At 42.3% G+C, this 72,089-nt stretch overlaps 1 protein-coding gene across 2 annotated transcripts; it reads left to right on the top strand.

Moving 5' to 3' along the window:
• The first annotated feature begins 37,449 nt into the window (after window positions 1–37,449).
• On the top strand, window positions 37,450–44,031 carry FST (follistatin). Of its 2 annotated transcripts, none has more exons than XM_056541796.1 (6): window positions 37,450–37,647; window positions 39,632–39,823; window positions 40,410–40,628; window positions 40,811–41,035; window positions 41,472–41,702; window positions 42,097–44,031. In XM_056541796.1, coding segments are annotated over exons 1-6 (948 nt in total). In that variant the 5' UTR covers window positions 37,450–37,568; the 3' UTR covers window positions 42,099–44,031. The 2 variants fall into 2 exon arrangements, with proteins under 2 accessions (XP_056397771.1, XP_056397763.1); XM_056541788.1 differs by having other exon boundaries at window positions 37,451–37,647; window positions 42,386–44,031.
• The last annotated feature ends 28,058 nt before the right edge of the window (window positions 44,032–72,089 follow it).

The following is a 72,089-nucleotide window of genomic DNA, read 5'->3' as shown; positions in this document are numbered from 1 at the left end:
ACACATACTTCAGACTCGCTAATCTCCGGGTTTTTTTTCAATCAGTGGATTTAATGCAATAAGTCCATTTTCCCTTTCGGAAACTCAGGTAATGTGAGGTGGTTTTCTACTCAGCTGCCTTTTTTTTCTTGACTGTACAGTTCACAACGGCTCCAACATAAATTATCTTCATTGCTAAGATCACAGCCAAAATGTTCATAGATTGATCCCTGCTGATTTACTGCTATACGCTATGCACGCAAAAATGAAACGCTGCCCTACTCCTCAAGTTAGGACATTGTTCAGACTATGAGTGATGTTCTGTTGAAGATAATCCAGGTTGTAATGCATAAATCGCTGTGGAGCAACTATATCGTTTTGCAGCTTTTACACTTTGTCACACCTACAGAAACTCTATACTCATAAATTATAATAGGACACTAATGTTTTTAAACTTTTTCTGCTTCAATCACTAAAGCATTAAGCATAGCATAAAGCAGTATATAAATCACAAATAGAAAGAAGTCCACTGCACTCATCACTGCACTTAAAATCCTCTTTTATTGCATCGGCAGTGGTGAGTGCAGTGGACTTCTTTCTATTTGGGATTTATATACTGCTTTATGCTATGCTTAATGTCTTAGTGATTGGTGCAGAAAAAGTATAAAAACATTAAAGGAAGTGTGATTGAAGTGTCCCATTATAAGTTATGAGGATAGCGTGTCCGTAGGCGTGACAAACCGTAAAAGCCGCAAAACGATATTGTCGCTCCACAGAGCTCCCTGTGCGTTCTCTCCCCATCGTGATTCTGTTACTATGAAATAAACCCCTTTACTGCTGACATCTAAATGGTGAGTGCTGTGCTACTTTTCTAATCTATAGATAATATTGACTGCAATTTCACGTGCATAGAAGCACCCCATTTGTTGCATAGCTGAAGATAAATCCCACTGCACTTCATTCATTAGGGGGCCAAAATTCCTCCGTGGATGTGACTGGTGGGGGTCCTGTGAATAGGGGGTACATTGGGAGTATCCTACTAAGGCACCAAGGGAGCTTCTTTACAGCTCTCTACAAACAGTGCCATAAAGGTGACCAAACATTTTCAATTACTGTCAGCAAAACCTCCCTTTAGCCAACAGATTTCTCTTCCAACCTCCACATACACATGAATACTTAAGCTCGGTAAAACGTTTACGCATTGTGTATAGGGAGAGGAGAGGTAAGTCGCTAGACGGTTCAGATGATGAACTATCCTTCCCAGAACAATGGGGTCAGGCAGAAAAAATCTGACATGCCCGATCCTTCTCTCCACCAACATCATGTGACAGTGAGGAGCCAATAGGCCCCCATGCAGGCTAAACAGTCAGCTGAAGTTGCTAAAGGCAGCAGGTTCGATATGGACATGTGCGTGAGACCTAAAGCTTCTGCTGGTACAGTTTGTATTGCTAGAGTTTGGTGATACAAATTGACTAAAACTGGAAATACCTATTGGTATATGGTAGCTTTGGTGTTTTTTATATAAAGTGTCTGAGATAGTATGAAATCTACCCCCTGCCTCATCAGTAATTCAGACTGCCAATCCATTTCTGGTGCTTTATACTGCAACTTTCTTCATTCAGATTTGCTTTGGTGTAAAGACCTCAGCCACCCGAACTAAGCAGAAAGCCCATGCACGAAGAGAGAATTTCCCTTACATCAATAAGGATCACAAACGAGTTCCGAAGTCATTTTACTTGCTTTGGTTTTGCTCATTTGCAACACATTTATCATACTAACAAGGGGGGTTGATAAATTTGGCGCACATAAGCAAAAAACAATAAAGTACTTCAGATCACCATTTTTTATTATTCCGCCTCTCCACACAAATTATCTGCACAAACAACCTCAGTTATGACTTTTTCTGAGACTTTTTTTTAAAGTGCCCTGCAAAAGCAGTTTTGGAAGCCAGGGCTGACCTGGCTTAGGTTTGTGACTTTCACACTTCATAAATTTGTGACCGCTGAAAGTGAAAACTATAAGTTGCTTAGGTAAGTCTGGTTGGTATTTTCTGCGTACCCACAAAAGTCGCAGAAAAAAAGTGTTTAGGTGCACATGTGACATTTTGTGCACCAGGCATAAGCATAAAAATCCCTAAATGCAATGATACCTATAGGAACCTATAGGTCTACAGGTTATCATATAATTGTAGTACTTGTGATAATAAAGCAATTGCCAAGATGTAAAGCAATACCTCCTTATGGCCTCTAGGTGTCACAGTTACTACTGTTGTTTATAAAAGTTAAAAGTTAAAAAAAAAAAAAGTTAAAAGATAACCACTCTCTAAATGTGCAACCTTATAATCTAACGCATGTCCATAAAATATTTCAGCATAATTCACCAGCTCTGCTAAAAGGTTTTATTTGTCTGTTCTGATGAAACTCCGTCCTTCATCTATAGGACCGGGGTTGGTTGTAAACTCATTCAGTACAAAAATTAGCAAATGCATGTATCTGGCTTTGTGCCTCTAATACTTTTATTGTCTCATTCACACAGAGATCACTCAGAACCATTACATTGTTACTGTCGGATTAAACACACATCTACCGCTTTTCTAACATGCCAACATGTTGCAGGGAAGCAAAAGTGTAAATGGGTGGAATCTATACACTGCAGGTATTGTATGCATAGTGAATAATATATAGCTTTGGTAATAAGGAAAGGTGTAAACATTGTAAATGTATCATTTTTAACCAATATCTATCAGTGACCCCTGCAGGCCACAAGATTAAACAGCATTCAACCAAACTAAATGCTTAAAAGAAAACGGTCACCCGTTCACCTACACTAAACCCGATACACCTTCTTTCTGTGCTGAATTGCGCGCTGGAGGCGGGCCCGCCAGCTGGATTCGAATATTCATGGTCGCTGGTCACGTGAGCACTCAGTAGGCACAAGCGCTCATGTGACCAGCCACCATGTATATTCAAATCCAGCTGGCAATTCAGCACAGAAAGAAGCGGACTTTCGGAGGGACCGGGCATCGGACTGCAGGTATATAGGCCAGAGAGCCTGCATCGGTCTCCTGTTCACCCGCACTTTAATCCGGTGTATCGGGTTTAGTGTGGGTGAATGGGTGACCGTTTTCCTTTAACCCCTTAACGACGCAGGACGTATATTTACGTCCTGCGCCGGCTCCCGCGATATGAAGCGGGATCGCGCCGCGATCCCGCATCATATCGCGTCGGTCCCGGCGCTAATCATCGGCCGGGACCCGCGGCTAATACCACACATCGCCGATCGCGGCGATGTGCGGTATTAACCCTTTAGAAGCGGCGGTCAAAGCTGACCGCCGCTTCTAAAGTGAAAGTGAAAGTGACCCGGCTGCTCAGTCGGGCTGTTCGGGACCGCCGCGGTGAAATCGCGGCGTCCCGAACAGCTGATCGGACACCGAGAGGGCTCTTACCTGCCTCCTCGGTGTCCGATCGACGAATGACTGCTCCGTGCCTGAGATCCAGGCAGGAGCAGTCAAGCGCCGATAATGCTGATCACAGGCGTGTTAATGCACGCCAGTGATCAGCATTAGAGATCAGTGTGTGCAGTGTTATAGGTCCCTATGGGACCTATAACACTGCAAAAAAAATGTAAAAAAAAAGTGTTAATAAAGGTCATTTAACCCCTTCCCTAATAAAAGTTTGAATCACCCCCCTTTTCCCATAAAAAAAATAAAACAGTGTAAAAAAAATAAAAAATAAACATATGTGGTATCGCCGCGTGCGTAAATGTCCGAACTATAAAAATATATCATTAATTAAGCCGTACGGTCAATGGCGTACGCGCAAAAAAATTCCAAAGTCCAAAAAAGCGTATTTTGGTCACTTTTTATATCATTAAAAAATGAATAAAAAGTGATCAAAAAGTCCGATCAAAACAAAAATCATACCGATAAAAACTTCAGATCACGGCGCAAAAAATGAGTCCTCATACCACCCCATACGTGGAAAAATAAAAAAGTTATAGGGGTCAGAAGATGACATTTTTAAACGTATAAATTTTCCTGCATGTAGTTATGATTTTTTCCAGAAGTGCGACAAAATCAAACCTATATAAGTAGGGTATCATTTTAACCGTATGGACCTACAGAATAATGATAAGGTGTAATTTTTACCGAAATATGCACTGCGTAGAAACGAAAGCCCCCAAAAGTTACAAAATGGCGTTTTTTTTTTCGATTTTGTCGCACAATGATTTTTTTTTCCGTTTCGCTGTGCATTTTTGGGTAAAATGACTAATGTCACTGCAAAGTAGAATTGGCGACGCAAAAAATAAGCCATAATATGGATTTTTAGGTGGAAAATTGAAAGGGTTATGATTTTTAAAAGGTAAGGAGGAAAAAACGAAAGTGCAAAAACGGAAAAACCCTGAGTCCTTAAGGGGTTAAAGAGGTTATCCAACATAAGGTGACTTTAGTACTTACCTGCCAGACAGTAATGGACATGTGAAACCCTGCTGTTTGACAAGATCCAGTGTTTTATCCATCCTGGTTCTTACCAGCTAGGGGTTGGTAAGAATCATTATGTTCAGAACGCTTGGTGCAGGAGGCGGTGGTCATGACGTCATACCGCACCCCCTAGTGACATCACACTACCCCCTCCCTTAATGTTCATGGAGGGGAGTAACGGGCACCATGTCCCCTCCCATAGACATGAATGGAGGGGGCGTGATGTGACCTCACAACTGGGCGTGGCGTGACACATGACGCCGGGTGCTGCACGGAGATCTTTGGAAATTGTACTTTTGAAACATCTGAAGGGCCACAGTTTGGAGACCACTGCCTTAAAGTGTAGTCCAGGATTAGAAAAATGTCTGCTTTTTCTTGCACAAACAGTGCCCCACCTGTGTGGTATTGCAGCTCAGTCCTATTCTTTTTAATGAAGTGGAATTGTAATGCTTGACACAACCCATGGAAAGCTATGGCACTGTTTCTGGAAGAAGGTAGTCATGCTTTTCCAATCTATTAAGTGTTATTGTTACTTAAAAATGTGTGGCACAGACTTAAAGTTTTGATCGGTCAGGATCTCAGTGATGCGACCTCCACAAGTCTCTATAGTTGGCCGAAGCGTGTCTGTGAACTTCACTCCCCCGCTCATCACTCGGTCTGACTGTAGGAGACAATCATATTTTAAAAAGTGGTGTGCATCGAGCCTGACTCATCCACCATATCTATATGAATAATAAATGAACCCTTGATGATTAGTTGTATGGAAGGGGTTATTCACAATAAGGTGATATAAGTACTTACCTGCCAGACAGGAAAGGCCATGCTTAGGAAGGAGCTAAATGTCTGTGTTGCGAGTCCACTATAAGGCTGTGGCTATCTTTTTGTGAAATGGTTATTTGCTGTTGGAGTTCCCTCCCTTGAACTACAAGTCCCATGATCCCTTTTTTGTAAGTATGAGGTCACTATTCTCCCTCCCACACATCAGCCACTCCACCCATTGAGGCACACGTGAGCTGCCTTCCATGATGTGCTCTAAACAATAGACCTGTGTTTTCTAACCAGCGCGCCTCCAGCTGTTGCAAGAATTTAATTCCCTAGGGAATATTCTCCCTCCCACCCAGCAGTCACTCCACCCATTGAAGCAGACAGGCTCCCTTTCATCACCTGACTAGTGATGTAATGTCTTGGGCAGCACAGCAACCTGGAAAACCCGAGACAACACTCATTTTGTATGCTGTTAAAAATAAACATTGGGGCAAAGATCACATAAGAATTGCGAGACCACCATCAAACACAGGTACAGACACTACATTATGAACTATCAACACAGTAGATGCAGGAATAGCGTTCGGCACAGAACTGCATAGATGTGGCTTATGGCAAATTCATTTACACCTGTGTTGGGAATAGCAACTGCAGTGAATCCGAACTGGGGTGCTCAATTTGTTGGAAAACAGTCCATATGAATGCAGCAATGAAAGAAGGTAAATGGCACTCACCAGTATTGTGGTATGACAAACATATTTATTCCATAAAGTGCAGTATAGTTACAGGCAAGGCAAGGGAGGACTCGGACGCCGTCCGAGTCCTCCCTTGCCTTGCCTGTAACTATACTGCACTTTATGGAATAAATATGTTTGTCATACCACAATACTGGTGAGTGCCATTTACCTTCTTTCATTGCTACATTATGAACTATACTAACTTTACAGCCCCTGTAGCACAGTAAAAAAAAAAAATCTTGGAATACCCCTTTAACTATACCAGCATCATTTTAGTGTTTTACATCACTGTCAGAGTTTTACCATGTTGTACTTTTTAGGACGATAGAGATCTTCTATAATACAGATACAAATATAATCATAGGTCTAAAATATTTCTACTTTATCTTACAAACTTTCCCATGTTAGTCTCGCCATACCTAGAAATGTTGCCGTACATAGAACATTCATTCAAACTTAGTAATAGTTTCTCATGTGCTGTGAAGTGTTGCCCCTGAATGAGAATTTCCCAATCAGCGTAATCAATTAATAGTCCGCCGCAGTCAATGTCGCCCCTTTCTGCCCGATTTGCATATAAATGTGAATATTTTCTTGGTATAAGGCGACAGCTTAGGAAGTGAATAATTGGAGGAGGAAAGTAAAACTGGGTGAATCCGTTATTATGTGCCTCATAGAGATCTGACTGAATAAAACAAGGATTGTCCTGAGTTTAATGTTGTCATGCTCTACGTCCTGCAGTTAAAGCATTGTCTCAAGGGGTGGCCGTGAAAATTGCTTTTCCTAGGATTCTATTCTCCTAAATGGGAACAGCTTATTTGCATATTTTCCCTAGCCAGCATCCTGTTAACTCATTAAGGCAATACCTACAGCATTTAACATTCAGTCCCAACAAGAGCAACAGGCGCATCCAGACATGGAAAGCCAACTACATATGGAATCATTGAGTCTATTCTCCTGAATGGGGCTATGTAGTAGTTTACAGGAAGTGTTTAACCCTAAGAAGTGTCATAACTGAGGCGACGCAGAATATACCAACTATTGCAGCCATGACATACTTGGGATAGGTAAAAAAATTGTGTCCTATCCGGATTGTAGATAGGGGGCTATGGGCCCCTTCTGGCTGTGGGCTATAATTCCCAAATGGCCGGTCCGCACCTGGGTGTTTCCATTGAATTTTCAGATTCCATTCACATTTCATGAAGTTCCCTCCAGTTGCTTTTGTTTCCTCCCACACAGCAACTTCTTCCAAAGAGATAACTTCTCCCCGTTGGATTTGTTCATCATTGTAACAATTTTTTAAAACATTTTCCAGTGCATGTAAAATAAAAAAGGAACGTCTTGGCAAACCTTTTTGATTGGAGTATCTTATGTTTTTGTATTTGCAGCTTCCATGCAGAATTCTTCATTAATAAAGACCCCTGTCCCTCCATGATTGGAGATTATGCCTGTGACCTCTGAGCGCAACATAAAATGAGGTCACAAACTTTTCTGTGGATCACTTTCAGTTTCAATTCCCATTAGACTGGGAATATTGGGGGAGATTTATCAAAACCTATGCAGAGGAAAAGAGCCCAGATGTCCATAGCAACCAATCAGATCGCTTCTTTCATTTTACAGAGGCCTTGTTAAAAATGAAAGAAGCGATCTGATTGGTTGCTATGGGTAACTGGGCAACTTTTCCTCTGCACAGGTTTTAATAAATCTCCCCCATTGTGATCTGACTTTGAAATAGGCTTGATCATTGTTGATAGATTGTAAGCTCTTGTGAACAGGGCCCTCGCTCCTATTGTTTAAATAAATAGAGGGAGATTCATCAAAACTTGTGCATAGGAAAAGTTGACCAGTTGTCCATAGCAACCAATCAGATTGCTTCTTTCATTTAAAAAAAAAAGCCTTTGAAAAATAAAAGAAGCGATCTGATTGGTTGCTATGGGTAGCTGGTAAACTTTTCCTCTACACTAGTCTTAATGAATCTCCCCCATAGTATTAATTCTGTAATGTCTATTTGTGTATTTATGTACTCCAGAATTGAAAGTGTCCCACCTCAGATGCTGATTGGTTGAGCCCACAATGTCTCACACCGACCACAATCCCGCAAGGGGAACAAGAAAGGTAAATATGGGTCAGAGCCCGGGGCGGACTGACAACACTCAGGGTCCCCCAGTAGGCCCTGGCCACACCTCTGCCCCACCCCTATTCGGACATCAACCTGATTGGTGATGTCTGGCATTAGCCGAGGGAGAAGGCACTGTGCGTACATGTATGCCTTGTGTCTTTAGGGCTCATTTACACGGACGGATCTGCCGACAATGAACCCTACAGTGCTGACTCCATCTGTGTTTGCTCATAGCGGCAATCCGTTGCTACGAACAGACACGCTTTGATGTGCATGTTCGCCTCGCGCATGCCCAGTATACTCGCACACATCGCAGCTGCTCTCGGCCTAACTCAGGAAGAGCGGCTGTGATGTGTGCGAGTATACTGCGCATGCGCAAGGCAAACATGCACCTCGAAGCGTGTCTGCTCATAATGGTGGATTGCCGCTGTGAGCAGACACAGATGGAGTCAGCACTGTAGGGTCCATTGCCGGCGGATCGGCAGCGTAAAATACACTGCGGATCTGTCCATGTGAATAAGCACTTAGGGTATGTTCACACATACAGGATCTGCTGTTTATTTTCTGCAGCTGATTTTGCTAACGATTGAAGCTAATGGGTTGCAAAGACAGCTGCACAAAATATGCAGCAAAAATATGCAGCATATCCTGTTCATGTGAATGTACCCTTAAGGTGTTATTGATAAATAAAAAAGCAGTGTGTTCACATGTTGTCGCCCCAGTGGGGTCACTTTCCCTCCTCCAGTGTCCACAGGTCCCATTACCAGAACACTTTTTTGAAAAAATCGCGGCAAAAATGGCGCAGTTTTACCACGATTACGAAAAATTGTGGAAAAACCGCACCATTTTTGCCGCGACTTTTCCCAAAAATTGTTCTGGTAATGTGAACTGTTGGTGACTTGTGGACACTGGAGGAGGGAAAGTGACCCCACTGGGCTGCTACTATACACATCACCCAGCCCCAGGATATACTGCTGATCAGAGGGGAGAGAGGCAGCACACAGGACATCACTCACCCTCACATGAAGCGGCCACACTGCTGTGTTCCCGGGGGGCCTGTCAGCTCTCGGCCCCCCGTCCTCTTCCTGTGCTGGGGGCGGAGCCAACAATCAGATCCTCTTCATCCCTGCAGTGCAGGGTTATTTACATAGAGAAAGACATCACCTGAAAGTAGTGCTTGTCTGACTGGGGATCCGGGACAAGTGTCCTGAATCCTCAGCAGCTGCAGCGGGCCCTTAACCCGGCCCGGCCTTCGGACAATGGTCGAATGGACCGGCTGGTCAGTCCACCCCTGGTCAGAACACATATTTTTGAAGATAACATTCTAGCTGGAAACCTGTCACCAGCCCAATATATGAAACTGATGCTGAAACGCTATGATTTACTATGAAATGGCACGAATTTAAAAAAAGAAAGACGCTTGGGCCTGGGTAAGTAGTCATTGGGGCAGGTCCCAAGATTCCAGCCCTGAGTGATGCATCTTTGCTATATGTGTTGTAATGACTCGCTTTTGCAAATAGGTGTGGTTGCAGTATAGAGGCACGGAAACAGTACTTTTCAAATCAAAGTTCAGTGTTTTATTCACAGTCTATAAATGCAGAACCAAGGAAAACATAACAAAAGTCCACCTGTATTCCTTAGGTGTTTGTTCACACCTGCGTCCATGCCATGCGACATCAAGCAAGTCTTTTCCAGGCCTCCAGGCAGACTGTTCACCAACTTCCAACCTTGGAGCAAACATAAGGAATAACTCCACTCTCAGCTCTCTTTGGCAGTGTGATCTGCAACTAGCAAATCCCCCTCAGCTGGTGAAAAAGGTTGACTTTAAGGCCAACAAAAAGTGGCCTGTATTGTGGGGAATGACCCCCACCCTGCACTTGGTCATTCCCAGTAAGAGCCGTCCCGGATTGGCCTTCCAGCCATACTACGGTCATAGTGTCAGTCTGCATCGCAGCACAGACACTGAATAAATACTGTCTCTTACTTCACCAAAGCCGGGAGCCTTGGTGACACATATCGCCCATCAACCACCATGCCTTTCCCCTTATCACAGTGTATATAGAGAGAGTTGTATCACTCAGCACTTTCAGGTCAGCGAGCAGCCACCAGGACCCACCCCAATGACTACTTACCTAGGTTGTTCTAGAGTAAACCATATTGTGCAGGGATCGTAATGTTGGCAACAGTTCCATATTTCCGGCAGTTTGCTGCCACAGGTTCCCTATCCCCATCCTTCATACACACCTACACACTGGGGACAAGGGCCAAAGTGAGTGTATTTTCTGTTCAGTGCTGTAGGATATTATTGATACATTACAGTCAAATACTAAACTGTAACAATAACAAAAAAATCTGAAGTAGATTAAAGGATTATACAGTCTGGAAAAGATTAAAGAGTCCTTAACATGAGACTAGTGGACTTTAACAGAGAAAGAAAAACACCAAGTGCCTTTGCGGGGTTAACCTATGGATTTGACACCACATCCTCTTACAAGCTAAGCTGGTCAGCGGGGTGGCACTCTGTGAGGAAAGTCGACTCTGTATATATACAGTGTCACATACCCTGGGATTCCCTCAGTTTTAGAGGTCTGTATAGTGGGCAGTGATGGATATGAGATAGATGGAGAAAGGATTCTCTGGGATCAAGAGAAACCTAGTAGAAGTCTCAACTATCATGCTGGGAGGGCCTCACATATGATTGTGGCAGGAATCTTCGCTCTTCTGCCATCATTCTTCAGATGCAGATTCCCTACTACACTAGGAGATTTGGGCTGATGAACTCTGATTTCTTAGCAGGACAATGTAATACCATCAGCCAAGGATCCAGTGTTTGCTCGCTTGTTGCCTGATCGCTGGCCCTATTGCAGCCAGTTTAACCAATCATTTTGCCATGTATTAGAGCCCTAACTAACAGGGGCTAAATCCAATCCCTTGACCAGGAAGTTCTGTATTGGCTGGAACCTCTAATTCCCAAACGTTCCATGCTGCCTCTAAAGCCAGATTAGACACCTGCCCACCTGCTCCATTTCTTATATAAAAACCCTGAGGTTTTTATTTTTTTGCTTTAAATTTTAGTTTATACATTACAGATATTTTAAACTATATACCGTATTTTTCGCCGTATAAGACGCACTTTTTCTTCCCCAAAACTGGGGGGGGGGAGTTGGGTCATCTTATACGGCGAATACACACCTATCGTGGCGGTCCCTGTGGCCATCAATGGCCGGTACCCGCGGCTAATACAGGAGATCACCGATCGCGGTGATGCCCTGTATTAACCCTTCAGATATGGCGATCAAAGCTGATCGCCGCGTCTGAAGCGAAAGTGACACTAACCCGGCTGCACCGGGAGGGACCTTACCTGCCTCCTCGGTGTCTGGTCCGTGCCGGGATCCCCTGCATGGCAGGCTCTCTCCTTCGTCGTCATAGTTGCGTAGCGACGTGATGGCGGCGATGGAGAGCGAGGATACCGGGCAGCAGAGACGTTCCGGAGCGACAGGGACACGGCAACAGCGATGGAGGGCGACATCCAGGGCAGCGGTGACAAGCAGTGACGGGTCCGGAGCGGCGGGGACATAGTTACATAGTTACATAGTTAGTATGGTTGAAAAAAGACATACGTCCATCAAGTCCAACCAGGGGATTGAAGGGAAGGATGTAAGGGGATAAGGGAAAGGGATGTAGTTTTATAATTCTGCATAAGCATTAATGTTATTTTGTTCCAGGAATGTATCTAAACCTGCTTTAAAGCTGTTAATTGTTCCTGCTGTGACCAGTTCCTGAGGTAGACCGTTCCATAAATTCACAGTCCTCACGGTAAAGAAGGCGTGCCGCCCCTTTAGACTAAACCTTTTCTTCTCCAGACGGAGGGAGTGCCCCCTCGTCCTTTGGGGGGGTTTAACCTGGAACAGTTTTTCTCCATATTTTTTGTATGGGCCATTTATATACTTATATACGTTTATCATATCCCCCCTTAAACGTCTCTTCTCAAGACTAAACAATTGTAACTCCTTTAATCGCTCCTCATAGCTAAGATGTTCCATGCCCCATATTAGTTTAGTCGCGCGTCTCTGCACCCTTTCCAACTCCGCAGTGTCCCTTTTATGAACAGGCGACCAAAACTGTACAGCATATTCCAGATGAGGCCGTACCAATGCTTTATAAAGGGGGAGTATTATGTCCCTGCCCCTCGAGTCCATGCCTCTTTTTATACATGACAATATCCTGCCGGCTTTGGAAGCAGCAGCCTGACATTGCATGCTATTCTGTAGTCTGTGATCTACAAGTACACCCAGATCCTTCTCTACCAGTGACTCTGACAGTTTAATCCCCCCTAAGACATACGATGCATGCAGGTTATTAGTACCCAGATGCATAACTTTACATTTATCCACATTGAACCTCATTTGCCAAGTGGATGCCCAGACACTTAGTCTATCCAAGTCATCTTGTAACTTATGCACATCCTCTATAGACTGTACCGTGCTACAAAGCTTGGTGTCATCTGCAAAGATAGAAACAGAGCTGTTAATACCATCCTCTATATCATTGATAAATAAATTAAACAGCAGCGGGCCCAGTACTGAACCTTGGGGTACACCAGTAATAACCGGGGACCAATCAGAGTACGAATCATTGACCACCACTCTCTGGGTACGATCCATGAGCCAGTGTTCAATCCAGTTACAAACTAAAGTTTCCAAGCCCAAGGACCTTAACTTACCTGTCAGATGTCTGTGAGGGACAGTATCAAACGCTTTGGCAAAATCCAGAAACACTATATCCACAGCCATTCCTCTGTCAAGGCTTCTACTCACCTCTTCATAGAAGCAAATTAGATTGGTTTGACAACTTCTATCCTTAGTAAACCCATGCTGGCTATCACTTATAATACTATTATCCCCTATGTATTCCTGTATGTAATCCCTTATAAGTCCTTCAAACAATTTACCCACAATGCACGTTAGACTTACTGGTCTATAATTGCCTGGCGAAGACCTAGAGCCCTTCTTGAAGATTGGTACCACATTAGCCTTGCGCCAGTCCCTTGGCACAATACCAGACACCAGAGAATCTCTAAATATCATGAACAAGGGTACAGATATTACTGAACTTACCTCTCTAAGAACTCTTGGGTGTAGTCCATCCGGCCCTGGAGATTTGCTTACATTTACTTTACTTAACTTACCTTGTACCATCTCTACATTAAGCCAGTTCAGTACATTACATGATGTGTTACCAGCACTGACCTGTCCAATGTCAGCTCCTTCTTCCATAGTGTATACAGAACTAAAGAACCCATTCAGTAGCTCCGCCTTCTCTTGATCGCCCGTGACAACCTCCCCATTATCATTATTAAGGGGTCCTACATGCTCTGTCCTTGGTTTTTTTGTATTTATATATCTAAAAAAATATTTAGGATTAGTTTCGCTTTCTTCGGCCACCTGTCTCTCATTTTGAATTTTTGCTGTTTTTATTACATTTTTACAGATTTTATTAAGCTCCTTGTACTGTTTAAATGTTATAGCTGACCCATCAGATTTGTATTTTTTGAAGGCTATTTTTTTGTTGTTTATTGCTCTTTTAACCTCATTTGTCAGCCATGTAGGATTTAGTTTTAATCGTTTATATTTGTTCCCCTTTGGTATATATTTAGCTGTATAGTTATTTAGAGTTGATTTAAAGATGTCCCATTTACCTTCTGTATCAGTATTTGAGAACAACTCCCCCCAGTCTATGTCCTGTAGTGCAGCTCTCAGCCCAGGGAAGTTTGCCTTTTTAAAGTTATATGTTTTTGCTTTCCCCGTCTGTCTTTGTTTTCTACATTTTAAGTCAAAAGTAACTATATTGTGGTCGCTATAACCTCCTATCCAGTGGTCTTCAACCTGCAGACCTCCAGATGTTGCAAAACTACAACTCCTGGCATGCCCGGTCAGCCAACGGCTGTCCGGGCATGCTGGGAGTTGTAGTTTTGCAACATCTGGAGGTCCGCTGGTTGAAGATCACTGTGACCTATACTTTACATTGTATTCTAGATTTTCCTCAATTTAAATTGGGTGCGTCTTATATGTCGGAGCGTCCTATAGGGCGAAAAATACGGTATATATAGTACTTAGCAAGAACCTGTATCTTAGTATCTAGTTCTAAAAATGATTTGATGCCCGCCTTGGCAAGAATGGTGGCACGTGTCATATGAGCCAGACAAGATGACATCAGGGGGAGATGGAGTACTGTGATAACTTGGCTGTGTTGTCAGACAATGTCATTGATGAACTGGAGGTAAATGGGAGCTATATTTAGTATAGGTGCCTTAGAGTTGTCTGAGAATGTTTTTCCATGTATCTAGGACATCTATTTTTAGAATGTTCAAGGTTATATCATAAATGTAAATCTGGATATTACTATACTCCCTTAAGTGAGTGGTTAACTTTACACAGATTTAATTCCTATTGAAATATATTGCCTCCAGCTTCATATATGTATTACATCCAGTGCAAAGATATGAAAAATAGTCAAGTGCGAGGCAAACCTATAATATTACAAGTGGAAGTCATCAAATAAATGGAAATTCAGTCTTTTAACTTTTTAACCACTAAGGGCCATGATTTAAGCTATGTAGTTTACATGTGGCCTCATCCTAGTGAGGGTGCCGTCACATATTGTGGTTTCCTTGTGGCAGTTTGCTTGGGCGTCTTTCCATGTTATTTCACAAGACCCTGGAAAGGCCCAATAGACTCATTCTTAATTTCCATTTAGATTTATATACTGAGATGGGGTTCTAATGGACACATGCACGTCAATGGCGCTACAATATACAGTGACCCCCCCGACCTACGATGGCCCCGACATACGATCATTTCAACATATGATGGCCTCTCAGAGGCCATTGCATGTTGAAGGCAGCATCAACAAACGATGCTTTTGTATTTCGGGGCCATCGCATAAACGGCTATCCGGCAGCACAGACTGCTTCAGGTGCCACCGGATAGCCGTTTACGGTGCCCTGTGTGGTCCGCTGATGATCACTTACCTGTCCTCAGGGCTCCGGCGCATCCTCTTAGGGATCCCCTGCATCGTCGGCGCTTTCCATCGTCATCATCACGTCGCTGCGCACACCGTCCCGTCATCCAATAGAAGCGGCGTGCGTAGCGATGTGATGGCGGCGACGGAGAGCGAGGATGCCGGAGAAGCAGAGGCCTTGCCGGAGCGTCGGGGACACCCCGGGGACGCGGCGACAGCAATGGAAGGCGATATCTAGGGCAGCAGTGACAAGCGGTGAATGTCCGGAGCGGCGGGGACAGGTGAGTATAACCTCCAATACCAGTGGTCTTCAACCTGCGGACCTCCAGATGTTGCAAAACTACAACTCCCAGCATGCCCGGACAGCCGTTGGCTGTCCGGGCATGCTGGGTGTTGTAGTTTTGCAACATCTGGAGGTCCGCAGGTTGTAGACCACTGTCCTATACTTTACATTGCACGGATCCCTCAACATACGATGGTTTCAACAAACGATGGTCCATTTGGAACGGATTACCATCGTATGTTGAGGGATCACTGTACAGTAGTCCTGTCTAACCTGGACAGTGCTCCTTGTCAGTTTCATCCCGCTGATCCACCAATGCATATGGTTTGCATATGTGACTACACCACATTGGTTTGATTGTACTGCCGCCTATAAAGGTTATTTGCCAGACAGATTGTGTTGTAATGAAATCTAAGTATTATTGATGCTATTTTCTATGTCTTATTATGGTTATTTATTACTTACTATACAGACTAAGGAAGGCCATGAATATAAGTTTGTCTGATATAACTGACTGGATAAATGGATGCACATTCTCAAAAATGTGTGCGGATAAGTTCTGGCATTATGTCTATCGATAAAAAAAATGTAAACGCTGGAAAAAAACATACTGAAGCTCAAAAAAGTTTGCTTACAAATAAGTAGAGACCTATCAAAGGATTTTTAGGGGTTTCATATCAACTGGCTCCAGAAAGTTAAAAAGATTTGTAAATTACTTCTATTAAAAAATCTTAATCCTTCCAGTATTTATTAGTTGCTGTGTGCTGCAGAGAAAGTTGTGTAGTTCTTTCCAGTCTGACCACAGTGCTCTCTGCTGACACCTCTGTCCATGTCAGGAACTGTCCAGAGTAGGAACATAGAAAACCTCTCCTGTTCCGGACAGTTCCTGACATGGACAGAGGTGTCAGCAAAGAGCACTGTGGTCAGACTGAAAAGAACAACTCCACTTTCTCTGTAGCTGCAGCTGGTAAGTACTGGAAGGATTGTGATTTTTTTAAAATAGAAGTAATATACACATCTTTTTAACTTTCTGGCACCAGTTGATTTAAAAAAAAAAAATTTTCACCGGAGTACCCCTTTAAGGGTATGTTCACATGCTGCAGATTTGCTGTAGACATTTGCATAAAATGTGCAGTGTTTCTGCACCAAAATAAATCTATGAGAGGTGATTTAAGGTTTTCACACAGGTTTTTTTCTGGCATTTTTTGGATTACTGCCATTGCAGTTTTTGAGCCAAAGCCAGAAGTGTATTCAAAAGAAATGGATAAAGTCTGCGACATAAAACCTACAGTATAAAATCTGCAGCATAAAATTCTGCAGCATACCCTACATTTGTGGGGGAAAAAAATGTCATACTATTTTATTTCTCTCCACAGATATCATTGCTTGAGGATATGTATTGAAAAGACTCTGAGGACAATTTGTGAAAATTTGTGCAACAGTTTTTTCCAATTTTGCATTGCTTTTATTAATTTTTTAGGTCTATGGTTTATAATGAAGGTCATTACTGAAACATGTCAGGCAGGGGTCAAGTCCTGGAGAAAAAAAAGTGTGGAACTCATTCAAGATTTCTAATACATTCTAATGCACTTTATAGTAAAAATGATATGCCATCTTTATTCTGTGGGTCAATATGAATAAAATGATACCCATGTCTATATGCTTTTCTATTATCGTACTGCTTTAAAAAGTCAAGCATTTTTTTTTTTATTGTATTCTGACCCCTATAACTTTTTTAATTTTCCCTATACGGGGCTGTATGTGGGCTCATTTGTTGTGCCATGATCTGTAGCGTTCATCAGTACCCCTATTGCACATAAGAGACTTTTTGATCACTTTTATATTCAATTTATTCTGGGTTGTGATGTGGACATTGGCATTATTTTACATTTACACCGTTCACTATATGGGATCATAAACACTATGGCCCAGATTTATCAAAGAATGTCTATGGTAGAGTTATTTTCCCACGTTTATTTGGGTGGTGGGTTTGACTAGCGTGCATCTTATTTATCAAGAAGGTGCAGCAGGATGATGAATTCTGCGCAGCTCTGCTGTAGTGGGAAAAGCTCTACCACATCCACTTTTTCTAGACACTTGTGATGGAGGGAAGTAGACGCTTTCCCGGGTCCAGTATTTGGCAGGTTAGGTTTTTACTTACTTTCACAGAGCTGCCGGGTCATTTTTACTTGCATTTTAGATGCTACAATCAAATTTGATTGCTGTGTCTAAGGGGTTAACCCCTTAAGGACCGGGGGGGTTTCCGTTTTTGCATTTTCGTTTTTTTGCTCCTTGCCTTTAAAAAATCATAACTCTTTCAATTTTGCACCTAAAAATCCATATGATGGCTTATTTTTTGCGCCACCAATTCTACTTTGTAATGACATCAGTCATTTTGCCCAAAAATCTACGGTGAAATGGAAAAAAAAATCATTGTGCGACAAATTTGAAAAAAACGCAGTTTTGTAACTTTTGGGGGCTTCCGTTTCTACGTAGTACATTTTTCGGTAAAAATGACACCTTATCTTTATTCTGTAGGTCCATACGATTAAAATGATACCCTACTTATATAGGTTTGATTTTGTCGGACTTCTGGAAAAAATCATAAGTACATGCAGGAAAATTAATACGTTTAAAATTGTCATATTCTGACCCCTATAACTTTTTTATTTTTCCGTGTATGGGGCGGTATGAGGGCTCATTTTTTGCGCCGTGATCTGAAGTTTTTATCGGTACCATTTTTGCATTGATAGGACTTATTGATCGCTTTTTATTCATTTTTAAATGATATAAAAAGTGACCAAAAATGCACTATTTTGGACTTTGGAATTTTTTTGCGCGCACGCCATTGACCGAGCGGTTAAATTTATGATATATTTTTATAATTCGGACATTTCTGCACGCGGTGATACCATATATGTTTATTTTTATTTTTATTTACACTGTGTTGTTTTTTTTAATTGGAAAAGGGGGGTGATTCAAACTCTTAATAGGGGAGGAGTTAAATGATCTTTATTCACTTTTTTTTTCACTTTTTTTTGCAGTGTTATGGGTCCCATAGGGACCTATAACACTGCACACACTGATCTTTCACATTGATCACTGGTTTCTCATAAGAAACCAGTGATCAACGATTCTGCCGCATGACTGCTCATGCCTGGATCTCAGGCACTGAGCAGTCATTCGGCGATCGGACAGCGAGGAGGCAGGTAGGGGCCCTCCTGCTGTCCTGTCAGCTGTTCGGGATGCCACGATTAGCCGCGGCTATCCTGAACAGCCCGACTGAGCTAGCCGGCAACTTTCACTTTCGCTTTTAACCGCGCGGCTCAGCTCTGAGCGTGCGGCTAAAGGGTTAATAGTGTGCGCCGCCGCGATCAGCGCTGTGCGCTATTAGAGGCGGGTCCCGGCTTCACTATGACGCCGGGCCCGCCGTGATATGACGCGGGGTTACTGTGTAACCCCGCGTTATATCAGGAGAGCAGGACCAAGGACGTACCGGTATGTCCTTGGTCCTTAAGGGGTTAAAGCCGGGCATTACCGTGATCGGTGATGTCTGGCATTAGAGATGGGTCCTGGTGGCAGATAGCAGCCAGGACCACCCAGCTATGACCCGCGCTCAGCTCCTGAGGGCGTATCATAGAAGGGGAGTGGGACACTGTCGTCCACAAGAGGTTAAAGGTAGAATTATGGAAGGTAGAAATTATTCTCACTCCTACTGGTAGGTGGTGTAGCTTTGCGCCTAAAGAAGTACCTTTGTGCACAAAATAGCGACTTTTGACAAAATGATAAATACGTGACCACTGCATGGTCAAAAAGAAAAAGTTGAAAAGAGTGAAACGGTCTATATCAAAAGAAGCATAAAAGTCACTAAATATGCTGCTTGCGCCTCAATGGCGCCAAAACATAGACAAAAAAAATGCTCTAAAAGCAATGATAAATATCCCCCTAAATTGTAATAGTTTGGATATTTTCACATGCAGTAATATAAAATATGCAGGGTTTTTAATTTCTTATTATTTAAAAAATAGAAAAAGGGAATGATTTAAGTCTTTATTAGGTCCCCCATAGGGAACTTTTACATGCAATCTTCAGACTGCTTACACGGAGTTTGCCGTTGCATAGAATTACTCAGTGTTATTGGTGATCTGCTAGTAGAGTCTGGCTCAGCAGGCTCTATCAGCAGATTGCAGCTGGGACCCACATGGAGCAGGTGAGAGGACCTCCGACAGGGGAGCAAACTGATTGGACCCCAGCATACATGTTACGGCGTAGCCAATCAGTTTAGGGGGACAGTGATTGCTGCACTTAATGAAGGAGAACTGCAAGAACACCCTTCTCTGTCATTGACTGTAAGTGCGCGGCTGCTGACAGCTCCTGCACTCGCTCCATAGTTGTCTGCTGCTCAGGGTGTAAGTGTACTTCCTGGTGCATTAAGTACCAGGGCACCAAGATGTATATTTACCTCCAATGGGGGAGATTTATTATATCCTGTGCAGAGGATAAGTTGACCAGTTGCTCATAGCAACAGTTCACTTCTTTATTTTTTAAAAAGGGCTCTGAAAAATGAAAAAAGCAATCTAATTGGTTGCTATGGGCTGACACTTTTCCTCTGCACAGGTCTTTATATGTTCTTAAGGGGTTATCTTTCTTATAATACACTGTAACAAAACCCTATCATCCTGATAACATACTGTAAAAAATATCCTCATGTAATCCCCTTACTACTGGGGTGACACACTGTAAAAAACCTCCTCCTCATGTAATCTCCTTACTACTGGGGTGACACCCTGTAACAAACCTCCTCCTCATGTAATCTCCTTACTACTGGGATGACACACTGTAACAAACCAACTCCTCATGTAATACATTTTAAAGTGGTAGGGTACCCCCACTGTGTGGTCCAAGATAGCTAAGTATAAATAATGCCAATTACAATCTAGCACCTACATGGTAAAGATGTATGCTTATGAGGGGATATTTATGTGTTATTATAGTTACCTTCTGGATTATCCTAGAGTCTCCCATAATAGGGAGGAGAGCAGGCAAATCCTCCGCAAAGCGCTGTTGGCAGCCACCACTAGGGGGGGATAGTATCATACATATTTCAATTAATTCCATCAGAGTAAACTCAAATGCTGAATTTTAACGGAAGGGGGAGGAGGGGGGTGTCCAAAAGACAAATGGATGGATAGATGGTTGGATGGTTCTTTAACAGATTCATAGTAGATAGATGGGAGGATTCATAGGTGAGTGGATTGAGAAAAGACAATAATGTGTCTGACCAACCATAGCATATCATAGGCCCAGATTTATCAAACTGTGTGAAAGAAAAAATAGTGTGATTTTTCCACAGCAACCAATCACAGCTCAGCTTTCACTTTACCACAGCTCATTAGCTGAGCTGTGATTGGTTGCTGGTGAAAAACCACTCTATTTTTTAGTTTGATAAATCTAGGCCTATTTCTTAAGGATCTTAATAGTAACTATAATTGTCAGTAGCAAAATATGATGACTGAATGGACACATGGTGGATAAATGGCTAAATTGACTTCATTCATGATAAGACTACTAAGCCAGGTGTGAATGTGGTGGTATAGTGGTATAATGGTGGCATACTCTGGGTAGGTATAGTAAATAAATAGATTTGGATACATTTGGATGAATGGATGGATGGATATTTGACTCCTGGTTGCATAATATATGGATACATAAATTGGTGGGTACTGGGTAGATAGATAGATAGATGTCATAAAGTGGATGGATGGATAGAGAGATTGAGTCATGGTTATAGATCAGATGGATGGATGGAAGGAAGAATGGAGTCAGGCTGGATGGGTGGGTGGATGGATGGATGGGTGGGTGGATGGATGGATGGGTGAAATGACTTATGGTTGGTAGAGGGGTGAACTGATTAATGTGAGGCAATCAAAAAGGGTGGGTCATAAAGATGGGTACATCCGAGGTAGAGGGCATTAATCACAGTGAGTGGAGATATGGAATGATAGAATGGTAAATGGATGAGCAGATGGATAAATAAATGTACACAAATGGATAAAATAGAAGATGAATGATCCCTACAAAGGGACATGCTACATTCTAAAGGTATTACGTTCACTGGTAGTAATTCCTTGCCAAAGTCTGCCATCCTTACAGTTGCCCATTTCTCCTGCTTCCAACACCTTTACTTCAAGAACTGACATCCCACTGGTGACAGCTACTATTATTCCAGGTAACTCACTTCACCTGTCAGTGGTTTTAACCCCTTAAGGACCCAGGTTTTTTCCGTTTTTTCATTTTCAATTTTTCCTCCTTAACAAAATCATAACTCTTTAAAATTTTCACCTAAAATTCTATATGCTGGCTTATTTTTTGCATCACTAATTCTACTTTGTAATGACATCAGTCATTTTACCCAAAAATCTACGGTGAAACGGGCAAAAAAATCAATGTGCGACAAAATTGATGAAAAAACACTATTTTGTACGTTTTGGGGGCTTCCGTTTTTACGCAGTACATTTTTCGGCAAAAATGATACCTTATCTTTATTCTGTAGGTCCATACGGTTAAAACGATACCCTACCTGTATAGGTTTGATTTTGTATCACTTCAGAAAAAAATCATGAATACATGCAGGAAAATTTATACGTTTAAAATGGTCATCTTCTGACCCCTATAACTTTTTTATTTTTCTGTGTTCAGGAAGCTATAAGGGCTCATTTTTTGCACCGTGGTCTGAAGTTTTTAGCGGTACCATTTTTGTTCAGATCAGACTTTTTGATCACTTTTTATTCACTTTTTTGTGGTATAAAAAGTGATCAAAAATGCACTATTTTGGACTTTGGAATTTTTTTGCGCGTACGCCATTGAACGTGTGGTTTAAAAAGGGGTATATTTTTATAATTCAGACATTTCTGCAGGTGGTGATACCACATATGTTTATTTTTATTTACACTGTGTTTTTTTTATTCTTGGAAATGCCGGGTGATTCAAACTTTTATTAGGGGAAGGGATAATTGAAAGGGTTAATGATTTTTTACACTTTTTTTATGGAATATTATAGCTCCTATAGGGGGCTATAACATTGCATGTACTGATCTTTTACACTGATTGATCATCTCCATAGGAATGGATCAATCAGTGTTTTCGGCGACTGAATGCTCAAGCCTGGATCTCAGGCTTGAAGCATTCAATCGGAGATCGGACTGCAGGAAGGAAGGTGAGAGACCTTCCTCCTGAAGTACAGCTGTTCGGGATGCCGTGATTATACCATGGCGATCCCCAACAGCTCCCTGAGCTAACCGGCAACTTTCACTTTCGTTTTTAGTCGCGATCAGTGCCGCGCGCTATTAGAGGCGGGTCCCAGCTTCACTATGACACCGGGCCCGCAGCGATATGATGCGGGGTCACCGTGTGACCCCGCGTTATATCGCAGGACTGGGACCCAGGACGTACCCATACGTCCTGGGTCCTTAAGGGGTTAATGGTATGGTTGAGTGTGTGTGTGTGTATATGAGTGTGTATGTATATGTGTGTGTGTATGTATATGTATATGAGTGTGTATGTATATGTGTGTGTGTGTATGTATATGAGTGTGTATGTACAGTGGGGATCAAAAATTTGGGCACCCCAGGTAAAAATTTGTATTAATGCGCATAAAGAAGCCAAGGAAAGATGGAAAAATCTCCAAAAGGCATCAAATTACAGATTAGACATTCTTATAATATGTCAACAAAAGTTAGATTTTATTTCCATCATTTACACTTTTAAAATAACAGAAAACAAGAAAAAAATGGCATCTGCAAAAGTTTGGGCACCCTGCAGAATTTATAGCATGCACTGCCCCCTTTGCAAAGCTGAGACCTGCCAGTGTCATGGATTGTTCTCAATCATCATCTGGGAAGATCAGGCGATGTCAATCTCAAAGGTTTTCTGACCTTGCCCCAACAATCAGCATCATGGGTTCTTCTAAGCTGTTGTCTAGAAATCTGAAACTGAAAATAGTTGATGCTCACAAAGCTGGAGAAGGCTATAAGAAGATAGCAAAACATTTTCAGATGTCAGTCATCAGAAGAAAACCTCTTCTGCGTCCTCACCACAAAAATCAGCATTTGAACTTTCCAAATTAACATATAGACAAGCCTGATGCATTTTGGAAACAAGTTCTGAGGACCGATGAGGTTAAAATTAAACTTTTTGGCCGGAATGAGCAGAGGTTTGGAGAAGAAGGGGAACAGAATTTAATGAAAAGAACCTATGTCCAACTGTTGTATTGCAGCCAGTAGCCAAGAGAACATCTCATGAGTAGAAGGAAAAATGGATTCAATAAAATTTCAGCAAATTTTGAATGCTAACTTGATGCCATCTGTGAAAAAGCTGAAGTTAAAGAGAGGATGGCTTCTACAAATGGATAAACACACCTCGAAATCCACGGGGGATTACATCAAGAGGCGTAAACTGAAGGTTTTGCCATGGCCTTCACAATCTCTTGACCTCAACATAATTGAAAATCTATGTATAGACCTTAAAAGAGCAGTGCGTGACAGACAGCCCAGAAATCTCAAAGAACTGGAAGACTTTTGTAAGGAAGAATGGGCAAAGAGACCTCAAACAAGAATTGAAAGACTCTTGGCTGGCTACAAAAAAACGTTTACAAGCTGTGATACTTGCCAAAGGGGGCAGTACAAGATATTAACTCTGCAGGGTGCGCAAACTTTTGATCCCCACTGTATATGTGTGTATGTGTATGTATATGTGTATGTGTGTCTGTATATGTGTGTGAGTATTTATATAAGTGTGTATGTATATGTGTGTGTATGTATATGTGTGTGTGAGTATATATAAAAGTGTGTATGTATATGTGTGTGTGAATGTGTATATAAGTGTTTATGTATATATGTGTGTGTGTGTATATACATATATGTGTATATATGTGTGTGTGTGTGTGTTTATGTATATGTGTGTGTATGTGTGTAAATTCAAAAAATGATGCTAATTGTTTTTTTTACAGCGCTTATGTCTGGAGAAAAGTTTAGAGGAAAGTGAAGGGAGGTAATGAGGCGGGGGCTTCGCTTTATTTCATGTAATTCTTCCTTTCCGTCCGCCCCACACAATTGTTGGGAAAGTGTGTATAATTTTCCGAATCTGAGTATGTAGAGATGTATGGAGCCACTTTCCTTTGTAATGACAAAACAGGTTTAACACTTGGATTAATGTGACTAATCAGGGACAATGACAGCATGCGTTTAGCAATGTTATAAAGCAGGTGGCGGAGTGAAGCGATTGATGTTCTTGTATTGACCTTGTAGTGATGATATTGGTGGTGGTTATATGGCATCACATAACTTCTCACTTCCAGGAACTTTCACAACATGACCATGAGATTCGTTTGATGAACACAAAAAAATGCAATGATTGACATAGCAAATAAGGTAAAGGAGTCATTAAAGGGGCCTGGGATTTATTTGGGGAGGATGTTTTGGTGCAGAGAAGGAGAAACAATTCTTCTTATCCACAATGCCCTGCCAATGACCTCTACCCTGACCTGCAGGGGCCACTCTCTCATGGGGGCGAGAGGCAATGCAGACTGCACTCACTCACCAATGGTGCAAACCCTTTAATTACGTGTGTGCTAGTTTTATGATGTGACGGTGGGCTACTGTCCACTGGGAACCAGCTTAGGCCACAAATTACATTTCATATGGGACAGAATGGAGGAACTTGGGTGAAAGGGCAGTGCTTTTTTGCAATAAGTCACCCATATTGCACCCGGTGTGTTTTTATGAATGAAATGAGTACAGGAACAGAGTGTGTGAGACGTTCCAGACCTCTGACCCCTTCACATTACATGGCTGCTCACTCACTTCCGAACTACTCAGGGATGGAGTGCCACCAGACAAACTATAGCTGCAAAATACTGAGCAACTGGTGGCAATGTCACAATGTGTCAAGAAAGAACAGGAGAAAGAAAGGAGATGAGGAGAGAGTGAGAGAAAAAGAAGGTAGGGAATGGGATAAGAGAAAGAGAAAGACAGCAGAAATGAGAGAGGAGGAGAAAGAGAAGGAAGAAGAGATAGAGAAAGAAAGAGAAAGAAAGAAAGAAAGAAAGAAAGAAAGAAAGAAAAACAGACAGATAGAGGGAAAAGTAGTTAAGGAAGGAGAAAGAAAAAAGATAGAAAGAAGAGAAAAAGAGATGGAGGTAGAAAGAGACAGAAGAGAGGAAAATACAAGGCAGGAGGAAATGAGAAGACTATAAGAAAGAAAGGGAGGAAGGAATGAGCAAAGGAAAGGAAAGTGGGAGACAGTGAGGAATAAAAGATGGAAGGAAACATCAGACTGAGGGTTCGAAAAAAAAAAACAAGGAACAACATGGAAAGAGAAAAGGAAAGAGATAGAGGGAAATAGATGTATAGAGAATAAAGAATGAAACAAGATGGAAGAAAGAAAGAAACAAAGAAAGAAGACTGAGGAAAAGAGAAACAAAAATTAAGCAAAAACAAAGAGGTAGAGAGACGGAAATGGAAGAGAGAAATAATAATTACAGAAATAGGATAATAGAAAAGATGAAGGTAGAGAAATAAAGACTAACTGAGGATGATGGACAAAAGAAAGGAGGGAAGATAGAACATTAGGTAAATAGACAAATTTAAGAGAGTAAGAAGAGAGAAAAAAAGTGAAAGATATAGAAATGGAGGAAAACATAGAGGGAGACAGAAAGAATGATAAAGGTGAAATATAGAGATAAAAGGATGACAGGAAAAACAGAAAGACTAAGGGGGGGAGAAGAAGAGGGGAGACAGCAAGATAAATAACTGGGGAATCCATAGAATAAGAGACTGTGAAGAAAGAGGGAGAGAAGATGGACCCTAGAGAATGGGGCCCACATAGTTCTGCAATGTGTGAGATAGTGAAGGACTCCCACATCCTCAGACTCACATACTGGACTCAGCTTCTAGGAGAGAAGAAGGAAATCTACATTCTCCAGGGGGAAGAGGAGACATTGCATGAAGTTATTATCTCACCCTGGTCATAGCCCTGGAATCCCTTATACAACTGCCATCTGTAATGTAAGAGGAAGGAAAAGACAGGAGAAAGATTACAAATGGGATAGAAATATAGATGGAAATAAAGATAGAAACACAGAGGGAGATATAATAAATGAAAGAAATTAGGTAAAAGTAGAGAAGAGACGGAAAGGAAGGACAGATGTAGAGAAATAGGGGAAGAAAAGAAGAAAGTGAAAAGAGATACATAGGGAGAAATATGTACATAGGGGATGATAGATAGATATGAGATAGATATATAGATGATAGATAGATAGATATGAGATAGATATATAGATGATAGATAGATAGATATATAGATAGATAGATAGATAGATGATTGATAGATAGATAGATAGATAGATAGATAGATATGAGATAGATATGAGATAGATAGATGATAGATAGATAGGTAGATATGAGATAGAAAGATAGATAGATAGATAGATAGATATGAGATAGATAGATAGATAGATAGATATGAGATAGATAGATAGATAGATAGATATGAAATAGATAGATAGATATGAGATAGATAGATATGAGATAGATAGATATGAGATAGATAGATAGATGATAGATAGATAGGTAGATATGAGATAGATAGATAGATAGATAGATAGATATGAGATAGATAGAGAGAGAGAGAAAGAGAGAGAGAGATAGATAGATAGATAGATAGATAGATAGATAGGAGATAAATAAGTATTCATCCAGAAGCATCTCTCTGTGATGTTTCAGCAGCATCACACATTTGAAGTCTTGAATATGGCTGCTGTGTGAGGTGGCTGAAACGTTGCCTATGGAAGAACTTTTGGAGGAATAAAGTTCTACATTGATTTTGACCTCACTGTGCTGTGCAGCTCTGATCCATTTCCTATACAACTGGTAAACCTGTAAATGGGGTTTTTACACCTGCTTACTCCCACGACAGATAGATAGATAGATAGATAGATAGATAGATAGATAGATAGATAGATAGATAGACAGATAGATAGATAGATAGATAAAAAAAAAATGTAGAAAAGCAGCACAACCAAATACAAATAAAAGAAAGTGCCTGCAAAAGGATCTCACTGCAGCACACAGTCCATAGTAAAGTGCAAAAAAATGTGTTTATTTCATGGCAAAAAAAACAAGTGTTCCAAAAAAGCAACGTTTCAACCGGCTCATCCGGCCATTATGAAGCAGTGCACAAATGTGATCAAACCATACATATATAGGGGTACCAATCAAGTACCAATTGTGAATAAATCAAACATTATACATTCATAAAATTACATAAAGTGCATATAATTCATCATATTACAGTACAGTGTTATATAGTTGCAATAATAAAGTGCCCTAGTGCATAATCATAGTGCAATCAATCCTGAGATTGATAGATAGATAGATAGATATGAGATAGATAGAAAGTTAGATAGATAGATATGAGATAGATATATAGATATGAGATAGATAGATAGATAGATAGATAGATAGATATGAGAGAGATAGATAGATATCGAAATAAAAGCAGTGGCAATCCAAGTAGGTGAAAAAGGTGTTGTCTTTATTCACTCCATAGTGAGCTACGTTTCGGCAGCCTCATTATCAAGCCACGTGAGGTGGCCGAAATGTCGCTGTACACTTTGGTGATAATAAAGCCACCATTCACCTTACTTCTTGGAGTGCTGCCGTATTTTCTACTTGCTGTATCGTGAGGGACCCATAACCGGGGTCTAACTACAGCTTGCACCCACCTACAAACTGTTGAGTGCTGCTCCATTTGTTGCTTTGTCTATTTGTAGATAGATAGATAGATAGATAGATAGATAGATAGATAGATATGAGATAGATAGATAGATATGAGATAGATAGATAGATATGAGATAGATATGAAATAGATAGATAGATAGGAGATAGATAGATAGATAGATAGATATGAGATAGATAGATATGAGATATAGAGAGAGGAGATAGATAGATAGATAGATAGATAGATAGATATGAGATAGATAGATAGAACGATATGAGATAGATATGAGATAGATAGATATGACATAGATAGATAGATAGATATGAGATAGATAGATATGAGATAGATAGATATGAGATAGATAGAACGATATGAGATAGATAGATATGAGATAGATAGATAGATAGATAGATAGATATGAGATAGACAGACATGAGATAGATAGATATGAGATAGAAAGATAGATATGAGATAGACAGACATGAGATAGATAGATATGAGATTGATTGATATGAGATACATAGATATGAGATAGATAGATAGATATGAGATAGATAGAACGATATGAGATAGATAGATAGATATGAGATAGATATGAGATAGATAGATATGAGATAGATAGATAGATAGATATGAGATAGATAGATATATATGAGATAGATAGATATGAGATAGATAGATATGAGATAGATATGAGATAGATAGATATGAGATAGATATGAGATAGATAGATATGAGATAGATATGAGATAGATATGAGATAGATAGATATGAGATAGATAGACTGCGCAGCCTCTTCCCTATACACACGCCGTTCTGGCGTGTGATCGCCATGTTTACAGCATATACAGGTGAGCGCCCGCCGCTATTCCTTGTCCTCCAGGTGATATTAATGTATTTATATTTGTAATCAAGCTATGTATGTGGTTTTTACCACTTGTTTTTAACAACTCTTTTATTATAAACACTGTATTAATTTGACAATACGTGTATTGTCCCTATGTTTTACATTGTTATGCACTTGCACTTATGGATTGTCTGTTTTTACTACGTTTATTTTAATTAATTTCTGACACTGATTTGTATTGATTGTAATTAGATACCATATATATACCTCTTGTGTTCAGTCACTCTGTATGCTTGAAAAAGGCTGCACCGGCAGCTGAAACGTTGCATCTGTATTTTTAATAGATTAAAGCTACCACTATTTTTTCCCCTATTTTGTGTGCTGCAGCCGCTTTTTGTTCTCTAGATAGACAGACAGATATGTGATAGAGATTAGATAGATAGATATAGGATAGATATGAGATAGATAGATAGATAGATAGATATTAGATAGATAGATAGATAGATATAGGATAGATATGAGATAGATAGATAGATAGATAGATAGATAGATAGATAGATAGATAGATAGATATGAGATAGATAGATAGATAGATATGAGATAGACAGATATGAGATAGATAGATAAATAGATAGATAGATAGATAGATAGATAGATATAGGATAGATATGAGATAGATAGGTAGATAGATAGATAGATATGAGATAGATAGATAGATAGATAGATAGATAGATATAGGATAGATATGAGATAGATAGATAGATATGAGATAGATAGATAGATAGATAGATAGATAGATAGATATGAGATAGATAGATAGATATTAGATAGATAGATAGATAGATAGATATAGGATAGATATGAGATAGATAGATAGATAGATAGATAGATATGAGATAGATAGATATGAGATAGACAGATATGAGATAGATAGATAAATAGATAGATAGATAGATAGATATGAGATAGATATAAGATAGATAGATATGAGATAGATAGATAGATAGATAGATAGATGTTACGCCGAGCGCTCCGGGTCCCCGCTCCTCCCCGGAGCGCTCGCTACACTTCCCTCACTGCAGCGCCCCGGTCGGTTCCACGGACCCGGGGCGCTGCGTTACCACCTCCGGCCGGGATGCGATTCGCGATGCGGGTAGCGCCCGCTCGCGATGCGCACCCCGGCTCCCGTACCTTACTCGCTCCCCGTCAGTTCTGTCCCGGCGCGCGCGGCCCCGCTCCCTAGGGCGCGCGCGCGCCGGGTCTTTGCGATTTAAAGGGCCACTGCACCGCTGATTGGTGCAGTGGTTCCAATTAGTGTTTACACCTGTGCACTTCCCTATATCACCTCACTTCCCCTTCACTCCCTCGCCGGATCTTGTTGCCCTAGTGCCAGTGAAAGCGTTCCTTGTGTGTTCCTTGCCTGTGATTCCAGACCTTCTGCCGTTGCCCCTGACTACGATCCTTGCTGCCTGCCCCGACCTTCTGCTACGTCCGACCTTGCTTCTGTCTACTCCCTTGTACCGCGCCTATCTTCAGCAGCCAGAGAGGTTGAGCCGTTGCTAGGGGATACGACCTGGTCACTACCGCCGCAGCAAGACCATCCCGCTTTGCGGCGGGCTCTGGTGAAAACCAGTAGTGACTTAGAACCGATCCTCTAGCACGGTCCACGCCAATCCCTCTCTGGCACAGAGGATCCACAACCTGCCAGCCGGCATCGTGACAGTAGATCCGGCCATGGATCCCGCTGAAGTTCCTCTGCCAGTTGTCGCTGACCTCACCACGGTGGTCGCCCAGCAGTCACAACAGATTGCGCAACAAGGCCAACAGCTGTCTCAACTGACTGTTATGCTACAACAGTTACTACCACAGCTCCAGCAATCATCTCCTCCGCCAGCTCCTGTACCTCCTCCGCAGCGAGTGGCCGCTTCTGGAATACGACTATCCTTGCCGGATAAATTTGATGGGGACTCTAAGTTTTGCCGTGGCTTTCTTTCCCAATGTTCATTACACTTGGAGATGATGTCGGACCAGTTCCCCACTGTAAGGTCTAAGGTGGCTTTCGTAGTCAGCCTGCTGTCTGGAAAAGCCCTGGCTTGGGCCACACCGCTCTGGGACCGCAATGACCCCGTCACTGCCTCTGTACACTCCTTCTTCTCGGAAATTCGAAGTGTCTTTGAGGAACCTGCCCGAGCCTCTTCTGCTGAGACTGCCCTGTTGAACCTGGTCCAGGGTAATTCTTCCGTTGGCGAGTATGCCGTACAGTTCCGTACCCTTGCTTCAGAATTATCCTGGAATAATGAGGCACTCTGCGCGACCTTTAAAAAAGGCCTATCCAGCAACATTAAAGATGTTCTGGCCGCACGAGAAATCCCTGCTAACCTACATGAACTCATCCATCTTGCCACTCGCATTGACATGCGTTTTTCCGAACGGCGTCAGGAGCTCCGCCAGGATATGGACTCTGTTCGCACGAGGCGTTTCTTCTCCCCGGCTCCTCTCTCCTCTGGTCCCCTGCAATCTGTTCCTGTGCCTCCCGCCGTGGAGGCTATGCAGGTCGACCGGTCTCGCCTGACACCCCAAGAGAGGACACGACGCCGCATGGAGAATCTCTGCCTGTACTGTGCTAGTACCGAACACTTCCTGAAGGATTGTCCTATCCGTCCTCCCCGCCTGGAAAGACGTCCGCTGACTCCGCACAAAGGTGAGACAGTCCTTGATGTCTACTCTGCTTCTCCACGTCTTACTGTGCCTGTGCGGATGTCTGCCTCTGCCTTCTCCTTCTCTGCTGTGGCCTTCTTGGACTCTGGATCTGCAGGAAATTTCATCTTAGCCTCTCTCGTCAACAGGTTCAACATCCCGGTGACCAGTCTCGCCAGACCCCTCTACATCAATTGTGTAAACAATGAAAGATTGGACTGTACTATACGTTTCCGCACGGAGCCCCTTCTAATGTGCATCGGATCTCATCACGAGAGGATTGAACTGTTGGTCCTCCCCAATTGCACTTCTGAAATCCTTCTTGGACTTCCCTGGCTTCAACTCCATTCCCCAATCCTGGATTGGTCCACTGGGGAGATCAAGAGTTGGGGGCCCTCTTGTTCCAAGGACTGCTTAAAACCGGTTCCCAGTAAACCTTGCCGTGTCCCTGTGCTTCCTCATGTAACCGGTCTCCCTAAGGCCTATATGGACTTTGCGGACGTTTTTTGCAAAAAACAAGCTGAGACTCTACCTCCTCACAGGCCTTATGATTGTCCCATTGACCTCCTCCCGGGCACTACTCCACCCCGGGGCAGAATCTATCCTCTGTCCGTCCCAGAGACTCTTGCCATGTCTGAATACGTCCAAGAAAATTTAAAAAAGGGCTTTATCCGTAAATCCTCCTCTCCTGCCGGAGCCGGATTTTTCTTTGTGTCCAAAAAAGATGGCTCTCTACGTCCTTGCATTGACTACCGCGGTCTTAATAAAATCACGGTTAAGAACCGCTACCCCCTACCCCTCATCTCTGAACTCTTTGATCGTCTCCAAGGTGCCCATATTTTTACCAAACTGGACTTAAGAGGTGCTTATAATCTCATCCGCATCAGAGAGGGGGATGAATGGAAAACGGCATTTAACACCAGAGATGGACACTTTGAGTATCTGGTCATGCCCTTTGGTCTATGCAACGCCCCTGCCGTCTTCCAAGACTTTGTTAATGAAATTTTTCGTGATCTACTATACTCCTGTGTTGTTGTATATCTGGACGATATCCTGATTTTTTCTGCCAATCTTGAAGAACACCGCCAGCATGTCCGTATGGTTCTTCAGAGACTTCGTGATAATCAACTCTATGCCAAAATAGAGAAATGTCTGTTTGAATGCCAATCTCTTCCTTTTCTAGGATACTTGGTCTCTGGCCAGGGACTACAAATGGACCCAGATAAACTCTCTGCCGTCTTAGATTGGCCACGCCCCTCCGGACTCCGTGCCATCCAACGTTTTTTGGGGTTCGCCAATTATTACAGGCAATTTATTCCACATTTTTCTACCATTGTGGCTCCTATTGTGGCTTTAACAAAAAAAAATGCCGATCCCAAGTCTTGGCCTCCTCAAGCGGAAGACGCCTTTAAACGACTCAAGTCTGCCTTTTCTTCGGCTCCCGTGCTCTCCAGACCTGACCCATCTAAACCCTTCCTATTGGAGGTTGATGCCTCCTCAGTGGGAGCTGGAGCTGTCCTTCTACAAAAAAACTCTTCCGGGCATGCTGTTACTTGTGGTTTTTTTTCCAGGACCTTCTCTCCGGCGGAGAGGAACTACTCCATCGGGGATCGAGAGCTTCTAGCCATTAAATTAGCACTTGAGGAATGGAGGCATCTGCTGGAGGGATCAAGATTTCCAGTTATTATTTACACCGATCACAAGAACCTCTCCTACCTCCAGTCTGCCCAACGGCTGAATCCTCGTCAGGCCAGGTGGTCTCTGTTCTTTGCCCGATTTAATTTTGAAATTCACTTTCGGCCTGCTGATAAAAACATTAGGGCCGATGCTCTCTCTCGTTCCTCAGATGCCTCTGAAATTGAACTCTCTCCTCAACACATCATTCCTCCTGACTGCCTGATTTCCACTTCTCCAGCCTCCATCAGGCAAACTCCTCCAGGAAAGACCTTTGTTTCTCCACGCCAACGCCTTGGGATCCTCAAATGGGGTCACTCCTCCCATCTCGCAGGTCATGCGGGCATCAAGAAATCTGTGCAACTCATCTCTCGCTTCTATTGGTGGCCGACTCTAGAGACTGATGTGGTGGACTTTGTGCGAGCCTGCACTATCTGTGCCCGGGATAAGACTCCTCGCCAGAAGCCCGCTGGTTTTCTTCATCCTCTACCTGTCCCCGAACAACCTTGGTCTCTGATTGGTATGGATTTTATTACTGACTTACCCCCATCCCATGGCAACACTGTTATTTGGGTGGTCGTTGATCGATTCTCCAAAATGGCACATTTCATCCCTCTTCCTGGTCTTCCTTCAGCGCCTCAGTTGGCTAAACAATTTTTTGTACACATTTTTCGTCTTCACGGGTTGCCTACACAGATCGTCTCGGATAGAGGCGTCCAATTTGTGTCTAAATTCTGGAGGGCTCTCTGTAAACAACTCAAGATTAAATTAAATTTTTCTTCTGCATACCATCCTCAATCCAATGGACAAGTAGAGAGAATTAACCAGATCTTGGGTGACTATTTACGACATTTTGTTTCCTCCCGCCAGGATGACTGGGCAGATCTTCTACCTTGGGCCGAATTCTCGTATAATTTCAGAATCTCTGAATCTTCCTCCAAATCTCCGTTTTTCGTGGTGTACGGCCGTCACCCTCTTCCCCCCCTCCCTACCCCCTTGCCCTCTGGTCTGCCCGCTGTGGATGAAATTTCTCGTGATCTTTCCACCATATGGAAAGAGACCCAAAATTCTCTCTTACAGGCTTCTTCTCGCATGAAGAGATTCGCAGATAAGAAAAGAAGAGCTCCTCCCATTTTTTCCCCTGGAGACAAGGTATGGCTCTCCGCTAAATATGTCCGTTTCCGTGTCCCGAGCTATAAGTTGGGACCACGCTATCTTGGTCCTTTTAAAGTTTTGTGTCAAATTAATCCTGTCTCTTACAAACTTCTTCTTCCTCCTTCTCTTCGTATCCCTAATGCCTTTCACGTCTCTCTTCTTAAACCTCTCATCCTCAACCGTTTTTCTCCTAAATCTGTTCCTCCCACTCCTGTTTCCGGCTCCTCGGACATCTTCTCTGTCAAAGAGATTTTGGCCTCTAAAAAGGTCAGGGGAAGAACTTTTTTTTTAGTGGATTGGGAGGGTTGTGGTCCAGAAGAGAGGTCCTGGGAACCTGAGGACAATATCCTGGACAAAAGTCTGATCCTCAGGTTCTCAGGCCCCAAGAAGAGGGGGAGACCCAAGGGGGGGGGTACTGTTACGCCGAGCGCTCCGGGTCCCCGCTCCTCCCCGGAGCGCTCGCTACACTTCCCTCACTGCAGCGCCCCGGTCGGTTCCACGGACCCGGGGCGCTGCGTTACCACCTCCGGCCGGGATGCGATTCGCGATGCGGGTAGCGCCCGCTCGCGATGCGCACCCCGGCTCCCGTACCTTACTCGCTCCCCGTCAGTTCTGTCCCGGCGCGCGCGGCCCCGCTCCCTAGGGCGCGCGCGCGCCGGGTCTTTGCGATTTAAAGGGCCACTGCACCGCTGATTGGTGCAGTGGTTCCAATTAGTGTTTACACCTGTGCACTTCCCTATATCACCTCACTTCCCCTTCACTCCCTCGCCGGATCTTGTTGCCCTAGTGCCAGTGAAAGCGTTCCTTGTGTGTTCCTTGCCTGTGATTCCAGACCTTCTGCCGTTGCCCCTGACTACGATCCTTGCTGCCTGCCCCGACCTTCTGCTACGTCCGACCTTGCTTCTGTCTACTCCCTTGTACCGCGCCTATCTTCAGCAGCCAGAGAGGTTGAGCCGTTGCTAGGGGATACGACCTGGTCACTACCGCCGCAGCAAGACCATCCCGCTTTGCGGCGGGCTCTGGTGAAAACCAGTAGTGACTTAGAACCGATCCTCTAGCACGGTCCACGCCAATCCCTCTCTGGCACAGAGGATCCACAACCTGCCAGCCGGCATCGTGACAATAGATAGATAGATAGATAGATAGATAGATAGATATGAGATAGATAGTTATGAGATAGATAGATAGGAGATAGATAGATATAAATAGATAGATAGATAGATAGATAGATATGAGATAGATAGATAGATATGAGATAGATATAAGATAGATAGATAGATAGATATGAGATAAATAGATAGATAGATAGATAGATATGAGATAGATAGACAGACAGATATGTGATAGAGATGAGATAGACAGATAGATAGATAGATATGAGATAGATAGATATGAGATAGCTAGATAGATATGTGATAGAGATGAGATAGATAGCTAGATAGATAGATAGATAGATAGATAGATAGATAGATATTTTTTCCAAAAATATCTTTATTTAGTATAAAAAGAGCAGTTACAATTATCCAGAATAAAATTCCTTCCCACCCAGATGGGGAGAATGACAAGAAAAATAAATAAAATAATGATAATAAATAAATAATCAGGAAATGATCAAATAATAGATGCATATAATATAATAGATTGATAGATATTATTTAGAAATAGAGATAGATAAATGTATAGATTTATTTTGGCAGCCTTTGGCTTTCCAGGCATGCTGGGAGTTGTAGTTTTGCACCAGCTGGTGGAGGCACCCTGGTTGGGAAACACTGCTATAGACTGTGAGAGAAGGGAAAGGGATAGATGATAGAGAGGAGACAGATTAGAGAGAGAATGAATGGAAGAAGAAGGGAAGGTGGGATAAAGATTAAAAAAAGAAGAAGAGGAGGGAATAGGAAAAAGAGAACAGAAGAGATTAGAGGGAAGTCAGAAAGAAGAGAGGGGCAGCTGCTCCACAGTGTAACTTTCCCGCCCTCGTTGGCCATTAGAGGGCGCTGCACAACCTTGTATTTCTCGTGCTGCCAGTATCGGGGATGGAGAGAAGAGGGGACGCAGCCCCTATAGGCGATAATACCAGGGGGTGCAGCCCTTTACCAGTCTGCAGGTGCCAACTGTCTGCTAATATTAGCCGCCCCTCCTGGAGGTATGACAGGGGGCTCACACACATCTATGTAATGGGATCTCTTATTCACAGATTAGTCCTATATCTCCTGCAGTTGGTGGAAAGAAAAAAAAGGCTGTTATCAGGGAGTTATGTGCAGTGAATGGCAGAGAAGATGTGCCCAGCCAGTGCCCAGGAATGCAGGCTGCATACTTCTCCGTCTCTTGTCCTCTGCCATTTACAGGGAGAGAAAAGGCAGCATAAAAGGAAATATCGCCTACTCAGTTTCATTCAGCTGTGCCAAAAATGTTATAAATGAGAGTCCGCCAACTTAGAGGGCATGGTGCCAGGCTGTGCTTAATAAACTAGCCCTATAGAACTTCATTATCGATGGCAGCAATCTCTGAAAAGAGACCGCCTACGTTGCCCATTCCTGTCTAATACTCCAGACAGTGCTAAGACTGTCCCCATAGGTAGTAACATTGTGCCAGGGCAGGACTGTGTGTGTGAGAGACTACAGGGGCTTTACATTGACTGCCTGGCATTCCAGATCACACCAGTGCTACAAGGCACTACTACTTACCAGGTTAGGACTGACAATGCACTCCCTTACAAGAGCATGCCAACTTTGATGCCCTCCTGCCTGGCACCACAAGTCGCTTCTGCACACACACACACATATCTCTAATTGTTTGCAAAATAAAAAAAAAATAAAAAAAATGTCACCTGATTCACTGTGAATTTGTTAAAATTCCCCACCCCCAAAACAGACACACACACACACACACACACACTCATACACACACACTGGAGACCGCCCACCGCAGACAGCTAAGACCCCCTTATAGATTTAAAGAGAGACTGCATTGCCTGACGTTCATTCAATAGAGAGATCACACTACTACACCATCACATCTCCACTGTGTCTGGACTGAGGATGTTAAATCGCCCGGGCTTGCTAGGACTTCTTGTGACTATGTCTCTGTGTCATTTCATGGAAGATCACACTGTCCAGGGTAAGCACATCAGCTCCTCTTTCCTTAGATTTTTATTTTTTTTTATTTATTTTTTATTTATTTTTTATTATTATTCTTTTCTTCATTTTTTTTATTTAGTTTTTTTTAATTATTATTTTCTTCATTTTTATTTTTTTATTTATTATTATTTTTTTTTTTTATTATTTTCTTCATTTTATTTTTTTTTCATGTTAGGGGGGTGACTGACTTGTTATGGAGGACACACAATGCCAGCACCCCTCTCTCCTCTCTGCTGGTACAGAACACTTTCTGTGTGACCTGTGCAAAAGTTTAGAAAGTGGACACCAGTGTTGGGGCTGAACTGGGATTCCTCACCGAGACCAGAGAAAAAGTTTTTTATTTTTATTTTATTTTATTTTTATTTATTTTTTTGCATCCATAAGTTTGGAGGAGAAGAGTCTAGTTCTATACTTCTGATCTAGTTCTATACTCCGAGGGACAAATGTATCTTATGCTGGCTAGAAATGTAACAGTTTTTTTTTTTATTTAAAGGGATAAACGCTTTTTTTTTCCGGATATTTGTTTGGATTTACAACAGCCGATTGGGAATGGTGATAAATGATTAAAAAAAACAAAAAAGGGTTAAATCGGTTTGGTTATGATATGTAAGGACTACGTCATTTTGTGGAATTTTATGGATGTTTCCTGATCGTTTCTTTAGCAGCCCGTATTTAGAAAGGATTATTGTAAATATTTGGTGTTTTGCCGATACAAAACATAACACCGCATCCCTTTTATCTATATTTGTTGTGTAGTTTTGTTGTTCCCAGTTATCAGCTATTACATACAGTAGTGTTTCCCAACCAGGGTGCCTCCAGCTGTTGCAAAACTACAACTCCCAGTTATCAGCTATTTCATACAGTAGTGTTTCCCAACCTGGGCGCTTCCAGCTGTTGCAAAACTACAACTCCCAGTTATCAGCTATTTCATACAGTAGTGTTTCCCAACCGGGGTGCCTCCAGCTGTTGCAAAACTCCAACTCCCAGTTATCAGTTATTTCATACAGTAGTGTTTCCCAACCTGGGCACCTCCAGCTGTTGCAAAACTCCAACTCCCAGTTATCAGCTATTTCATACAGTAGTGTTTCCCAACCAGGGTGCCTCCAGCTGTTGCAAAACTACAACTCCCAGCATGCCCGGACAGCCAAAGGCTGTCCGGGCATGCTGGGAGTTGTAGTTTTGCAACAGCTGGAGGCACCCTGGTTGGGAAACACTACTGGGAGTTGTAGTTTTGCAACAGCTGGAGGCACCCTGGTTGGGAAACACTACTGGGAGTTGTAGTTTTGCAACAGCTGGAGGCACCCTGGTTGGGAAACACTGCAGTAGAGAGACTGTGGGATGATTATTTTATCATACATTTGTATTGTGAAAAGCTTCAGAGAAATATAGGTGACTGGTATTAGTAGTTCATCTTATACGCTGCACTTTAGATACTGCCAACTTTAGCAGCAGTGCCCCTTTAAGGTCCTGGTTCTGTATTGTAGCCCGGTGATCATAAAGCTCAGTCAGACTTTTTTTGTAGCCTTAATTTTGACTTAAAGCCGTGTTATTTTTGTATGGGATTCAACTTAATCGGATATTTCGAAACAATGTGCAAATGTGCCGAAGCCCACTCAGATTGCAACATAATGGCCCAATATGGAACTGAATCACTAAGAAATGAACGCACTTGATGCTGTAATAAACGCAGGAAGAATGCTGTTTATATGTTATTAAAACCTATGTCAGCGAGGGGAACAGTGTGGGATCTGCTGTGCGGTGCTTTTTTTTTTTTTTTTGGTCTCTCAAGGGGTTAACCCGTGCACTGCGCTGTGTGTCTGGGGATAGGCTGGTGTTACTACTGCGGGTTATGAAACAGGACAAAATAAAAGTAAACAGTCTAGTGGAAGTAGTGCAGAGCACACGTGTTTTGTCTGGGTCACTGCTAAGTGACACTGATATGGCTGGGGCATTATGTCTTGCAGCTGGGAACTGTTGGCTTCAGCAATCCAAGAACGGACGATGCCAGGTTCTCTACAGGACAGAACTGAGCAAAGAGGAATGCTGCAAAACTGGCAGACTGGGCACCTCCTGGACTGAGGAAGACGTACCCAACAGCACGCTATTCAAATGGTTGATATTCAATGGAGGAGCACCCCACTGCATACCCTGCAAAGGTAGGCACTCTGCGCCACTATCAAAAAAGATGATATTATGATTACATTGTTGGGTTAATATATATATATATATATATATATATATATATATATATAGTAGCGTCTATAGACATGATGACTATAGAGTGGGAGGGCAGGGGGTCTGTTTCCCATAGATCTCACCACAGCCTTTAGGGATAAGTTCTACAAGCTGTTCTGTATTTGACGCGCATACCCTCATACGTACGTACATACATACCTGAGATCCCGGGGCTGCACATTGTGGCCACCTAGAGTTGATTATTAAGTGTTAGTTTTCACGGAGGGATTTATTAAAGCAGTGTAGGGGACATCTGCACTCAATTTTGAACCAGATTTTTGGAAGAACTCGTGCTCCCTCTTGTGCTCTGTAGATCTTGTATATTGATGGAGTTCTTGGGGAGGACCTTACCCTCCCTACATTTCTGGGTCTCGTTCTAGCTTTTTGTATTGTTTCTTAAAGGAGCTTTTGTATGAGACATTGTTGCACTCGGATGTTTTCCTAAGAGCTACGCTGTTTGATATGTACGTTGACTTTGAGTTCATACTAGTGTTTATTTGCAAACAGAAACATGCGAAAACGTGGACTGTGGACCTGGGAAAAAATGTAAAATGAATAAGAAAAATAAGCCAAGATGTGTTTGTGCCCCGGATTGCTCTAACATTACCTGGAAAGGCCCTGTGTGTGGGCTGGATGGCAAAACGTACAAGGACGAATGTGCTCTACTCAAGGCCAAATGCAAAGGCGTCCCGGAGCTGGATGTGCAGTATCAAGGCAAATGCAAAAGTATGTCCAAGATATGATTGATCAATGTATGATCTAGATGTAAAGATGTCATAGCATGTACCCCTTTATATATTACCATCTCTATCAAGGATTAGACGCCTTTTTGTAAACATGTCAATGTTAATTGTGATGGCATTCCATGGAGCACATTTTGATGGCGGTGTCCCCTGTGTTTATTTCAGAGACGTGCAGAGATGTCCTATGTCCGGGTACCTCCACGTGTGTGGTAGATCAAACCAATAATGCCTACTGTGTGACGTGTCATCGGCACTGCCCAGAGCCTACCTCCCCAGAACAATACCTATGCGGAAATGATGGGATTACATATGCCAGTGCTTGTCACTTGAGAAAAGCAACCTGTCTCCTGGGCCGGTCTATTGGTTTGGCGTATGAAGGAAAATGCATAAGTAAGTATCTTATCAGTCCACAAAACGACTGACGTTTCTTTGTTGATAATAGTCTCCAATAGTGCACCAGCTGCTATGGTGTAACAAGTCCACGATCATTAACCTTCCATAGCATCTGCAAAATCTTATGTAGTCAAAATGTGGTCTATTATAAATACCATCTGCACTAATGCCATAGTTATGGCTTAACAGGTTGTAATATCAGGTTAGACCGATACTAGTAATAAATATAACTTTATAAGTTAGCATCCGGTTCATCTGTTTCATTTTAAATAGTGGACACTTAAAGGGATTTAAGAAAATAATTATAAAAAAAAGTAGTAAAATAGCTCAAGGTGACCATGACTATGTATGGGGTGGGGGTCTGCAAGATCCTCTGATGGCCACATAGTGTTTGATTGTGGAGAGTATACTGACATGTGATTCTTTTTTGCAGAGGCCAAGTCGTGTGAAGACATCAAGTGCAGTGTTGGAAAAAAGTGTCTGTGGGACAGCAGAGTGGGAAGAGGGCGCTGCGCAGTGTGTGAAGATTACTGCCCGGACAGCAAGTCTGACGAAGCGGTTTGCGCCAGTGATAACACCACCTATCCCAGCGAGTGTGCCATGAAGCAGGCCGCCTGCTCGTTGGGTGTACTTTTGGAAGTCAAACACACCGGATCTTGCAACTGTAAGTGACTTACTGCAAACAAAAATCCACTCAAAGATTTCGACAGGCAACCCCTCCGTAATGAAGACTAGAGAGAATTGGATACCAGCACAATGGCTAGCTATTTATCGTGCTCCATTACTAGCAGGGAAGCTGCCTTGCCAGACTATTATTTCCTCTTGTGCAGGAAAAGCTATACTTTCTATTTACCAGGGGTTGCCTGAGAATATCTTTTCCTCTATTTTTCTAATTTCGCTTCTATGTGCTTCGCTGAATGCTTCATTAACGCTTTGAGTGATCTAACTCCATGAGACTCACCGGTTGATCCGGTCCCTGTCTTTGCGCAGCGGCCGCTACTAACTCTGAGGACACAAGCAGTACACCTAGAACACGAGCGCTTTTTGTCTGATTACAGGAACCTGCAATAAAAGCCTGATCCATTGGGTTCTTCAGAACTTTCTGCAGTTAAGACTTCATAGATTAATTTAAAAAAAAAAAAGATTTAAAAAAAAAACACAAAGGAAAAAAAAAAGTATTAATTAAAAGTTGATGCTGAAACGCATCGCTGCAAGTCACATACAATGCAACGCTGTTTTATGGCTGTTCAGAGAGCAAAACAAACAAACAAAAACAATCATGCACTGAGCTTCTGCGCTGTTGTTGTCCTTATTTAAACAACAGCTCCCCTATATTCCCCTATATAGCCATTAATGAAGATCCTGAGGAAGAAGAGGAGGAGGAAGACCCCGACTACAGCTTCCCATTATCTTCAGTCCACTGGTAAAACTGTTGGAACAGCCTTTGGCAAGGAGTGATGTCCATACTGTATATAGGTGTATGCTTATTTATTTTGAGGAAGAAAAAAAGTATACATATAGTTGAGTCTGGTAGACATTTATTTATACTGTGTCATGTTTTATAATTTATACATAAAATGTCTGTTTTTTGACTGTACACCTTGTTTTGAAGAAATATATTCGTCAAAGGGAGAGCAGTGTTATTTATTGTGAGAAACCTTTGCTTGTAAAGTTCAGCTTTTTTGTGTAAGTCCATTCCTTATAACTGACCATTACTGTCCACTCCATACACTGATTTTATAGAGTAAGTGTCGGCAGGGCCTGATTATAGGGAGGGAATGTTTCCGGTGCCTTCCACCACCGTGGAGATCTCTGAAGCCTCCACCACCAACCCTACCTGCTCAGGCCGATTACAATCATGGGGCCCAGTATTTTAATTATTTTTTTTAAATATGTCCCAGGAAGAGTATACGCTGCTCATGTTTAGGACCCTCACCTCTCTCTTTTCTATGACCCTGTTGAGCTGAGAAGAAGAGAGGAGTTGGTCATGCATTAATGTGGCTCTCTCTTTTATGTCTAAGGAAGTCACTGTCTCCATAACTCCTGTAGACTTTACCAGAGAACGGCTACCTCTCCTATAAGTGACTGTAATAAAGATGGGTCAGGTGAGGTCTGGGATCCTGCGGTGGAATGAGGGCTCCATCCAACCTTAAAGAGGTTATCTAGGAATGGAAAAACAGAGCTAATTTCTTCTTAAAGCAGCACCACACCTCTCCGGTTGCATGTGGTATCACAACTTTCGCTCCATTCACTTCAATGGAACTGAGCTGCAATGCTGCACAACCTACTGATAGGTGTGATGCTGTTTTTGGAAGAAATCAGCTCTGTTCTAATCCTGAATAACCCCTTTAATCTGGCCCTGATTGTTGGCAAAGTTTTGCATCCCATGGCTTAGTGAATTCTGTTGTCCCAGTAGAAACCTTGATGAGGACAAGGCCATTCACGAAGCCCTGTCCTGCAGAACCCAGCCTGTTCTAGAGCTTTTTCTTTGATTTCCTCACATTTGCATGTCAGTTCCAGTATGTTTATTTATTGGATTTTACCTTTAGTCCTGTACATACATCCTTTGGGTTTTGTTTACAAGGAATCTTGACTGACTAAAAGAAGCTGCGATCAGTATATCAACAGAGGTTCATGGAAACCTGTATCTAATGGCCATTTTTACGTGGTGATGTGTATAACCACAAACGCAAGGACTCTATGGGAAGCTATCCCGTTAATCCATGATCCATGAGCCCATGCCAAAATGTCAGTATTGTTCCATATGGTTGTCACCATATCAGAGCTTTATTAGTCCAAGTTTCTTGCTTTTCACAATACTCTTCTTTGTTTCTGATTCAATGTTATATTTTCGAAACATGGCAAGTTAAATATAAATTCATTTAAATATATAGTTTTGTACTTTTTTACCATGTAAATGTGCAATGTATATAAAAGTTATAAAGTGTATTTGTAAATAAATTATGGTTGAACAATAAAATGGAAATTTCCTATGTAGCTCTGTCATGTGTGTGGATTTGGTTTTATAGTGTAGTAGTAGTAGGAAGCAAGGAGCATGGGGGAAAATCATTAAATCTATAGCTCATTCATTAGACTAAGCACATATACTGTATATGCCTGATTGGGAGTAAACAGGACATTCTATGTATGGAGTGTGAGGTTATTCAGTACACTATCCCGAGCTTCTTCTACAGTGAAACTCTCCACTATTTGCTCTTGTCCTTAAGTATACAGATCAATTCCATTTGTCTTGTCGCTCCCCATCCCTCCTCCCAGAGACTTCATCTGTCTGGCACTCTGCAACTTCCAATCTTATCAAGTTATCTCAACCGCTCTTAAAAGTGAGAAATACAAACAGCTAGACGTTCCTAATTGCCCATCCGAAATTAAAAGCGAAACCCAATTAATGAACGAGCTGATGGCAGAAAAGCCAAAAAAAGAGGGAGAGAGAAAAACACTTGTTATTTGTAGAAAGGGCAGTTTAATAATAGTTACATTTACATCACTGCCGATTTGTCACAGGGTCACGACTTTATTTAATAATCGCATATGCTCCACTCCCCCTTATGGCTCGAGATCATCATAGTCTCCAGATAACGTCCCCGGTAGGAGATTTGGACCTTTTTACTGTGTTATCTTTAGGCCTCCTCCATACAGTCTTATTTTAAGAAAGTTTAAAAAAAACTTTTTTTTTGTAATGGTGGATGCATTTTTATTTTTTTTGCCATTTTTTCAGTGGTGTTTCAAGTCCTATTTAGAGGTAGGGTTGCCACCCTGCTGGTATTTTTATATTAAAAATACCAGCAATGTAATGGGGTATTTATCCAACCAGTCCGCCAACTCCCGGAATGTTGCACCATAACCTATACCAGTGTTTCCCAACCAGGGGTGCCTCCAGCTGTTGCAAAACTACAACTCCCAACATGCCCGGACAGCCGTTGGCTGTCCGGGCATGCTGGGTGTTATAGTTTTGCAACAGCTGGAGGCACCTCTGGTTGGGAAACATTGACCTATACTATGTACTACTATATAGGCCAACATGCTGGGAGTTGAAGTTTTCATTTGGGGCAGCTGCAGAGCCACAGGCTGTATCAGGGCATGCTGGGAGTTGTAGTTAGTAACTAACTGCAACTCTTGAACTTATTAAAAAAAAAAGCGATCAAAAAGTCACATTGAAACAAAAATGGATGGTACTGCTATAAATTACAGATCGGGGCGCAAAAAATTAGCAATCATACAGGCCCGTTTAATGAGAAATAAAAAAAAAAGTTATAGGGTTCAAAATCGGACCAAATTTCCCTCGCATATGTGCATCCTGTGATGTCACACATATATAATTAATTATGCATATGAGCATAGCCGGTATTTTTAAAATTTTTTTTTTGCAAGAAAGGTGGCAACCCTATTTAGAGGCCTTTGAGGAAAAAAAAGTAGAAAAATACATAGAAAAATGCAATGCCGAGAGCTTGCTGCGTTTCCAAATGGCTGTGACCGAATAAACAAAAGGACCAGAAAAACACCACAAACAACAACATAAAAAAAAGCATTGGGCCAAATTTCTGAAAACCAATCACAGCACAGTTTTATTTTAGCAAAAAGTTATAAAAATGATAATATAAGGTATGTACAACCTTTTTAGGGGGGGGGGGGGGGGAGGAGCATCACATATATCTGGCAGTCCGGCTTATTTTCCCTCAAGCACTGTAGAAAAGCGCCGCGAGGGAAACTCACGATCCCATTTATTTGAATGGGACAGTTCAGATTTTGCCTGAATTGGGACACTGGGTCGCCAGAAAGGGGAACATGTCTGGGCACCGGACCATAAATTAAGCAGAAAAAAAATGCCACAAAAAACACACTGGGGCAGAATTGTCAACTTCTTTGATAGAAAGGTTGTCTCTGTTGCCTATAGCAACCAATTATAGAGCAAGATATAAAAATGAAAGCCGAGTTATGATTGGTTGCTATGGAAACAGAGACAATCTTTCTTTTAAACAGGTTCATAACTCCTTCCCTTGATTTAAAAAAAAAAAAAAATTTAGGGTTGGGTCATAATTGCCAAATTTTGCTGCATATTTTCTACGTATTTTTCTACTCACAAGTAAAAAATCAGCTGCAGAAAATATGCCACATAATATGGCACTTGTGACACTACCCTTAGGGCTCGTTTACACAGGTGGATTTTATTGCGCACTCGCAACATGTTTCCCACTGTAAGTTTGAATGGGGACGGGCTCTAAACAGGCTTGAAGTCAATAAGGTCTACGGTGCATTTTCCTTATTAAAACTCGCAGCAGGAATCACACTGCGAGTTCACAATAAAATCCGCTCGGGTGAATTTATGGGAAAGTTATCAAAAGTAAAACTGACGTTGTTGCCCACAGCAACCAATCAGAGTTTGACTTTCATTACTTAAACTGCTCTGGTAAAATAAAGGATGAGCTGTGATTGGTTGCTATGAGCAACAAAGCTTTGTTCCACTGTGTGTGTAAGAGTTTGTGAATCCACCCTTAGGGTACGTTCAGACGAGCAGATCCACAGCGTATTTTACGCTGCAGATCCGCCGCTGAAGGACCCCTATAGGGTGCCTTTAAATGTGCCTGCTAAGAGCGGCAATACGCCGCTACGAGCAGACACACTGCTGTAATGTGCGAGTTGCCGCGCATGCGCGGTGTATTAACACACATGGCGGCCGCTCCCCCTGCTCCCTGAGCTAGGCTGAGAGCAGCCGCAATGTGCGAGTATACTGTGCAAGCGGGCAGCTCGCACATCGCAGTGTGTCTGCTGGTGGCGGCGGATTGCCGCTCCGAGCAGGGACCTATATGGGCAACATACAGCGGTCCTACAGCGGCGGATCTCTAGCGTAATACGCGCTGGGGATCCGCTCGTCTGAACGTACCCTAAGGGTATGTTCACATGAGTAAAACCAGTGTTGAAAATGTCACCTTATAATCAATGTAAAATCTGTTGTGCACACATTAGTGTTAATTTCAATATGGTTTTCATGTGTTTTTTTTTTTTTTTTTTATGCTCCTATTGATTTCAATAGGAGCTTTCATGTAGAACCATGTCACTTCTTTTTCCACACTGAATCATGGAGATTTTTGTTAATGTAGAACCACACTATTTCATGCAGATGGAAAAGATGGAACCTTGTAATACACAGGCTGTTCAGGGTCTGTTCGGTGCAACAACAACAAAAAAAGAGACGATCGGACCAAGATCGGGACAGAGCACAACGACAGCGTATTGCCGCCACCAGCAGGCACATATAAAGCCAGCATACAGCGGGGCCTTTACCAGCGGATCCGCAGCTAAAAACGCTGAGAAAATCCACCCGTGAGAACGTACCCTAAGTCTCCACTTGGTTTTTTGCACTGCGTTTTTAGGGATTAAAAAAACGCCTGAAAAATCGCCAGTGCAAGTGATGTCATCATGCGTTTTTTCTTGCGTATTTTCTGGCGTTTTTCCGGCATTTTTTCATTTGTGTGGAAATTGCACCTTGGCGTTTTTTTTTTTGGTACCCAAAATTTCTTGGGTACCAAAAAAAAAAAAAGGATGCAGCATTGATGGAATTTTTTTTTATTAAACGCAATGCATATATTTTATAACCCAATTTTTATTATTTTTTAATAAAGTGTGTGTTTCACTTTTTTTTAATACATGTTTAACATTTTTTATGTAGTACTACTACTCCCAGCATGGAACAGACTGTTCCATGCTGGGAGTGATAGTACCTGTACTATAGACATATCGCCCCGGGTGTCAGTCCTGACACCCGATGCGATCGTCCATAATATAGCAGAGAAGCGAGCGGGTCTATACATCGCTCGGCTCTCTGCACTATACTCCGGCCACTGATGTCAACAGAAATTCATATTTCCCACCCAGAGCTGTGATTGGCCGGATGGTTGCAGCCAATTACAGCTCTGAGGAAAAGATGAATGAATAAGTGGCCGGCCCGGAGTATAGTGCAGAGCAGGGATGTGAGCGATGTATACAGTCGCTCTGCATCTCTGCTATAGACAGGACGATCACAGAGGGTGTCAGTAGTGGCATCCACTGTGATGTGTCCTTAAGCAGGCACCACTACTCCCAACATGGAGCACACTCTGCTCCATGCTGGGAGCTGTAGTACCTGTATTAATAGACAGATCGCAGCAAGTGTAACTTCTGACACCCGCTGCGATCTGTCTATTAATGCAGGTACTACAGCTCCCAGCATGAGGAAGAGTGTACTCCATGTTGGGAGTAGTATTACCTGCAGTTAGCCGTATGCGCTTTGACAACCGGACCTAAAACCGTGGTCAACCACGGTTTTAGGTCCGGTTGTAAAAGCGCATACGGCGCAAAAATGAGCCGACCGGACCGAACGTTTCACTCCGGTCGGCTCATTGAAGTGAATGGCATACGGGAGCGCATACGGTTACATACGGGAGCGCGAGCTTTTAGCTCCCTCCTGCCGTATGCGCTCCCGTATGGGACAAAACGTAGTGTGAACCCACCCTTATGGAAAGATCACTGCGGGTATCACTTCTGACACCCGCTGTGATGCTCCTGTATAGTGTATAGATGCAGCGGCCGCTCTCCTATGGTCCCCTGCACGGCCGTATATATACACATGTTCCTATTTCTCACAGAGAGCTGTGATTGGCTGGAACCATCTGGCCAATCACAGCTCTGTGGGAAATATGAATATGTGTATATATACGGCAGTGCAGGGGACCATAGAAGAGCGGCCGCTGCATCTATATATTATACAGAAAGATCGCAGCGGGCGATCTGTCTATTAGTACAGGTACTACTACTCCCATCATGGAACAGTGTGTTCCATGCTGGGAGTAGTAGTACTAACTAAAAAAAATAAAGCAAAAAAGTGAAAAACACACGCACAATACATTTTTATAACTTTCGGCTACATTTTTCAATAATATACATTTCATTAGAATAAATTTTTTCCTTCACTACTCTATATTTTAGAAAAAAAATTTTAATGGTACCCTACGAAAGTTTATTAAAAACAGCTATCTACATCACTTTTTTGGATCGCTAAAGTCCAAAAAAGATTAAAAACTGCCTGCAAAAACGCCAAAGTTAAAATCCGCATAGCGTTTTTCTTGGTGTTTTCTCACTCCCATAGACTTCTATTGGAGCAAAACGCCACGATTTTGACAAAAAACGCCGGTTTGAGGGAACTACAGCGGTTTTTTCAAAATGCTAAAGAGCGGAAAAAACACAGAAAAAGTGAAAAAACGCCAAAAGGATAAAAAAAACGCCAAAGTGAAAAAACGCAAAGTGGAATTCGAAATTTGTGATTTCTCATTGATTTACCGCTAACATCTGGCCACAGCGTTTTTTGAACAATTGGCGTTTTTCTTTGCGTTTTGCAAAAAAAATAAAATAAACAAGTGGAGACTAAGAGTACAATATCTTCTTCTAGACTAAGTTCACACTGTTGCTGTGCTCTGTCCCGATCTTGGTCCGATCGACTGTTTTTTTTTTTTTTTGCTGCACCGAACAGACCCTGAACAGCCACCAAACAGACCACAACAGTCAAAGCACCACTGGGTCCCGACGAATCCTGTTGACTTGAATGGGGTCCGTCGGAGATCCTCTAGTTTACCGGAGTTGAGCGTAGAAAAAAAAAATAGGACATGCATTATTTTTTCTACGCTCACTTCCTGTCGTTTCGGCAGACTGGCCGTCAGAGCTCCATTTACCGGAGGACAACAGCAGTGTGAACGAGCCCTTACATTTTGTTGCGTATTTTATTTTACGCATAGCATTTTGGGTCGGAATTGCTAAAAAAAAATTATTATAATTTAAAGGATTACAGTCAAAAATGCTTGCATAAAAATATGCCACTGAATTTGACACTGTGTGAACATAGCCTAAGGTATAAGGATGAGAAGAGCACGAGGGAGAGACAACAATCAAAGCGGAGCAATAAGTATCACCAGATATGGAGTTTCAGTATAGTCTGATCTCCAGGACAGAGAACAGAGAGAGTGAGGCCTGCAGGGGAATAACAGGATAAAGTGCTTAGATTAGCAGTTTCACCACCTCTCTCCTACCAGTACTTTCCCCTGGCAGACCCCGCACAACTAGTGTTTAATCTATTGTAAAGTGCGACCCCCCGCCCCCCCCTCTTTTTACACCAAGAGATAGCCTACAACAATTCATTGGTAAAACCATTAGCTTTTCTGTGTACATTACTAACAACTACTGGTCTCTTGTTTGCCTATTCTAGTTGTGTCAAGCAATCATCATAAAACTCCACTTCCAATTGTCTTTTGTGTTTAAGGGTGGATCGGGGTGTAAAACACATCTCATTTTTGTAATGGGGTTGTTTGCACTCAATTACTCTTCATTATCATCTGTAAAATAGCCATTGTTTTCTACGGCTATGTTAGCAAACACATCAATTTCTTGAAAAGCAGCTGTTACCCAGAGATGCAGCAGAGCTGACGTTGTCATATGGCAACATCTGCAATTTGCTTTTTTTTTTTTATATAATATTTTATCCCAATGAGCAAAAAGGAGCAATGCTTAAACAGTGTTTTTCAAACAGTATGCCTCCAGCTGTTGCAAAACGACAACTCCCAGCAGCCCGGACAGCCCTTGGCTGTCCGGGCATGCTGGGAGTTGTCGTTTTGCAACAGCTGGAGACACATTGTTTGAAAAACATTGGTTTAAAGGGGTAGTCTAGAGGGAAGAAAAAAATCAACTGGTGACAGTTGCTGGGAGTTGTCGTTTTGCAACAGCTGGAGACACATTGTTTGAAAAACACTGGTTTAAAGGGGTAGTCCGGAGGGAAAAAAATCAAATCAGCTGGTGACATAAAGTTATACAGATTTGTAAATTAAAGATTTTTTAAAATTAATTTTAAGCCATATATTTATTAGCAGACATGCACGACAGACATAGATTTCATACAACAAAAATAGAGAAACATGGCCACACATCCACCATTTGTATTTTGATCTACTTGCTTCTCAGTATAATTACAAAAACTAAGGTTGCTAGTGAACATTTTGATCAAAAAGTACAAGCCCACTCGCCACGTCAAGGCCACCTAGTCAGAGTGGGTCCCTAACCTGACACTGGCGTAGCGCCGGGTGGCAACCACTGCCTCTGAGACACCAAGCCGAGACACCAAGCCCACCGGGTGAGTGAGCTTTTACACCTTTTCACTCTGGTGTGGTCCTGTGCGGCGTCCATTGCTGCCGCCGCGTCGTATCTGTGGGGAAGCGTGGCCCTGGGACTGGTTTGCATGGCATTTGGGCTGCTCTGCCAATGGGTCGTCCCCCCTGTGGGCACTGGTGTTGCGGCGGTGGTGGTTGCTGCTCAGTGCTACAACATTTTATGCTAGTGACGTTAGGGACCCGCTACTTTCATGTGGCCGTGACAAGGCTAGCTGGCTTGCACTTAATGATCATAAAGTACACTAAAGATCTGTTAGTTTAATAAATGTTGCTGAGAAGCATAGGATCATTGTGCATGTTGTGGATGTGCCACCATGTCTGTTTTCTCTATTAAATTCACAGATATAGACATTCTATTTGAATGCTGCTTGTGTTGATTTGAATGTTTTCAAATCAACAGGTGACAGAAAGTTATACAGATTTGTAAATTCCTTCTATTTCGAATTCGTAATCCTTCCAATACTCATCATCTGCTGTATAGTACAGAGGAAGTTGTGTAGTTCTTTCCAGTCAAACCACAGTGCTTTGTGCTGACACCTATGTCCTTGCCAGGGACTGTCTGGAGTAGGAGAGGTTTGCTGTGGGATTTGCTCATTCTCTGGACAGTTCCTGACATGGACAGAGGTGTCAGCAGAGAGCACTGTGATCAGACTGGAAAGAACTACACAACTTCCTGTAAAGCATACAGCACATGATAATTACTGGAAGGGTGAAGATTTTTTCAATAGAAGTAGTCTGTGCATATATCATTTATAGTAAGAGACAGGGAAGTAGTATTATCTATGCATATATAATTTATAGTAAGAGACAGGGAAGCAGTATTGTCTGTGTATATATCATTTATAGTAAGAGACAGGGAAGTAGTATTGTCTGTGCATATATCATTTATAGTAAGGGATAGGGAAGACGTATTATCTGTGCATATATCATTTATAGTAAGAAACAGAGAAGCAGTATTATCTGTGCATATATCATTTATAGTAAGAAACAGAGAAGCAGTATTATCTGTGAATATATAATTTATAGTAAGAAACAGAGAAGCAGTATTGTCTGTGCATATATCATTTATAGTAAGAGACAAGTAAGCAGTATTATCTATCCATATATAATGTATAGTAAGAGACCGGGAAGCAGTATTCTGTGCATATATAATTTATAGTAAGAGACAGGGAAGCAGTATTGTCTGTGTATATATCATTTATAGTAAGAGACAGGGAAGAAGGATCATCTGTGCATATATCATTTATAGTAAGAGACAGGGAAGCAGTATTGTCTGTGTATATATCATTTATAGTAAGAGACAAGTAAGCAGTATTATCTGTGCATATATAATTTATAGTAAAAGACAGGTAAGCAGTATTATCTGTGCATTTATCATTTATAGTAAGAGACAGGGAAGCAGTATTGTCTGTGCATATAGTATTTATAGTAAAGGATAGGGAAGAAGTATTATCTGTGCATATATTATTTATAGTAAGATACAGGGAAGCGGTATTATCTGTGCTTATATTGTTTATAGTACAGGGAAACAGTATTATTTGTGCAATATCAATTATAGTAAGATGCAGGGAGCAGTATTATCTGTGCATATATCATTTATAGTAAGAGACAGGTAAGCAGTATTATCTGTGCATATATCATTTATAGTAAGGGATAGGGAAGAAGTATTATCTGTGCATATATCATTTATAGTAAGAAACAGAGAAGCAGTATTATCTGTGCATATATAATTTATAGTAAGAAACAGAGAAGCAGTATTATCTGTGCATATATAATTTATAATAAGAAACAGAGAAGCAGTATTATCTGTGCATATATCATTTATAGTAAGAAACAGAGAAGCAGTATTGTCTGTGCATATATTATTTATAGTAAAAGACAGGGAAGCAGTATTATCTATGCATATATCATTTATAGTAAGAGACAAGGAAGCAGTATTATCTATGCATATATAATTTATAGTAAGAGACCGGGAAGCAGTGTTGTCTGTGCATATATTATTTATAGTAAGAGACCGGGAAGCAGTATTGTCTGTGTATATATCATTTATAGTAAGAGACAGGGAAGTAGTATTATCTGTGCATATATCATTTATAGTAAGGGACGGAAGAAGTATTATCTGTGCTTATATTATTTATAGTACAGGTAAGCAGTATTATCTGTGCATTTATCATTTATAGTAAGAGACAGGTAAGCAGTATTATCTGTGCATTTATAGTAAGAGACAGGTAAGCAGTATTATCTGTGCATTTATCATTTATAGTGAGAGACAGGTAAGCAGTATTATCTGTGCATATATAATTTACAGTACGATACAGGGAAGCGGTATTATCTGTGCTTATATTATTTATAGTACAGGGAAACAGTATAATCTGTGCAATATCAATTATAGTAAGATGCAGGGATCAGTATTTTCTGAGCATGTATCATTTATAGTAAGATACAGGGAAACAGTATTATACTGTATGTGCACATGTCATTTATAGTAAGATGCAAGGAGCAGTATTATCTGTGCATATATCATTTATAGTAAGGGGCAGGGAAGCAGTATTATCTGTGCATATATCATTTATAGTAAGAGACAGGGAAGCAGTATTATCTGTGCATATATCATTTATAGTAAGAGACAAGAAAGCAGTATTATCTATGCATATATCATTTATAGTAAGAGACAAGAAAGCAGTATTATCTATGCATATATCATTTATAGTAAGAGGCAGGAAAGCAGTATTATCTGTGCATATACCATTTATAGTACGAGACAGGGAAGCAGTATTATTATCTGTTTCAACATAACGGTAGATATATAATCAGTCACTGCATCAAGATGTCCAACACACTGGATGGTGAACCTGCTATTACTATGCTACTGCCCCAGTCTTCTTATAAAGAAATACTAATAATAGGAGAAGATAACACTATTCAGCAAAAAGGAAAAGGTGTGAATTATTACATATAATTTTTTGTCTGAATTTTCTAACCTTTATAAGTTGCATAGGTTATAATACAACCGCAGAATAGCTGTAACTATTTTTGGAGCTCAGCACAACCAGCAGAAAACATTTAACAAACAGGATTTATTCTCTATAGTGAATTTTCCTGACTTTCCCGTACTGGGTATATTTAGTTAAGCCATTCAACCATGCTACTAGTAAGACTCAATACATTTTCTACACATCCCACAAATGGCCACACTTCTTGCCAGATGGAAAAGGAAATTTGTAACTTTTTTCTTGCTATAAAATATGTATTGTAGCAGGTTCCCGAGCATAGTTTACTGTGCAAATTCACCCACTATAAACTAAGCCCACACACCCACACTTCTATATATGTTGCAGATGTTAGACTAACACAATTCACAGATGTGTTATTTTCTCCAGTGTCAGCTGGTATAAGGGGAGAATGTACTGGGCTTGAAGTAAAACACTTGCATGTGGTCTGAATGCTTATCGGAAACAGCGAAAGAAAAAATAATCCTCATTGTTACCTTATTGGTGTAGACATAGAACAAATCAGATGTGAAAGGGAGGAAACATATCTTGTTATGTCTGATGAGACAGATGGGCACAGGCTATTCTAGGGCATTTATGATTGAGTCCATTTGGACTCTAAGCCCTTATGACACTTTTCTTATTCCACAAATTCCATATATTAATTCAACTCCAAAAATCAACCAGCCCATGATGAAGCTTTCCAAGCAAAATGCGTGAGTGTGTTCTATCTATTTGCCTACTAGTCTGCATTTTATGTGTTTGTTTGGAATTCTGCTTGGTATGTTCTGTTACACCAAAAAATAAATAAGCACACTCACAACAAAATATCACAAATTATTATCTTTATCGTAAAAACATCAGATAAAAAACAATCATATTAAAACTGATATAGGCACCAGGACACATACTAGCCAGTATATATGAAAAGACACACTAGCACTGGGCCACAGGATAAATTAATGACCCACAAAAGATAAATAGCAGTAAATGAAAATGAAAAAAAATGGAATGCAAATGAAAAAATAAAAATGGTAACAAAATGTTATAGAAATAAAGAGAAAAAAATCCTGGGACTAACAAGGAATAAACCTAAACAACCATGCGTGGTATCATGACCATACATACCCACCCCAAGGTATGTTTTGTGCATACTTATGTTTTATATATGTATTGAGCATATTTGTTTGCACCATGTACTATTATAACCTATGTTTTAAACAAGTTTTATCCATATTTTTGTGGTTTCCAGACATACCATATCTAAGAGCCCTACCCGTTTTTTTCTGCAGGTATGTGGAATTCCTATCGCCCGATGCCCGGGACATGCAGTTCCGGGCGCCGGGCAGGTGAATTTTTAAGCACGGCGGCGCTCGGAGAAGTGTATGGAGAAGGCTCTGGACTTGTGCCCGCTCCATACTCTGCAGCCCCTGGCTGTTTTCACCAGCTAGGTAGGCCGCCGCTGATAGCCAGCATGTGGCCGGCTATTAACCCTTTAGATCGCCGCTGTCAAAGCTGACAGTGGCATCTAAAGGGACATGTGAATGCTCCCTGGTGGGGTAGTGGGGTGGATCGCCCTACCCCCCCCCCCCCCCCCCCGGAGCGATTGGAGAGGGGGTGGGGGAGCAATCCACTATAGAGGTAGCCGGAGGGCTTACCTCTGTTGGATCGCAGAGCACACAGATCAATGTAGTTCAATAGATCTCCTTTGATCCTAAGGGACTAATAAAGTGTAAAAAAAAAAAACCTATGATTTAATAAAAAAGTTTAAAAGACAAACATTAACCCCTTCAATATTAAAAGTTCAAATCACGCCTTTTTCCTATATAAAAACATGTAAACATAATAAAAATAAAGATATTTGGTATCGCTGCATACGTAACTGTACGTAACTATTAAAAGATAACATTATGTATTCCGTATGAAAAATAACGTAAAAAATAACATAAAAAAATACAAAACCACAGAACTGCAATTTTTATAATATCCCAGAAAAAAAGCGATTAAGCGTCTATTCACACATACAGTATTCTGCACATATTTGATGCGCAGATTTGATGCATAAGATTTCAAGTCATTCAGTTTACATTGAAATCTGCAGCAGAATACTGTACATGTGAATAGACCCTAAAAAGTCAGATCAATACCAAAGTGGTACCGATACAAAAAAACTGATTATGGCACAAAAAAATTATGTATGTGGGGGGGGAAGCTACAGGGGTCAGAAAAAGGCAATTAACTTCACTTCACCAATATTTATTTTTTTAGTTTCGGAGAATATGTTATGGAAAAAACAAAAGGCATCATTATAGTAGTTATTTATGGCTATTATAGGGTGAGGGGGAAAAAGCGAAAATTGGCTGGACAAGTGGATCGTCATGAAGGACAAGTAGATTTTGCTTTGTTTTAGTCCCATGGACAAGTAGTTTTTTAATACATTTCCTCACCCCTGTTCTGTCTGTTGTCAACAGGGAAACCCTAACATATTTTCATATATGTGTGTTTTAACAAATGTTATTTATATTACAATTAATTGCCGGTGATTTTACCTTTGGTTTTCAGCACCTAAAACCATTACATTTGGCAGCATAAGGTGGATGTTTGCAGCATTATATCATATTAACCCCTTAAGGACGCAGAACTTAAATGTACGTCTTGGTGCGGTGGTACTTAACGCACCAGGACGAACATTTACACCAGGACGTCATGCGCGGCTGATCCCGGCTGCTGATCGCAGCCAGGGACCCGCCGGCAATGGCCGACGCCCACGATCTCGCGGGCGTCCGCTATTAACCCCTCAGGTGCCGGGATCAATACAGGTCCCGGCATCTGCGGCAGTGCGCGATTTGAATGAATGATCGGATCGCCCGCAGCGTTCCGGCTCCTGGCGTCTCCTGCTCTGGTCTGAGATCGAGCAGACCAGAACAGAAGATCGCCGATAACACTGATCTGTTCTATGTCCTATACATAGAACAGATCAGTCTTAGCAATCATGGTATTGCTATGAATAGTCCCCTATGGGGACTATTCAAGTGTAAAAAAAATGTAACAGTAAAAGTAAAAAAAAAAAGTGAAAAATCCCCTCCCCCAATAAAAAAGTTAAACGTCAGTTTTTTCCTATTTTACCCCTAAAAAGCGTAAAAAAGAAATTTTATAGGCATATTTGGTATCGCCGCGTGCGTAAATGTCCGAACTATTAAAATAAAATGTTAATGATCCCGTACGGTGAACAATGTGAACGAAAAAAAAAGTCCAAAATTGCTACTTTTTTAATACATTTTATTTAAAAAAATTATAAAAAATGTATTAAAAGTTTTTTATATGCAAATGTAGTATCAAAAAAAAGTACAGATCATGGTGCAAAAAATTTGCCCTCATACCGCCGCTTATACGGAAAAATAAAGAAGTTAGAGGTCATCAAAATAAAGGGATTATAAACGTACTAATTTGGTTAAAAAGTTTGTGATTTTTTTTAAGCACAACAATAATAGAAAAGTATGTTATCACAGGTATCATTTTAATCGTATTGACCCTCAGAATAAAGAACACATGTCATTTTTACCATAAATTGTACGGCGTGAAAATGAAACCTTCCAAAATTAGCAAAATTGCGTTTTTCTTTTTAATTTCCCCACAAAAATAGTGTTTTTTGGTTGCGCCATACATTTTATGATATAATGAGTTATGTAATTACAAAGGACAACTGGTCGCGCAAAAAACAAGCCCTCATACTAGTCAGTGGATGAAAATATAAAAGATTTATGATTTTTAGAAGGCGAGGAGGAAAAAATTAAAACGTAAAAATTTAATTGTCTGAGTCCTTAAGGCCAAAATGGGCTGAGTCCTTAAGGGGTTAAGGGACATTAGGGTATGTTAATTATACCCTTATGGTATGTTCACGCACAGAAAATAATACAAACATATATTACTTACAGTTATATTTTTATCCATAACAGCAAAAAAGGCTGCAAAAAATATCTTTTTTTTTTTTTACCTTATAGTTAAAAATACGGCAATATTTATTTCTGTGTGTGAAAAAATTTCACGCAATTAATTATTTGGCAAAATTTGTGCAGGCAAAACCCTTGAGCAGTATGTACCTGGCCTATCATGATGTTACCTGCAACTGTCATTTCTAAGTCTATGTTCACAAGCCAGAATTTCTACATGGAATCATGCATGGAAATTGTGCATTCATTTAGGCTAGGTTCACACTGTGGAATTTCTGGGCAGAATTTCTGCCGGAGACCAAGCCAGCGGCACTGGGATCGCATGAACTGCATTGCCATCCCCATAGATGTCAATGCATTTCTGAGCAGATCTCCCAAAAGATCTACCCAGAAATGCATTGCCCTCTATGGGCACGGCAATACAGTCTGTGCGGTCCAAGTGCCACCGGCTAAGTCTCTGGCAGAAATTCTGCCCAGAGATACCGTAGTGTGAACCTAGCCTTATAGCCAATACACTTCAATGAGATTCTGCTGTCCCATTCACACAGCAGAATTTCTGCTGCAGGAATTCCATTGAAGTGAATGGGCTATTCATTTTTGCAGAATTTACTGCAGAATTTTCATGCAGAATTCCATGCAGAAATTCTACCGAGTGAACATAGCCTAACAGAAAGATAACACATTGGGGATAACTGACCAATTTTTTTATGTGTAAGTTTATGTGTTGGTTTTGTTAAAAAAAATTTAAAATATTTTGAGTAATTTTTTGGTGCAAAAATAAGCGAATGCTGCGCAAATATTAAATATGCTGCACATATATTAGCAACTTTTTTTTACATTAGTTTTCTAGTGAAAGCATTGATAAAATCCCCCAAGTCATAGCGTAGAGAAATACTGTCATCCATAAGGAAACATATAAAAAAACAGATGCTATGTAATTTGTTGTGTGCTTTTTGTATGCCATATCTCCTAAAGTCTTTGCCAATTTTTGTATTTTTTATTAAATGTGTCATGCTTGATGTCAATACTATAAGATGTCTCGAGCAGGGTCCTGCACTATACAATGTGTTATGTTGATCAGTCTATAATGGGTCTCCTGTAGGTACATTGTGTTAGTCAGCAGGGTTCAATCAGCATTACTGAAGAAGAGGAGGGAGATGTGGCCACATTATGACAAGGGTATAAACACTGGTGAGTACAGTCAACATGAGTGCTCCTACATAGCATGGCCAACTATGAATGGATTGATCAGGGTTATTTGATTCTACAATGCTATGGCCTACTCTGGATCAGGTAGCAATGGCAATGATAGGGTTCATGCCACCCTCTCTGTCTTACAGCTCCATGTAATTTACGATTACCGATGCACTTCTATGAAGCCCACTGTACCTTCTTAGGCCCCTTTTACACTACAGGTATCATCCTGCTTTTTTACTGCCGTTATTTTACAATAAAGGATGAAAAAAACTGGATGCAATAACTGGTAATAACGGATGATAACTGATGACCATCATCCGTTATTTTTAATGGTTTCTTTCTTAAAAGAAATCACTGAAATGACACTAAAACATAACCTTTAATAGTTTACACTAAAAGCCAGCTTTTAGTGTAAACTGTTAAAGGTTATGTTTTAGTGTTATTTCAGTGATTTCTAGCTGGTAGACACTACCCCACACTACAGTGTTACATTGCTCTTCTGTGATTAGTTTTTTCTTAAAAACCTGATGTTGTTCATCCGTTATTAACAGTTACGTCCGTTTCTTTTTATCAGGTTTTTAACCCTTTTTTTTGTAAAGCTGTACTGAGCATGCTCAGTACAAAAAACGGATGTTAGAAAAACAGACAATATCGGATGATAACAAATGTTTTTTTTTTTTTTTTAACATCCCTTTCCCATAGACGTCAATGTTAAATTTTAACAGTCGTTTTTTCAACGTTATTTTTGCCGGACCAAAAATAAGTGCATGCACCATCTTTTGTGCCGGCAAAAATACAGTACATTAGTAAAAACGGACATACCCTATGCAAAAGGATGGTCAAAAAAAAACATTGACATGAATGGAATTTTTTGACGGACGTTTTCAAGACTTTTTGTCGGGAGTAATAACAGAGGTTTTTACAGGATGATACCTGTAGTGTGAAAGGGGCCTTACACCACCAATTTCTTTTCTTTCAGGTCCTGTATGAATCGGACAGGACAACAGGACAATACATTGTGGTGATATAACCGATAAACCAGGCCATTTCCAGAGCCTGAAGAGAACAGGAGCGGGTATATATTTTGTCCCTGACTTCAAAAATATATATCAAATTTTTGTCAGCTTTTGAGCCTGTATACAGTAGTAATGTCCACCATTGTACCCCCCCCCCCCCCCCCTAAAGAGGTACTCCATTGGAAAACAATTTTTTGTTTTTTAAATCAACTGGGGCCAGAAAGTTAAACAGATTTGTGAATTACTTCTATTAAAAACCTTAATCCTTCCAGTACTTATCAGCTACAGTATGATCTACAGGAAGTTCTTTTCTTTTTGAATTTCTTTTCTGTCTGACCACAGTGCTCTCTGCTGACACTTCTGTCCATGTCAGGAACTGTCCAAAGCAGGAGAGGTTTGCTATGGGCATTTGCCCCTGTTCTGGACAGTTCCTGGCATGGACCGAAGTGTCAGCAGACAGCACTGTGGTCAGACAGAAAAGAAATTCCAAAATAAAATAACTTCCTCTGTAGCATAGAGCAGCTGATAAGTACTGGAAGGATTATGATTTTAAATGCAAGTAATTTACAAATATGTTTAACTTTCTGCCACCAGTTGATTTAAAAAAATATATATATATTCTACTAGAGTAATTAATAGTGCTTTTTTGTGCCACTGAAAACAACAATGATACTTACCTAATTCTATAACCACCTTGAGCAACTGAAGCTCTGTTTCTCCACAGCCTGCTGCAGTTGGCACAATGTGACTTTTGAAAACAATGCTGGGAAGCAGTAGCTCTTTACCCTATCATAGTCTTCAACTGCATTCTAGACTTGAGGATGTGAATACAGTTGAAAAAGGCCTCGGACAGGGATCCAGAACACCAAACCTATAATTCAACACATGCCTGGATGCCCAGTGTTTACAATGTCCCTGGCCTATAATACAGTGCGCTGCAGAGAGCACGGTGGCAGTGCATATAGCTCTGTGGTAGGACTGCCGCTGCCATACACATCACAACTTGTATGTATCATTACATAACTCGGTAGACTTTAAGTCTGGGTCTCCGCAGGGACATGTCACAGCCAATAACTGTACAAGTGTGTTCACCTTAGAATGTAGTGTAATATTGTGCAATATTACCTTGAATATAATTCTCTGGATACATGCTAGGTCATTTGTCTTGTCTGCACTTTTGCAATCCTAAACTTCCAGGGATGTTGAATTTTTTTGCTATTAATATTATTCTGTTATTATTACGACGTAAATCAACAGTGAGTACTGTACTGTACTGTATACAAGTTTGCTGTTTGGAGCAGCAATGGCAGCAATATTCATTTATAGCATTTACAGAATCAATGCAACATATATTTTTTAATGGCAAAAAATTAGTATACAATTATTAGTTTACTTTCTTATTTTATGTTCCAGTCATGAAATACAAAGCAGTAGAACAAGTCTATGTGTGATCCAGAATCTTCTTCCTGACTTGGGTTCCCAAGGACCCATGTCACATTGCATTTAGTTGTGTTTGGATGATAAAAACAATACCCCTGACAGGATTAAGACAATTGGGAATGATTGGGTTCCTGCTGTGGTTTACAATGCAGAGAGATACCATGGTGTGAGGAGTACTTGCCAACAATTTGCAGATAACGCTTATTTCCAAAGCACTGAATATCCATGGCCAATCCATAAGTGAAAGTGTGTACGGCCACAACATAATGTTGTCATGTATAAGCAGGGCTAAGTGCTGCTCAAAGATTACAGTATCTATGGGCTATGTCACAAGTTGTATATAGTATTAGGTCTCATTCTGATGTCTTCATCTGTCTGTATTTTGTTTGTTGTTTTGTGGGACCTGAATCCCATGTCAATACTGGTTTTAATATCAAATGTGAGTGAATTCCTTTAAATTAATGTTATCATATTTATATAATTCTTACATATGTATAAAATCTTATAGTAAATTATCTGTGTGCCATTGCAGATACCAGGAGGGCTTTGAGTACATATATATCATTACAATGATATAGTATTGTGGCTGGACACAATTATGAAGCACAACAGCTACTGTTCTGTTATTAAAGGGGTATTTCCTCTTTATACATTTTATCCCCTATCCAAAGGATAATTATTTTAGATTTTTTTTAAATTATTAAATAGCTTATTAATGGAATGTTCCAAGCACTTAAATAGGGTTATAAAATATGTTCTTTAATTAGGTTTAAATATATTATGTTTATTTATTTAGATATTTTTGTCTAATAATGTGCTTTATGAAAATCTATAAGAAAGTGACCATATTGTTTTAAAGAAAAACTGTCAGCAAAGTGCGGGTGATGCTGAATAAAATGCTGCTTATCATGTCCAGATCCATTGCGGCATTCCTTCATTATGTTCCTAATTGCAATTAGCTGTGATGGCCACGGCCATCATCAGCACATGCACAGTAGGAGTAAATACAGAGCAGGGAAATGGGGGGGATTGTATGAATATGTATGAGTGGCCAAGGCCACCATCGCAACTCCGCCCGTGCCACTGACTGGTCATTTGCATAATCGCAATTAGAAACATAATGAAGAAACGCTCAAATGGATTCAGGCCTAGTAGGCAGCGTTTTAATCAGCGTCACCCGCACTACCAACCAGTCCCACTGGTTAGTGCAGGTGACTGTGATGACAGTTTTCCTTTAAATATTTGCCATAATTTCAACATTGGAACAGTGTGTGCACTGGCGGCTACTTTTCCGTGGAATTTTAAAAAGCACATTATTAGATAAAAAAAATATGTCATACCAATTGTACAGCTGTAAATATACCACCAATGGGGAAGAAAAATGTCTCCATTATACCACCTAATTCTGTCCTTCTTGAAGGATAGAGTTATTCTCCTGAAAAGTGTAGCCCTTTGTAGGAACCTGTGTGGATTTAGAAAAAGGGAGAAGGACAGATGAGCGGTGCCTCGTGTATTACCCTTGGAGATATGAGAGGAGAAATATGGGTGGGAATACCCCACGGGGCTTATTCTGCTTTAACACTATAAAATTCATCCGTTTTAAAGATCTGTCTGATGTTCCGTCATGAAAACCCTGCAAATCGGCTGTTAAACGGCCGCTAGAAAATCCCATTATAGTCTATGGGATTTTTACATAATCCGTTTTAATCTGTTATAGTCTGTTATTAATAACGGACATTATTTTGTGACGGGAGAATGAACGGAAGAAATAGTGCTAGCAGTATTTCTCCCGTTACTATCTTCCGTCACAAAATAATGTCAGTACTGTGTGTGGCCTCCACGTGTCCGTATGACATCCCTACAACGCCTGCACATGCTCCTGATGAGGTGGCGGATGGTCTCCTGAGGGATGTCCTCCTAGACCTGGCCTAAAACATCCTCCAACTCCTGGACAGTCTCTGGTGCAACGTGGCATTGGTGGATGGAGCGAGACATGATGTCCCCGATGTGCTGAATCGGATTCAGGTCTGGGGAAAAGGAGGGCCAGTCCATAGCATCAATGCCTTCATCTTGCAGGAACTGCTGACACACTCCAGCCATATGAGGTCTAGCATTGTCTTGCATTAGGTGGAACCCAGGGCCAACCGCACCAGCGGTTTGCGGATCTCATCTCGGTACCTAATGGCAGTCAGGCTACCTATGGCAAACACATGGAGGGCTGTGCGGCCCCCCAAAGAAATTCTACCCCACACCATTACTGACCCACCACCAAACTGGTCATACTGGAGGATGTTGCAGGCAGCAGAACATTCTCCACAGCGTCACCAGACTCTGTCACGTCTGTCCCATGTGCTCAATGTGAACCTGCTTTCAACTGTGAAGCGCACAGGGTGCTAGTGGCGAATTAGCCAATCTTAGTTTCTCTGCCAAACGTCCTGCACGGTGTGAGGCTGTAAGCACAACCCCCACCTGTGGATGTCGAGCCCTCTTACCACCCTCATGGAGTCTGTGACACATGCACATTTGTGGCCTGCTGGAGGTCATTTTGCAGGGCTCTGGCATTGCTCGCCCTGCTCCTTCTTGCACAAAGGTGGAGGTAGCGGTCCTGCTGCTGGTTTGTTGCCCTCCTATGGCCTCCTCCACATTTCATGATGTACTGGCCTTTCTCCTGGTAGTGCCTCTATGCTCTGGACACTACGCTGACAGACACAGCAAATCTCACATTGATGTGCCATCCTGGATGAGCTGCACTACCTTGATAGGTGGGTCTAATGAGTGTTCAAGAATTACAATTGCAGCGCCTTTAATAAAGGTTTATACATTTTTATAGTAATTTTTTAAAATAATGATAGAATAAAATCTAAGCTTTAGCATTCTGTACATTCCGGTAATAATCTAGTTTACATACTGCAGAATTTTTGTTGGTAGGTGAGTTGATCTACAGTGGGGAAAAAAAGCCACCAACTGAGCAATTGAGCAAGTTCTCCCACTCAAAAAGATGAAAGAGGCCTGTAATTTTCATTATAGGTATACCTCAATTATGAGAGACATAATAAGAAAAAAAATCCCTAAAATCACATTTTCCGATTTTTTAAGAAATTTTATTTGCAAATTATGATGGAAAATAAGTATTTGCTCACCTACAAACAAGCAAGATTTCTGGGTCTCACAGACCTGTAACTTATTCTTTAAGAGTCTCCTCTGTCTTCCACTCGTTACCTGTATTAATGGCACCTGTTTGAACTTATCAGTATAAAAGACACCTGTCCTCAACCTCAACCAGTCACACTCCAAACTCCACTATGGCCAAGACCAAAGAGCTGTCAAAGGACACCAGAAACAAAATTTTAGACCTTCACCAGACTGGGAAGATTGAATCTGGAATAGGAAAGCAGCTTGGTGTGAATAAATCAACTGTGGGAGCGATTATTAGAAAATGCAATGCATACAAGACCACTGATAATCTTCCTCGATCTGGGGCTCCATGGAAGATCTCACCCCATGGTGTCAAAATGATCTCAAGAACGGTGAGCAAAAATCCCAGAACCACATGGGGGGACCTAGTGAATGACCTGCACAGAGCTGGGACCAAAGTAACAAAGGCTACCATCAGTAACACACTACGCCACCAGGGACTCAAATCATGCTGTCACGATGCCGGCTGGCAGGTAGTGGATCCTCTGTGCCAGAGAGGGATTGGCGTGGACCGTGCTAGTGGACCGGTTCTAAGCCACTACTGGTTTTCACCAGAGCCCGCCGCAAAGCGGGATGGTCTTGCTGCGGCGGTAGTGACCAGGTCGTATCCACTAGCAACGGCTCACCTCTCTGGCTGCTGAAGATAGGCGCGGTACAAGGGAGTAGGCAAAAGCAAGGTCGGACGTAGCAGAAGGTCGGGGCAGGCAGCAAGGATCGTAGTCAGGGGCAACGGCAGAAGGTCTGGAATCACAGGCAAGGAACACACAAGGAACGCTTTCACTGGCACTAAGGCAACAAGATCCGGCGAGGGAGTGAAGGGGAAGTGAGGTGATATAGGGAAGTGCACAGGTGTAAACACTAATTGGAACCACTGCGCCAATCAGCGGCGCAGTGGCCCTTTAAATCGCAAAGACCCGGCGCGCGCGCGCCCTAGGGAGCGGGGCCGCGCGCGCCGGGACAGAACTGACGGAGAGCGAGTCAGGTACGGGAGCCGGGGTGCGCATCGCGAGCGGGCGCTACCCGCATCGCGAATCGCATCCCGGCCAGAGGCGGTATCGCAGCGCCCCGGGTCCGTGGAACCGACCGGAGCGCTGCAGTGAGAGGAGTGTAGCGAGCGCTCCGGGGAGGAGCGGGGACCCGGAGCGCTCGGCGTAACAGTACCCCCCCCCTTGGGTCTCCCCCTCTTCTTGGAGCCTGAGAACCTGAGGAGCAGACTTTTGTCCAGGATATTGTCCTCAGGTTCCCAGGACCTCTCTTCTGGACCACAACCCTCCCAATCCACTAAAAAGAAGGTTTTCCCTCTGACCTTTTTAGATGCTAAAATTTCTTTGACGGAGAAGATGTCCGAGGAGCCGGAGACAGGAGTGGGAGGAACAGATTTGGGAGAAAAACGGTTGAGGATGAGTGGTTTGAGAAGAGAGACGTGAAAGGCATTAGGGATACGAAGAGAGGGAGGAAGAAGAAGTTTATAAGAGACAGGATTAATTTGACACAAAATTTTGAAAGGACCAAGATAGCGTGGTCCCAACTTGTAGCTAGGGACACGGAAGCGGACATATTTAGCGGAGAGCCATACCTTGTCTCCAGGGGAAAAAACGGGGGGAGCTCTTCTTTTCTTATCCGCGAACTTCTTCATGCGTGAAGAAGCCTGTAAGAGAGAATTTTGGGTCTCTCTCCATATGATGGAAAGGTCACGAGAAATTTCATCCACAGCGGGCAGACCAGAGGGCAAGGGAGTAGGGAGGGGGGGAAGAGGGTGACGGCCGTACACCACGAAAAATGGGGATTTGGAGGAAGACTCAGAGACCCTGAAGTTATACGAGAATTCGGCCCATGGGAGGAGATCTGCCCAGTCATCCTGGCGGGAGGAAACAAAATGTCGCAAATAATCACCCAAGATCTGGTTAATCCTTTCTACTTGTCCATTGGACTGGGGATGATATGCAGAAGAAAAATTTAATTTAATCTTGAGTTGTTTACAGAGAGCCCTCCAGAATTTAGACACGAATTGGACGCCTCTATCCGAGACAATCTGCGTAGGCAACCCGTGAAGACGAAAAATGTGTACAAAAAATTGTTTAGCCAACTGAGGCGCAGAAGGAAGACCAGGAAGAGGGATGAAATGTGCCATTTTGGAGAATCGATCAACGACCACCCAAATAACAGTGTTGCCACGGGAAGGGGGTAAATCAGTAATAAAATCCATACCAATCAGAGACCAAGGCTGTTCGGGGACAGGCAGAGGATGAAGAAAACCAGCGGGCTTCTGGCGAGGAGTCTTATCCCGGGCACAGATAGTGCAGGCTCGCACAAAGTCCACAACATCCGTCTCCAGAGTCGGCCACCAATAGAAGCGGGAGATGAGTTGCACAGATTTCTTGATACCCGCATGACCTGCGAGATGGGAGGAGTGACCCCATTTGAGGATTCCGAGGCGTTGGCGAGGAGAAACAAAGGTCTTTCCTGGAGGAGTCTGCCTGATGGAGGCAGGAGAAGTGGAGATCAGGCAGTCAGGTGGAATGATGTGTTGCGGAGAGAGTTCAACTTCTGAGGCATCCGAGGAACGAGAGAGAGCATCGGCCCTAATGTTCTTATCGGCAGGACGAAAGTGAATCTCAAAATTAAATCGGGCAAAGAACAGAGACCACCGGGCCTGGCGAGGATTCAGCCGTTGGGCAGACTGGAGGTAGGAGAGGTTCTTGTGGTCGGTGTAGATAATAACAGGAGAACTTGATCCCTCCAGCAGATGCCTCCATTCCTCAAGTGCTAATTTAATGGCTAGAAGCTCTCGATCCCCGATGGAGTAGTTCCTCTCCGCTGGAGAGAAGGTCCTAGAGAAAAAACCACAAGTGACAGCATGCCCGGAAGAGTTTTTTTGTAGAAGAACAGCTCCAGCTCCCACTGAGGAGGCATCAACCTCCAATAGGAAGGGTTTGGAAGGGTCAGGTCTGGAGAGGACGGGAGCCGAAGAAAAGGCAGACTTGAGTCGTTTAAAGGCGTCTTCTGCTTGAGGAGGCCAGGACTTGGGATCAGCATTTTTTTTGGTTAAAGCCACGATAGGAGCCACAATGGTAGAAAAATGTGGAATAAATTGCCTGTAATAATTGGCGAACCCCAAAAAGCGTTGGATAGCACGGAGTCCGGAGGGGCGTGGCCAATCTAAGACGGCAGAGAGTTTGTCTGGATCCATCTGTAGTCCCTGGCCAGAGACCAAATATCCTAGAAAAGGAAGAGATTGGCATTCAAACAGACATTTCTCAATTTTGGCATAGAGTTGGTTGTCACGAAGTCTCTGAAGAACCATACGGACATGCTGGCGGTGTTCTTCTAGATTGGCAGAAAAAATTAGGATATCGTCCAGATATACAACAACACAGGAGTATAACAGATCACGAAAAATTTCATTGACAAAGTCTTGGAAGACAGCAGGGGCGTTGCACAGTCCAAAGGGCATGACCAGATACTCAAAGTGTCCATCTCTGGTGTTAAATGCCGTTTTCCACTCGTCCCCCTCTCTGATGCGGATGAGGTTATAGGCGCCTCTTAAGTCCAATTTAGTGAAGATGTGGGCACCTTGGAGGCGATCAAAGAGTTCAGAGATGAGGGGTAAGGGGTAGCGGTTCTTAACCGTGATTTTATTAAGACCACGGTAGTCAATGCAAGGACGTAGGGAGCCATCTTTTTTGGACACAAAGAAAAATCCGGCTCCGGCAGGAGAGGAGGATTTACGGATAAAGCCCTTTTTTAGATTCTCCTGGACGTATTCGGACATGGCAAGAGTCTCTGGGGCAGAGAGAGGATAAATTCTGCCCCGGGGTGGAGTAGTGCCCGGGAGAAGGTCGATAGGGCAATCATAAGGCCTGTGAGGAGGTAGAGTCTCAGCTTGTTTTTTGCAGAAAACATCCGCGAAGTCCATATAGGCCTTAGGGAGACCGGTTACTGGAGGAACCACAGGGTTACGGCAAGGGTTACTGGGAACCGGTTTTAGACAGTTCTTGGAACAAGAGGACCCCCAACTCTTGATCTCCCCAGTGGACCAATCCAGGGTAGGGGAATGAAGTTGAAGCCAGGGAAGTCCAAGGAGAATTTCCGAGGTGCAATTGGGGAGGACCAAAAGTTCAATCCTCTCATGATGAGATCCGATGCTCATAAGAAGGGGCTCCGTGCGGAAACGTATGGTACAGTCCAATCTTTCATTATTTACACAATTGATGTAGAGGGGTCTGGCGAGACTGGTCACCGGGATGTTGAACCTGTTGACGAGGGAGGCCAAAATAAAATTTCCTGCAGATCCAGAGTCCAAGAAGGCCACTGTAGAGAAGGAGAAGGCAGAGGCAGACATCCGCACAGGCACAGTAAGACGTGGAGAAGCAGAGTAGACATCAAGGCCTGTCTCACCTTTGTGCGGAGTCAGCGTACGTCTTTCCAGGCGGGGAGGACGGATAGGACAATCTTTCAGGAAGTGTTCGGCACTAGCACAGTACAGGCAGAGGTTCTCCATACGGCGTCGTGTCCTCTCTTGAGGTGTCAGGCGAGACCGGTCGACCTGCATAGCCTCCACGGCGGGAGGCACAGGAACAGATTGCAGGGGACCAGAGGAGAGAGGAGCCGAGGAGAAGAAACGCCTGGTGCGAACAGAGTCCATATCTTGGCGGAGTTCCTGACGCCTTTCGGAAAAACGCATGTCAATGCGAGTGGCTAGGTGAATAAGTTCATGTAGATTAGCAGGAATTTCTCGTGCGGCCAGAACATCTTTAATGTTGCTGGATAGGCCTTTTTTGAAGGTCGCGCAGAGGGCCTCATTATTCCAGGACAATTCTGAAGCAAGAGTACGGAATTGTACGGCATACTCGCCAACGGAAGAATTACCCTGGACCAGGTTCAACAGGGCAGTCTCAGCAGAAGAGGCTCGGGCAGGTTCCTCAAAGACACTTCGGATTTCCGAGAAGAAGGAGTGTACAGAGGCAGTGACGGGGTCATTGCGGTCCCAGAGCGGTGTGGCCCATGACAGGGCTTTTCCGGACAGAAGGCTGACTACGAAAGCCACCTTAGACCTTTCAGTGGGAAACAGGTCCGACATCATCTCCAGATGCAGGGAACATTGGGAAAGAAAGCCACGGCAAAACTTAGAGTCCCCATCAAATTTATCCGGCAAGGATAAGCGTATCCCAGGAGCGGCCACTCGCTGCGGAGGAGGTGCAGGAGCTGGCGGAGGAGATGACTGCTGAAGCTGTGGTAGTAACTGTTGTAGCATAACGGTCAGTTGAGACAGCTGTTGGCCTTGTTGCGCTATCTGTTGTGACTGCAGGGCGACCACCGTGGTGAGGTCAGCGACAACTGGCAGAGGAACTTCAGCGGGATCCATGGCCGGATCTACTGTCACGATGCCGGCTGGCAGGTAGTGGATCCTCTGTGCCAGAGAGGGATTGGCGTGGACCGTGCTAGTGGACCGGTTCTAAGCCACTACTGGTTTTCACCAGAGCCCGCCGCAAAGCGGGATGGTCTTGCTGCGGCGGTAGTGACCAGGTCGTATCCACTAGCAACGGCTCACCTCTCTGGCTGCTGAAGATAGGCGCGGTACAAGGGAGTAGGCAAAAGCAAGGTCGGACGTAGCAGAAGGTCGGGGCAGGCAGCAAGGATCGTAGTCAGGGGCAACGGCAGAAGGTCTGGAATCACAGGCAAGGAACACACAAGGAACGCTTTCACTGGCACTAAGGCAACAAGATCCGGCGAGGGAGTGAAGGGGAAGTGAGGTGATATAGGGAAGTGCACAGGTGTAAACACTAATTGGAACCACTGCGCCAATCAGCGGCGCAGTGGCCCTTTAAATCGCAAAGACCCGGCGCGCGCGCGCCCTAGGGAGCGGGGCCGCGCGCGCCGGGACAGAACTGACGGAGAGCGAGTCAGGTACGGGAGCCGGGGTGCGCATCGCGAGCGGGCGCTACCCGCATCGCGAATCGCATCCCGGCCAGAGGCGGTATCGCAGCGCCCCGGGTCCGTGGAACCGACCGGAGCGCTGCAGTGAGAGGAGTGTAGCGAGCGCTCCGGGGAGGAGCGGGGACCCGGAGCGCTCGGCGTAACACATGCAGTGCCAGAAGTGTCCCCCTGCTTAAGCCAGTACATGTTGGGGCCCGTCTGAAGTTTGCTAGAGAGTATTTGGATGATCCAGAAGAGGATTTGAAGAATGTCATAAGGTTAAATGAAACCAAAGTAGAACTTTTTGGTAAAAACTCAACTCCTCGTGTTTGGAGGAGAAAGAATGCTGAGTTGCATCCACAGAACACCATACCTACTGTGAAGCATGGGGGTGGAAATATCAGGGTTTGGGGCTGTTTTCCTGCTAAGGGACCAAGACGACTGATCTGTGTAAAGGAAAGAATGAATGGGGCCATGTATCATGAGATTTTGAGTGGAAACCTCTTTCCATCAGCAAGGGCATTGAAGATGAAACATGGCTGGGTCTTTCAGCATGACAATGATCCCATAAACACCGCCCAGGCAATGAAGGAGCGGCTTCGTAAGAAGCATTTCAAAGTCCTGGAGTGGCCCAGCCAGTCTCCAGATCTCCACCCCTTTGGAGGGAGTTGAAAGTCCGTGTTGCCCAGCGAAAGCCCAAAACATCACTGCTCTAGAGGAGATCTGCATGGAGGAATGGGCCAAAATACCTACAACAGTGTGAGAAAACCTTGTGAAGACTTACAGAAAACGTTTGACCTCTGTCATTGCCAACAAAGCGTATATAACAAAGTATTGAGATGAACTTTTGTTATTGACCAAATACTTATTTTCCACCATAATTAGCAAATACATTCTTTAAATATCAGACAATGTGATGTTATGGATTTTTTTTTCTAATTATGATTCTTATAGTTGAGGTATACCTATGATGAAAATTATAGGCCTCTCTCATCTTTTTACGTGCCAGAACTTGCACGATGGTGGCTCACTAAATACTTTTTCCCCCCACTGTATATGTTTCACTATCACTTCTTACATAAAAAGTGCAATATTTTTATATTTTATACTTTCAAGAAAAAATGTAATACCAAGATTAACAC

The sequence above is a fragment of the Hyla sarda genome, chromosome 1 (assembly GCF_029499605.1).
Source record: "Hyla sarda isolate aHylSar1 chromosome 1, aHylSar1.hap1, whole genome shotgun sequence".
Taxonomy (NCBI): domain Eukaryota; kingdom Metazoa; phylum Chordata; class Amphibia; order Anura; family Hylidae; genus Hyla; species Hyla sarda.
This window is presented reverse-complemented; position numbering and strand designations above follow the sequence as displayed.

Bases quoted from the DNA above. Each gene is read 5' to 3' on its own strand.
- FST (XM_056541788.1), top strand. From the start codon at position 37,569: ATGTTAAATCGCCCGGGCTTGCTAGGACTTCTTGTGACTATGTCTCTG. The intron at 37,648-39,631 runs GTAAGCACATCA...TATGTCTTGCAG, and splicing joins GGAAGATCACACTGTCCAGG to CTGGGAACTGTTGGCTTCAG. The intron at 41,703-42,385 runs GTAAGTGACTTA...TCCCCTATATAG, and splicing joins ACACACCGGATCTTGCAACT to CCATTAATGAAGATCCTGAG.